This window comes from Glycine soja, chromosome 18 (assembly GCF_004193775.1).
Source record: "Glycine soja cultivar W05 chromosome 18, ASM419377v2, whole genome shotgun sequence".
In the NCBI taxonomy this organism is placed as follows: domain Eukaryota; kingdom Viridiplantae; phylum Streptophyta; class Magnoliopsida; order Fabales; family Fabaceae; genus Glycine; species Glycine soja.
In genome coordinates this window covers 9,827,670-9,887,949 of record NC_041019.1, presented here as the reverse complement: position 1 = coordinate 9,887,949, position 60,280 = coordinate 9,827,670, and the positions used below count along the sequence as shown (strand labels likewise).

At 32.9% G+C, this 60,280-nt stretch overlaps 3 protein-coding genes across 6 annotated transcripts; all 3 read right to left on the bottom strand.

Annotated features, from left to right (window-relative positions):
• Positions 1-1,769: 1,769 nt before the first annotated feature.
• Positions 1,770-16,554, bottom strand: LOC114395836. Of its 3 annotated transcripts, none has more exons than XM_028357702.1 (13): positions 15,216-16,554; positions 13,978-14,710; positions 11,904-12,390; positions 11,429-11,580; positions 8,052-11,345; positions 7,726-7,938; positions 6,739-6,939; positions 6,433-6,636; positions 5,407-5,565; positions 4,004-4,354; positions 2,930-3,362; positions 2,701-2,797; positions 1,770-2,178 (listed from the first exon to the last, which is right to left on the bottom strand). In XM_028357702.1, exons 1-13 carry the CDS (start codon positions 16,331-16,333, stop codon positions 1,977-1,979), a joined length of 7,644 nt encoding a protein of 2,547 aa, XP_028213503.1. In that variant the 5' UTR covers positions 16,334-16,554; the 3' UTR covers positions 1,770-1,976. The 3 variants fall into 3 exon arrangements, with proteins under 3 accessions (XP_028213503.1, XP_028213501.1, XP_028213504.1); XM_028357700.1 differs by having other exon boundaries at positions 11,895-12,390; positions 15,216-16,553; XM_028357703.1 differs by having other exon boundaries at positions 11,895-12,390; positions 13,978-14,687; positions 15,216-15,329.
• A 14,256-nt stretch (positions 16,555-30,810) lies between these two features.
• LOC114395877 lies at positions 30,811-31,586 on the bottom strand. 2 transcript variants are annotated; one of them, XM_028357745.1, is made up of 2 exons: positions 31,109-31,586; positions 30,811-31,080 (listed from the first exon to the last, which is right to left on the bottom strand). In XM_028357745.1, the coding sequence occupies exon 1, from the start codon at positions 31,455-31,457 to the stop codon at positions 31,152-31,154; it is 306 nt and encodes a 101-aa protein (XP_028213546.1). In that variant the 5' UTR covers positions 31,458-31,586; the 3' UTR covers positions 30,811-31,080; positions 31,109-31,151. The 2 variants fall into 2 exon arrangements, with proteins under 2 accessions (XP_028213546.1, XP_028213547.1); XM_028357746.1 differs by having other exon boundaries at positions 30,811-31,096; positions 31,125-31,586.
• Positions 31,587-57,978: 26,392 nt separating this feature from the next.
• On the bottom strand, positions 57,979-60,145 carry LOC114395012 (NEP1-interacting protein-like 2). Its single transcript, XM_028356702.1, has 5 exons — positions 59,881-60,145; positions 59,235-59,386; positions 58,669-58,752; positions 58,390-58,569; positions 57,979-58,162 (listed from the first exon to the last, which is right to left on the bottom strand). Exons 1-5 carry the CDS (start codon positions 60,083-60,085, stop codon positions 58,031-58,033), a joined length of 753 nt encoding a protein of 250 aa, XP_028212503.1. The 5' UTR covers positions 60,086-60,145; the 3' UTR covers positions 57,979-58,030.
• Between the last annotated feature and the right edge of the window lie 135 nt (positions 60,146-60,280).

The following is a 60,280-nucleotide window of genomic DNA, read 5'->3' as shown; positions in this document are numbered from 1 at the left end:
CATACAACTGCCCTATAGATATTAAATTTCTCTTTAAGGCAGGAATATGTCTGACATTATGCAATGTCCATAGGGATCCACTGGAGGTCTTGATGTTGATATCACCTCTTCCGACAATGTCAAGAGATTTTCCATCTGCAAGGTAAACTTTTCCAAATCTTCCAGAAACATAGTTAGACAATAAATCTTTAGAGGGAGTAGTGTGGAACGACGCACCTGAGTCCATGATTCATGAACCAACAGGACTATCCAAACTGCAAATTAATGCATCATCAAGTTCATCAGTTGCTGCATTTGCGGATTCATCATCATCGCGCTTCTTGTTTTTGTGCGACTTGTTCTTCTTTGGTGCCTTGTATTGATTGCTAAAGTGACCTCTCTTGTCACAATTCCAACAAGTAACGTCACTTTGAAATTTTCTCTGACCTTTCCCTCTTGACTTTGATCTGCCTCGACCATTCTGACCCTTCTGGGTAGTCCTTCCCTTGCCTTCAATATTCAATGCTGAATTGGAAACATGACTGGAAGATTCTCCTGAATCTCTCTTGCGAACATCTTCGCTCAAGATCAAGTCACGAATGTCACTAAGCTTTAATGTGTTCTCCCTTGTAGAACTACTAACTGCAGTAACAGTTGCAGCCCAACTATCCGGTAGTGATGACAATAGAATCAATGCCTTTACCTCATCCTCAAATTTAATCTGCACAGATTCCAATTGGGCAAGAATAGTATTAAACTCATTAATATGATCAGTTACAGAGATACATTCTCCCATCTTGAGGTTGAACAACCGGCGCATCAAGTATACTTTGTTGGCTGCTGACGGCTTCTCGTACATATCTGATAATGCCTTCATTAAGCCTGCAGTAGTCTTCTCGTTCACGATGTTGAACGCGACGTTCTTGGCTAATGTCAATCTGATCACGCCAAGAGCCTGTCGATCTAGCAAGTTCCATTCTTCTTGCTTCATGTCTTCTGACTTAACCCCTGATAAGGGCTAATACAACTTTTTCTGATATAGATAATCCTCTATCTGCATCTTCCAAAAGCTGAAATCTCTGTCATCGAACTTCTCGATCTTCACCTTCCCCTCTTCTAATGCCATTGCTCCCACTGCCTCCTCTAAACTGAGAAGACTCCCACTAATTCCTTTAAACTAAGGAAATCCCGTGGAGTAACCAAAAGCTCTAATACCAGTTGTTAGTATAGAGCAATAAAAGAAGAAAAAGAAATAAAGGGAAGAAAGAAAAAGACACACAGTTTAACGTGGTTCAGCACACAATGTATGTGCCTACGTCCACGGCTACACTAGGAGAACTTTTTATTACTTGCACATAAAGGCTTACAAGGTGTCTCTATATATAACACTAATGAGACACAAGTTTTTACAAACCAAGCGATGTGGGACTAAGACCACACAAGTTTTACAGACTAAGCGATGTGGGACAAAGGAACTAAGACCACAAACTCTAACAGCAGCCAGCAGGGAAATAGTAGAGGTAGAGAAAGGAACAAAGTGAAGGAAGGAGACGGACTGTTGGGGAAGATGGAGGGATAAATTTGGAAATTTAGAGAGAGAAAAACCAAAAAATCTCAATGGTTGATTAATGATAAATCTAATTGGCCATATTACTTTCCCATCCCATGGTGAGAGACCTAAATAGGTCTCCCAAGTTAGCCTGCGTCCTTCTTAAATCAAACCACTGAAACTGAAAGCATTAGTTTGTGGTTTATTGGTTCAACCATTATAACATAACAAGAAATCAAGATATGAAAAACCACATTGAAACTAAATTTAAAATAAACATCACATATAAGGACCAAAATTTTAATTTAACTTGTATATTGCCATCAAATGCATAAAAGATGGCCTGTTTCCATAGGCAAAACTTGCATTTTCAAATATCGTTACTTTGACACTAACTGTACACTTACTAACGTCCCCAAAAAGAAAAGCTAATAACTCACGTATAATCTCAGTTTCTTAGTAAACTTCTTTCCCATTGGAATAAGCCAGATTTCTCTAAATCTACAGGGGATAAACTAGCCGACTCTAATTTCTTTCCACCAAGAACATTAGAGACAATCACTAACAAAGTCAGGCAAGCATGATATTCCTCCATCTTCTGTGAGTCAGTGAGCTCCAGAGAATCATCCTTCCATGGCTGATAAAACGACCTAAAAACCAAACAGGTCCAATATGATTATTTTTGAAGCATAGATAAAATACTAAGAATCCCATTAAACTTCGTTTGTGATAGCAGTAAAATACACATTCTAGTTCAGATGTTGATAAACCAAATAATTTGTTATTGAATCGATTTTGCCCAATTCCACTCAGATCAGATGTTGATAATCGACACTCAAACCCAATAATTTGTTAACAAAAATCCATATTATTAAAAAACCAAAGCTAATTTTAAGTGGGCTAATTTTTTATTGAATCGATTTTGCCCAATTCCACTTAGATCAGATGTTGATAATCGAAACTCAAACCCAATAATTTGTTAACAAAAATCCATATTATTAAAGTGCTTTGAGCCTGACCCTGATGTTCCCCTTAGTCTCGAAAAAAATTAGATGTGACCAAGAATTATAAAAATTTAGCTAAGAAATTATGTTTTCCTAATTTAACATCATTCCTAAAGACCGAATAAAGACAAGAAAAGGATAAGAAATTAAAAGACCAAGAAAAATTACCATCTCCAAGTTGGATTAGCTTCAGGAGGACATTGTACCCTTGAACTGTGTGATGCTATTAATGCGTTGTAGTCTTTCAATAAATCAGTTCTGCTAACTATAGAATGAAATAAAAAGCATAAATATCTGGCCAAGGCAAGAGTGTCGATACAAACATCTAGCTAAAATGTTAATTCTGACCTATCACCATAATTGCGTTCAGTAAACCATACTAAATGTATAAGCATACCTGCAAATTTAGAGGCACCAAACATCAGGAGACAAAGAGCACATACAACTGATGGTAGCACTTCATGATTGACACCAAGACGCAGTTGGAGATGGAAGATTGTTGAAGCTAGTACCTCCTCAGCACCAATATCAATATCATTTCTTTGTCCGGAGGTATTTTTGACATGCACCAGTAAAGAATGCAGGGATTCAAGGTTGTGTGTCTCAGCATATTCTGAATCCCAATTATAAGATTTTTTATGGAGCTTGCCAATGATTACTGATGCTATTAACCAACGTAGAAATGTAGAAACTACTGAGTTCTCTTGAAAATCTTCCCTTAAATTATTTCTTAAGAACTGAGACTCAGTGGACCCCAGCCTTTGTAAAGACTTGGACTGTAAAGCAGTTGTAGTTGCCCAGATAAGAAAGCTCTGCAGCCTTTCCTGATTCTGTATACACACAAATGTGGTGGTTAATCAAACCCACTCAAAAAAAGTCAATATAACAAATGCAAGCATTTGTATTTGTATGACAGTCATTGCATAATAGGATCCACCCACTCATTTGCCTAAATCCATAATTATGAGTAAATTGGTCAATATAGAGGAAGTATTTGCTTAATCAGAATAAGAGCTTTAGCCTGATGTACACGATTTCTCAGAGGAATAAACATTTAATATAGTAAAGTGAGAACAAGCCAAATCTAAAACCCACAGCAATTACAAATGCCAAAAATATTTTCAAAGTTAACTCTTTCAAAAGAGTATGATAGAGCAAAATAATTTTTTATATACAGTGCAGGTAGATGTAACATTTGTACAACTTTAAACACTACGAAGCATCAACAATTCAACAGTGAATTGTTTATTATTTTCATCTCCAGGTATCATAGTCAGTTCACAATATATAACCAATACATTGTATGAAAATCAATTGCATTGGTGTAGCTAAAGTCAAATAAAAATATAAGCAATCCAAGATTTTATTGTATGCCTTTTAACAATTTAATTTAATAAAATATACAAAAGAGTATCAGTGATCAAGTTTTAATAATAAAAAAGTAATAAATGAGGGAGATCAAAGAAAGTACCATCAAGAAAATGGAAGCAGGAGGTGCACTCATAATTATGGCCTCAAGAGCAAGCTCCGGTTTAATGCTTTTTGTGGCTTGATTACACGCACTTCCAGCCTGGTACATCTGATACACGCCCTCAATTGATAGGGTAAAATGAGGCTGATATATTTTCCTTTTTTGAGATAATTTCAACACTGATGCTATCATTTGCAGAAAAGGATTAACTAGTACTACAGTTTCATTTGCCAATGTTGCATCATGGAATAAGAAATTAAATAGATTGGATGAGAGCTCCATGAGCTGCTCAAGGCCATGATTTTGCAACCACTTGGAGATGCTTCCTGATGAAATAACATCATTGACAACCTAAATAATAATATGGGTACTCAGTGAAAAGGAAAAAGAAAACTGAAAGTTAAAAAAAAATTAATAAATAAATAAATATGGGTTACAAAATTTAATAAACATTACATTAAAATGTCATTAGCAAATCAGTAAATATATAATTCCAGTCAAAGGAATAAAAAAGACAGCTTTATTAACAATTTTAGGTGATAACATTTATGGCATTGAAGCTAATCAAAGCTCATAGGTAGACAGTAACAGGTAACCCTTCAGATAAGTGCTAAACGATCTAGCATGCCAAGGAAATCATGTGGGAGTTTAGGTGATCAGTTTTAGCTCACAAATACAATTTAGCATGCACAGAAGACAAGTTATTGTTTTATGCTTTGAACTTCCTCCTATGTATAAAAACTTGGATTATTTGATAGGGCACAAAACCTAGAGGGGTCAGCTTTTGGCTCAACACAATATGGGCCAAAGGATTTGGAGAGTCTACAGCAGATAGAGAAGAGGGATGCATGGCAGAGGAGGCGGTTATGCTAAGTGGAGATTCTGTTGCAGCTTAAGCTATGGTTGAAAAGGGAATATTTGGGAGGGGGGATATTCAGAATTTGTGAGTGTAGTTGCCTGGGGCTTAGGACCTACAGCTCTGGGATCTGAGAGGTATATCTGTTGAGATCCTAATCTTCATTCTACAGTCTCTCTTTCTTCTGGTGTCTGCATTGTGAATTGATAATTGCTATATGTTATGTGAATTGCTGTGAGATCTAGTGGTTTGGTTTAACTCTAGAGGTAGAGGGACAGAGGGGCGGGGGTGTTGACAATTCCATCATTATCAAACTGCTTCTCTTTTACCCTCTTGAGCACAATGATCAATGAACAAACCTTGCTAAAGAAATATGCAGGCTGACAAGCCATAACTTTAGAAAAATCCCAACACATTTGAAAGGAAAATCAGGAAAATTAACAGATAGAATTAGAGAAACATAATAAATGGTGCAAATAAGGAAGAGGGGAAGAGGACCTTCTTCATCCAACAGGAACTACAAACTGAATAAGAATCAAGCACTTACCTTCAATGCTACCAACACATGCTTCAAGAAAAGTTTATGTTCATCTACCTTAAGCCTCTGTCTGGCAACTGAGATGAGAGACGAAAACCATGAAAATAAAGAACAATGCTTCACTAGATGACGGGTAATCTTATGCAATTTAACTGATTTCTTTATCACCTGCAGAGTAAATAAGCTAGCCCAATGTTTATATTGAAAGAGGAAAAGGGAGTAGTCACAGTGAGAATAACACATAGGAAAAAAGCATGTTTCATCATATTGCAAAACATCTCAAACCATTAGGGTGTGTTTGGGTAAACAACTCAATCAATGCCGATTTCTTAAAGGAGAAGAAGCTGTTAGATCCATTTATCCAAGCTACAATCAGAAACTCCTTGACATGGATGTCATCACAGCTATGAAACATTCAAGCTGATAAGAGAAATTACTAATATGCTCTAACCACCTGGCTGTTTCAAAGTGTAACATCAGGTCCAAGTTCAACAACACAACAGAAACACATTTAACTATGCAATTCTAGCCACAAGTTCCAATTAATCTAGCAGCCAACTTATGAAATAAGCAGACATTTAATCTGACCAAGTAAATTTACAGCACCCTAAATAATAAATATATTTGTTGACACGTAAATTGGCACAATGCATTTTTTACCAGCTGTTACACAACATATCAAGCTATTACTACTATTACTTTGTTCAAACAATGTCAATTACCCATCATACATAGGCAAGCTCATTACCAGCCAAAAAAATTGATGATTTCTCTTTCATTCACATAACTATCAGGAGGCAGGTTCCTGTTTGTGATTCAATTCACAGTATGATAATGGAGCTAAAAGATGAATACATGAAGTTGGGTAGAAACACAAAGTTGGGTAGAAACACAGTTTAGGTAAGTTTCAGCAATGCATACCACAAAATGAGATATGCATATAGCCATATACTACTCCAACACTAAAAGTGAAAGTACTATGATAGCAGACAGAAAAAAAATGAAAAAATGAAAACAAATTTTAAGTGTGTTTACCTCAATAATCAGGTTCTTTGACACAAAATCTGAAAGAGGAGAAACGTAAAAGCTCATTAGCTTCTCAAGGATAGAGTTCCTGATATATAATGCAACATCATCATCAGAGTTCATCCCTGCATATACTAGCCGAAGCATCCAAGACCTCTCTGCTTTGAAATTGACAGAGGTACTCCAAAAAAAGTTATCAAACATAGGTATAACCTACAAAATTGAAGTAAATGGATTTCTCAATAAAAAGCAAGCAGTTCCATTAAAAGAAAGTCAACAAATAGTGAAAGAAATTCCAAGGCCATAGATATATACCCTCATATTCAACTTGGATGAATGTGTCAAAAATGTGCTTATAGCTGCATAATGACCATGTGCCGGATCTAACAATACACAAGATGCCTCTGCAGCAAATAAAGCAATAACTGACGGGATTCTTTGCCATGGCTCTTCTATACTATTTTGAACAGAATTTAATAGAAGCCGAAGTCCCAGAACATCCTTCTTCTTTTGGCACTACAGATGTTTTGATGGTTAATCAAACATAACCTTTCAACGGGGAATATATGTATATATATAAAAACAGAAAGGAAATCATAAATATGATATAATACTTGAATCCCACAGAAGCCTATCCAATACACTTTTATATTCTCTAATGCCTCATTCAGAGAGCACTGACCCGGTGACCCCTACAAATCAGCTCTTGGAAAAGGCTGGGCCCAATAATTCAACAAAAATTCATTTAGGCCCTGGCTTGCCAAAGGTTTTAGAGGCTTCCACAAGCTTAGAGTCTCATAAGATTCTCTAGCTGAACTTTCCCAACAGGCATTTTTTGGACAAAATAAAAAGAAACAGCAAAGTTGTCTAATCTGCTTAAGATAAAAACATGCTGGCAGATATTTGGCATTCTTTTTCTTGCAAAAACATTTGAAATGAGTCATGAGAAACTGCCCCACGGAAAATGAACAGTCAACATACAAAATACAGCATTACAGAAAAGACCTCACAAAAACACAGATAAATATTTGGCATCCTTGTTCTTGCCAAAACATCTGAAATGAAGCATGACAAACTGCCACAGGGAAAACGAACAGTCAACATACCCATTTTCAGAAACCCGACTCAGATTATTCCATAAAAAAGTAGCTCTCCATATGGGAATAAAAAAAGTATCAACAATATACAAATAAATAAATAACTAATTCAATTTTGTGAGTTATGGAAAAAAAATCTGGCATTTCCATAATGAAATTTTATATGTTAACAAAATAAGCATAAACCAATAAACATGTTACCAACCTCCAATGCATTCTTAAATTTATCAAGAGTGCCGTAAGCTAATCTTCTTATCCCTTGGTCTGGGGAAGACATGCTAACAAATGCAATCGCAAGCAACCCTGAACCAGCAAACTCCACAGGCTCTATATAAGCCTTTGAGAGACTATGAATTGAAAATCGCAATATAAATACAGGATCATAACGTTCTTTATCTTCAACTTGAGAATGAAGTACCTGCGTAGGATTTTATGTAGTTAGTTAACATAATGATAAATAAACTAGAACAGATACAAAACTACAGACAGGAAAAACAGATTCAGGCAGGTAGCTTAAAAATGTGCTTGAACCTTTTTCCTAACAGTATCTGGTTCAATCTTGTTTACAGATGGTAGCTCATCAAAGATAGTTCTATCATAGGGAAAATAGAGAACTGTTGACACGCATATGTCAGGGTCAATCGGAAAGGTGTCACTATGCTGGCTTCTGTACCATTTTTCAATTGTTTCTGAATCTAACTTGACATTCTGAGACAACAGGCCACTCATAGACTCGATGTGTTGCATCAGATTGTATATCTCCAAATCAATCCAGTTGACTGTTGCACCATAAGAATGACAAAGCAGAGCATGCAGTTCTTTTAAATTTACATTAATATCATTTCCATTATCCAAATCAATTTGATGAGCCTTAACCCGTAAGAGTATCCAAAGCATTTTAACAATTTCCAATGGTCCACTAGAGAGCTCGGTCATTAGCCCTCTGTGTTTCACATCATTTTCACAATGATCAAGAGAAGGAATCACAAGACATTTCAGAATGCTGGATACAGGCTTCAAAAAGGAACCTGCTTGCTTGCACACTGAATGGAGAGTGGGGGCAAACTGAGAATGAGCGAGCAACAACTGAAGATATAAATCATATGATAACCTCCCCTCGCTAAGCTGTGATAATATAACTCGGAGAGTTTTCATTGTTGTAAAATCACCAAACCTATAGAGAAGAGCAGATCTGATTAATTGTTCAAGGAAGGAAATGGCTTGCAATTGAATAAGATCATTTTGCATTTCTCCAGCCAATTCAAGAATATTCTTCAACAAAAAACCTTCCAAGTGATTATATAACAATGAAATGTTTGTGCCTTTTGGAGTTCTAGATTGATCAGAGGCTAATGAAAATTTCTTAACAATAAACTGCCAAATATCCACCAAAATATTTATGAAACGTATCCTGGATCTTCCCAATTTGCTTTTCATTTTCACAGCAACATCTTTGAAATTCCCACCTGCTTCTTCATGAAACAATAATACTTTACAAAGTGATATCTTTGCAACAACACGGTTGATGATGTTCAAAGACTGATGCAGAGAATAACTATCAATAACTTGACAATCACAGTCCATCAGGTCATCATGTGAAGCAAATTTTGGGCAAATGGATTTGAATAGATTTAATCGCTTTTTCAGTTTCATTGGCCCATTAAGAGCAAAGTGATACTTCAACATATGAATTGATTTCCCAAGAAGACTAAGATCAATAAGACGGAGAAGTTCTTGAGCAGATGATGGAAAGAATTCCCCGTATTGTTCCTCAAATATATCTTTTGAGGAAAAGCTCTTCCACTGACTGAAACCTTTTAAGAGAATTTTGGAATAAAAGTAAGGTATATGTTCAAAATCTTTGTGACTCTGCTCTCTAAGTCTTTTAGAAATTAAGCTGAAGTATGACAAAGAGGCCGGTAGAAGCAGCAAAAACTGATCTTCTGAGAGAGTAGGATCAAAGGTATGTTCCATCACACCAATATCATGATGTATACTTTTATTCACTGTACCCAAAAATAAATGCCCAAAGATCAATGAATGCAGGGAACTCAATTCAGTAAGAATATGTAAAAATGCAGCTTTCTTAGCATTCGTCTTGTAAATGCAATGGAAAAGCACTTTCAATGGAGTAACCATTATAATTTTCCACATGACCGACGTCAAAGGATGAAATGTTTCTTGTTGCACAATTTTCTGCTTATACAAGAGATTGACAGCTTCAAGCAAGCATCTATCTGCACTATCTATTTCAAAACATACAGAAAAGTCAACTACCTTGCTGTAAATCTGCTCAAAAATATCAGTTTTCATATTCTTTTGACTCATCTCCCAAAACAAATCATATGGTGCCCTGTTTTCAGTTGACTGCTGAAAATAAATGGATAAAGCACTGAAAGCATCAGCAGCTAAGGAACATCCAACAAATAATGAGGATTTCTTAATTGGCAAATCATCCACCTTGTCCCTACTGAACATCCAATCCACTAATTCAAGAAGCTGAAAAGGGGATAAAAACCGATGCAAAGTATGTGAAGCATACAATGTTGGAAGAAGAGGCATCACATCTTTAGTACAAATGTACAGCTCAAATCGGTCTCTGACATCGAGAAATAGTTTTTGTTGAAGGCCTTTAAATGCCTTCACAAAATTATTAGCAACATCTTCAGCTGTAGACGGACAAAGGTGGGCACCAAATAAAGACCACATGTACTCTAGAGTCATTGTTAATATCTTTAAAATTGGATTGCCAAAGTTGTGAAACCCCTCGTTGGATACTACATTTAGCATATTGAAATCATTCTCTACATTTCCATTTGCAAGGTTCTGACAACTTCCCAAAGAAAAGGATAACGAGATCAAAACACAAGGATGACAAAAAATGGTTTTAATCACTTGAATGTTACGTCTTGATGAATAAAAGGCAGAGTTTATAGACCAGTCATAACCACTTTCTGGAACCAATAATTGAGCTAACAAGCTGCCTACAAGAATAACACACAGATTCAAAAGTTGTTCAATTTCAGCTATTGGGTTAACATCATAACAAGACTGAATCCGATGAGTCCAGAACAGAATGAGTCGCAGATTGGGAAGGAGCGAGCTATCATTTGACTCAGATAATTTATGCAGTAAAAACTCTTGAATTTTAGATAGCTTTGATATGTAAGGACCACTCATACACATCATCGCAGGAAATATCACATGGAAAGGCACCTGTTTTAGAAAGATACTAAATGTAACAGCATCAACTTCAGAAGCATCTAAAAGTTGGCTACAAGTTAGTGAATCTGGATGCAATGCAAGATCAGAAGTCCCAACAGGAGCTGCATTTCGACCATCAATACCAAGATCTGACATGGCCATATCCAAGCCAGCATAAAACATTGCAGGCCACAACTTAGAAGCATGGTGAAGAACACTATAATCAAGAAAAAGTACTGATAATAAGAGCGAGAAAGGAACTCCAACTAAGTCATGTGGAATGACCGCATGTGATGGCATATTTGTCAATATTTTATTGGTGCCTTCCAATATAATGGAGGATATGAAAGCTATGGTTGTTTCAGCAATCTCATGACCAGACCCACTATTCAACAATCTATTTACACTACCAAGCGCACTTCCCAAAGAACTATCAGGAAGGACAGATTCTTCATTTTTAGAGAAAATGCAATAATTTTGTTGGTGTAATATGCTCTCCACAAAGTCCAATAAATCCTCCAGTGGCTTCCACTCAGGAAAGACTTCATCACATTCATAACTGCCACCAAGTCTCTCTGTCAAGTCTGCATGAACTAAAGCAGATAACAATTCAGCGTTGACCTATCAGAAACACAGATCTAGCATTAGATGCGCACAAACTGAAAACAAAATTAAGCAAAAATGTCCAATGATGTATTATGTACCTGTGTTTGCAAGAGATACTTGACTGTATTGCAAGTGTATAATAATACCATTGATTTTTTAGGCAATGAGCAGAATCCTGATTTAGGTCGGATCACCTTTAGACACTTCTCTAGCACGCATATGATAAAAGGGCTAAATTGAGGTGATAAATCTGCACGTAAACCCACTAAATCAGCAATAATGAGCCAAAACTTGCAAACAATTTTGGCAATAGCAGATAGTAACATTTCCAAAGAAATGCCAAAAAAACAGCACCCCAACTGGATACTATGACCATAGAAAATGAGCTTATGCATTATGCATATTTCATAGTTCTACAGAAAGATGCTGATCATATGAATTTATAGAGCCAGATCAAAAACTTATGCAGTAGAACAAAAAGGAAAAGAAGCAGTATATGATATAAGTGATTTTAGAGTTAACTGTATACAAAGAATTGAAATAAGAGATTATAAAACTAATTACCGTCACCACCTTCCAAACAATGGGCATGATTCTTAAGAATATCCCAATATTTAATTAAATTATTCCCAAGGGTAGAAACGGCATCGCACAAGAATGATATGACAAATAGAGTCAAACTCTGTAATACATCAACCTCCAAGATTTTGACAGGGGGTTTCTTTCCATGATAACCTGGTAAAAATAAAAACCATGCTGCTATCTCGTGAAGATTCCCATCAAAAGCACCAGTACTGAACATAGCTGCCAAGGCCAGCTTGTATGCCAGATCCCTTGTTTCATTGTACGGAGAAAACATTAACAATTTAATGAATGGTTGTAGGTATTTGTACAACATGGGTGGAGTTCTGATAGGAATTACATCGTCAGGACACCATTCAATGTATTCCACAAGCAAAGACAACACTGAGACCTGCAGATGACTTGTTAATTCCAATGGGCTTTTGAGAAGACCCTTGAATGTTTCAAAAGAATTATCCAAAGCATAAGGCAGAGCACGCTGCACAAGAAAAACAGAAAAGGAATATAAGATAACATCATATATATTTGAATTACTTAGGTAAAAAAATAAATTTCTATAAAAATAAAGTAACAATTACACCAGATTTCCTTTCCTTCCTTCATTAGGATGGTTTAGCAAGATGCTAACCCATTAATTAGGGAGACAACACTAGATGCAACAAGTACATTTGACACAACAGACGAGATTTTAACTCAATTCACATTCAACTATTCTTCTACTTCTAAAATGACTGTAGAATTATAGGTGTAGAGTAAACTGAATCCAAAAAATATTATTTCATAGGCATTTTGTCCTCAAGTCAACAAAGAAAAAGTGAAAAACTAAATTCTAACTCATAACTAGTTTAAACAGTAAGTTTACAATGGTTATGCAACTTGAGTCTGTCTGAATCAAATTAATCATTGTCAAACACCACAAAGATGTATAAAAAAAGCTAAGAGTTCAAATAAGCAAGTCAATTTAAACAAATGAAGCACCAAGAAAGGTTATAATACAGTGGGCAAAAGACTAGAATATAAAATCGCATTTAAGAGAACAAAGCCATCATAGGAAACGTTTATTTTTTAAAAACATGCATTTACTTTTTTTTTAGAAAGAAAATGAGATAACTAAAATGTATACCAACTACCCCTAGACAGTAACAATTTATTAGGTCTTCAGAGGAATACAACTTAAACTGGGTTAATCAGGACCATTCAGCAAAAAATGCATAAGAGGATGCACAAGTTGATGCTAGTCACCAAGAAACCAACTAGGAAATTCTCACAAAAAGAAGAATAAAGACAATATCTATGAAGTTTACAGTTTCTGATGGATAAAGTGAGAGATAGGTAAAGTGAGGTCCACAAAATCAACAAACTAATGAGTAGCAGATCAATCAGCAGAGCAGTTTTTTGTAACCATTATCGTTTATGGAGCCAAAATAATAAGGGAAGACTAAAACTAACCTTTACTTTATGGACAATCAGAAGAACTCTACTTTAATGTAGGAGTTTAAATCTTGTAAAACAAATTACAGGCATCCAAGAGTACCCTAAAATGCCACCACAGTCAACAATACACTGTTATAAGATATCATTGCTCCTAGAATAAAGTATAAGAGTGAGGAGCATGTCAAGAATTATTGCAGCATAAAAGCTTTAAATTGGTAGTTGAAAGACCAAAAACTAGTTTGTCTCTAAATCTTTGAGTGTAATAGATCAAAAGCAAATGAAGCAATTGAGTTCCAGTGCATGGAGAGAAATGAAGTTCTTAAAATAAACAACACTCTTTTACAATCATCAAAGAAACATGAGGATCAAGCCACCATTAAAACCTTTGCTTAAGATATCCTTAATATAGTTAATTAAACAACATAGTATTCTGGACATAACGAAAATAACTAAAATGCTAAGCAAACAGAAAATTGTCTAAAGGGACTAAGTAATAAAATAATTCAGTAGAAGCATTTAATTTTTTCTTTTTATTTTTGGTTTGATCACAAGATATTTTTTCGATTACTTAACAGTATTAACGACACCCAATGGCTTCACTCAAATTAAGATTATAAAAATATGAACATACGCGGTAATATCTGAGAGCATCAAGCAGTTTAGACAGTAAGTATGATTCCATTTCTTCCAATGTGTTAATTTCCATCGAACAAAGGTCCACGCCCCAAATTTCGCCTATGCTATTCTTGAGATCCTCTTCATCATCCAAAGCATCTTCTCTTGCTCCACCGTCAACTGTTTCACTGTTGCCAGTCAAATCAATATCTGGAGTAGAAATTATCCCAGCAACAACTATATCTATATCACCACTCTCCGAAGTGTCAAGTTTTAACTTCTTCCTACTACTGCTATTATGTTCATGATGGCATGCATTTCTCTTTAAACTTGAGTTACGGGCTTCAGAATTGGCATCTAAAGAGGAAAGTAGATTTAATAAAACCTGCAGATCGGGAAGAAATGCTTGAACATAATTCTGGATTTCGACCTTGATAGACATCATATGTTGCATGAATGGATTGTTGGAATTAGAATTACAATACAAACCACCAAAAATAGAGTCCAGCAATTTCAGTAACTCCAGAAGAAGCCTTAGAGTACCATGTTTCACATAAGGTTCAATGTGAGGCAATCCCTTATTAAACAATGATCTGCTGAATGGTCGAGGAAACAAGCACTTCACAATACTGTGCAAATCCATATTGTCAAACAGGCGCGGACCATTTGATTGAAAATTGACAGATTCTTTGGATATGCCATTACCCACCAATGAAACCAACTGAGCTGCCACAGATAATGCAGAAATCCTGCAAATACATCAGTCATCATCCAAAAAACAGGGGGAATGAATAAAAAAAAAACATACATATCAAAGAATTGCTAGTAACAACATCTTCTGACTAACTCTTTTTAATACTGTCAATATTATTATTGGGCAAAATCTCATGCTAGTCCCCCTACTTTAGGAGAAGTTATTAGATTATTAGATAGTTTTAAACCACGTGTCCATGTTTCCAACCAATCTCTAAGTCACACATAATTGAGTATTTTAATTTACAAGATAGAATTAATAACACTTGATTACGTGTTATGTTGAGATTGATTAAGACCAAGGTGATCCCAGTCCCAGACCATGTAATAATTCCCTCCTACTATAAGGTTGGCCTATGTATTTTCAGTTTTCATCTAATATTTTGGGAAAGTATTAAAAAGTGTCAAATATTGTATTGCTAACAAAGTAGCATTACTCATGCTCATGCACGTAATGAATACCACAACAACAACAAAATATTACACATAAACAATTCTAACCATGAAGAAGACTTGAAATTATCGATGTTGTAAGGAAACTCCTTCAAATACGACAACCCAAAAGAAGCATTGGCCTCAACAATAGCCAAAAGCAAGTCCTTATGATACTGAACTTCCGTAACCCGCAGCTTCTTCATGAAATCCAAGACCCTCTTCGTATTACCCGTCAACCCCATTTTCGAGTCAGGCATCAAACCATTACTCGGATCAGTACAAACCCTAACAAGCACACCAAACGCCACCTCCGCAGCATCACCACCACCTTCCCTTCCACACACCTCAGCCAACTGTTCCAACGTGGCACTCCCAAACAAAACACTCCGAAGCCACGGCTGCACCAAAGACTCTTCCACAAGAACCCTATCTCTCAACACCGTTAACACAAACACCACAGTTTCATCATCATCGTTTCCTAATCCTCTGAGAACGCCAGAATACATCTGTTTCTGCTGCAAAACCCACCGCAACAGCCACGGCTTCCCGACCTCCAAAAACGACATCGCGAATCCGACAAACGACTTCCGCAGCAACCCTACCCTCGCCTCTGGCTTCCTTCTCCGGTGCTCCGACGCGATCCTCCCGAACTCAGCGAGCTTGAAATCGAAGCTCTTCGCCACCTCCGACGCCAAGCTCGCACCGCGCCGCGCAATCGAAGCCATGAGTAACAATGCCGCCTTCTGCCTCCGCCACTCCTTGCTATTCACCTCCTTGTGGATATCACTCAAGCGTTCGGAAATCAGTAACCGCGCGAATTTATCCAAATCCTTAGTAATATTCACGCTTTCGATGTCGCTAGGGTTGTACTTACCTTTACTTTGGCTGAGAATGGCGGAGATTAGGTCGAACACGTAGTTCATGCCTTGCTTTCCCTCGCGAAGCTTCCACGCCTCGAGAAGCTCCGAGCACTTCGGCGAGCCGCGCACGTACTCGCGGAGGAGGTCGGCGCCGGTCTCGGACTTGAGGAGCTTCGCGAACTCTTTGGCGGCGTCGGAGCATAGCTTTATCTCCAGAGAGGTGATTCGGTGGAGCAGTTCTTTCAGCTTCGCTTCGTGGCTAACTTTAGGTTGGAAGTTTGGAACTGCGGCGGGTTCCTCCATATACGCGGCGGGTTCCTCCATATACGCGGCGGTGGATGGCGGTGGAAGACGGAGGAGGGAGTGCGGCACGGTGAGGGAGGTTGGAGCGCCACTTCGCTCCCGCCACTGACGTCTATAGTGTTATGTGGGACTGTGTCTTGCGCCGAAAGCGGGCAGGGGCGTAGGTTAAACTCTAAAGCAATTAAACGGCTTCGTTTTGGCTCGTAATTTAAAAGATTAAACTATCAATTTGATTATTATTCTCCCTCCTCGATGGTCCTTTTTTTTTTTTTAAGGTTCCTAAGTAGTCCTTAAAGCCCTACGGATTATAGAAAGAAGGCTCTTGTTAGGTGCACTCACCAAGTAAAGTGATAAAAATCTTTTTCACTTAAATTTTGAAAATCCTCTTCCTCTCATCTCCCGGACATAGTTTGTACTGCTGCTTTTGCTGCAATGCTTCTTCATTTTTCTGTGTTTTTGTTGTCACTTTCCATTGACTCCATTGAGATCGTCTACACTACTGTCATGATATTTTTGTCGCCAAGGTAAATTTTTTATTTGGTTTTCATATTTGTGTAAGAAATATGGATTAAGTAATCCATATAAAGCATATGGATTATCTAATCTGTATTTTTTTTATAAAAAAATTACTTATAAATTAATTTTATTTTTTTAAAATAGTAAATATTTTTTTATTTATAAAAAGTATTATTTTGATTTTTGTTTTTAAATAGTTATTTTATTAATTAAATATAAATATATTATTTTATTTTTAGTTTGTAAACACTTATTGTTTATTTTCTTAACTAAAAATAGATTATTTACAATTATGTTTTTTTAATCGTAAATATATTAATTTTATTTCTGTTTTTAAATACCTATTGTTTATTTTTTAAATAAAAATAATTTATTTTGAATTATGTTTTTAAATAATGAATTTTTTTAATTCTAAATATATTAATTTTATTTTTATTTTTAAATAGTTATTGTTTATTTTGAATTATGTTATTAAATAGTTATTTTTTTAATTGTAAATATATTAATTTAATTTTTGTTTTTAAATAGATATTGTTTGTTTTTTAAATAAAAATAGTTTTTTAATTATGTTTTTAAATAGTCATTTTTTAATTCTAAATATATTAATTATTTTTTGTTTTTAAATAGCTATTGTTTGTTTTTTAAATAAAAATAGATTATTTTGAATTATTTTTTAAATAATTATTGTATTTTTTTAATTATAAATATATTATTTAGAATGTTGTTTTGAAATAATTAATATATTTTAATAAAAAAAGATTATTTTCATTTTTTTGAAAAATCTATTGTTTTATTTTTAATTATAAATATTTTTATAATTATTATATATTTGTTTTTTATGTAATTAATTATAGTTTTTTTAAGTTTCTTTTTAATAAAGAAGTCAATTCACTATATAAAATTAATTAAAAATAAAATTTGAAAATGGTTGTAGTGTAATTAATTGAAGTATTGTTTGAATTTTGACATAAATTTGTACGTATGTTAAAATTTGCAGATTATGGTTAGAACCAGAACTTTAGGTCGTGTTTTAAGCAGAGTTATAGGAAGAGCCTTGGGGAGAGAAGATAATTGTGATTCAGATGAAGCTCATGTTCGTGTGTCGGCAAGTGTACCGATTCACACAAGTAATATATTCAAATGGTAAGACCGAGTGTCGAGTCCATCGGGACTTTGACTATACTCAGAGTTTGTATATGTCCAATTTTAAGCAATCAATGAACTAAAATTTGTTGGAAAAATAATATAAAAAATGAAGGAAAATAAATATGAAGAAGATGCACAGTCTTGAATTAAATAACAAAATAGCAGTAGCAAAATAAATTTAATTGACAGCACATGAATAATGCATTATAACATACAATAAGCACAAGAAAAAAAATTAAGGGAAGAAAGATATAGCCTGGGTTGAAGCGCGTAAACGCTATCCTTAGAGAGAAAACGCCCTCACTGCACGGGTAAGAAATTCTAATTGCGCTCCTCTCCCAAGATACGACAACCCGTTGGTTCCGATCGTGTGCAGCGAAAGGATTCCCGAACCTTATGAACACCAATGCTCTTACTCTCAAGAAATAAATTATTTTATGAGAGAAGAAATAGAAAATTTTGAGAGAAATAGATGAGACTATTGTTCTGTCATCCTTTTAGAAATGAGGAAAGAGAATATATAGGCACAGGTCACCTTAAGCAACAAACAAAATATGACCGTTGGAAATATGACCGTTAGATAACAACTTAGAGGTATCAAAACAACCTTAACAAATTGTTGACTCATTGAAACAAAATCTTAAGAATATCTAAAATAAATATTTTATTTTATAAAATGGAATTAATATATATTTATAAATTTTAAATTAAAACACAAATATTTATCAACATTCCCCCACATAATTTAAAATTTTAAAATATATTTTCTGAAAGATAATTTGTATAAAAATATAAGAGAAAGAGCATGTGATATTGTATTTCGGTATAAGGAACATTCCGGGTTTGAGCCTTATACCTAGTGTTTATGAACTTCCATCCGAGAAAAATATAGTGACTTGATTGTCTTGAACTACATATTCTTTAACCGGACTTTAGTACACAACTCCTACAATATTGGTGTTCAATTAGGTTCTAATCAGTGGTAGCGCATTACACGGCCTTGCGCTTGTATCTTGTTTCGTGAGTGTCCCTTAGAGATTAGCCCATATCTCACAGTGGCGGCCCCACCACCATACTCACTAGGTGAATCCTCAAAGAGTGAGTTGTGACCCTCACCCAAACAATAATTGTCATCGGATTCATTAAGAGGTATTTTTTTAACCAAAAATACATATATATAAATACCTCAACCTTAATATTACCACAATTTATAATACACCTCGTCATAGGAATGAGAAACGGAACAACTCCGTCAAATTTCATTTTGGTGTACTTTAATCAACAAACAATTTCGTTGTTACATGTTGAACTCCATTCATGGGATCACTAATCACACGAAGACGGGTGTCCATTGTTGTAACTAAATAATGGACTTTAATCCCATTCCCCTCGACGACTCAAGTACTTGTTGACGCGTCAACCCTTTTGTAAGCGGATCCGCAATATTATTTTCTGACCTGACAAAGTCAAGAGAAATGACAACATGAGAAATCAAATTTCTTATAGACTTATGTCTCACTCTTAAGTGTCTTCTTTTTTCATTAAAATTTTGCTAGTCACTTTAGATATAGCAATTTGACTATCACAATGCATTGGAATTGGAGGTATAAGCTTATTCAACAATGGTAGATCACATAACAAATTTTTAAGAAACTCAGCTTCACTAGTAGCAGTATCTAAATCAATAATTTCTGCTTCCATAGTAGAACGTGAAATAATAGTTTGTTTAGCAGATTTCCATGATACTGCACCACCAGCTAAAGTAAAAACATAATCACTTGTTGATTTTGTTTCATCAGAATCAAAAATCCAATTTGCATCACTAAACCCCTCAATTACTGCAGGAAAACATGTATAATGAATGTCATAATTGATGGTTCCTTTTAAGTATCTAAAAACTCTTTCTAATGCAATCCAATGAGAATGATCAGGATTATTAGTACACCTTCCTAATCTACCAACTGCATATGCAATGTCAGGCCTAGAGAAGTTTGTCAAATGCAACAAAGAACCGATAATTTGAGAATATTTATGTGAAGAAATTTCTTCACTCAAATTTTTCTTTAACTTGATGGATGAGTCATAAGGAGTAAAAGCATGTTTCGCATCAAAATAATTAAACTTCTTCAATAGCTTTTCAACATAATAAGATTGGGTAAAAAATCATACCATCATTTTTCTCTATAAGCTTAATACCCAAAATCACATCTACACAACCAAGGTCTTTCATATCAAAATTTCTAGACAAGAAAAACTTCACATCATTTATGAAATTCATTTACTACCAAATATCAATATGTTATCCAGATACAAACATAAAATGACACATTCATTATTATTAAATTGTTTCACATACACACATTTATCACTATCATTAATTTGAAAATCATACAAAAGAATAACTTAATCAAACTTTTGTGTCAATGCTTTGAAACTTGTTTCAAACCATACAAAGATTTAACAATTTATTTTTTAAGGAAAAAGATTTTCAAAGAAAGTGACATCTCTAGATTGCATAATAGTAACATTAGAAATTTCAGTCACTTCTGAATTAACAACTAAGAATCTATAAGTAGTATTATGTAAAAAATATCCAACAAAATACAATTAATATTTTTTTTCATTTTTCCTTTTCTTATTAATAGGGATATTAACCTTTACTAGACACCCCCACACTTTAATATATTTCAGATTTGGTTCTCTTTTTCTCCATAGCTCATAAGGATTTTTTTTTTATAAGGTACTCTTTTAAGAATACTACATGCAAAATATAAAGTTTCACCAAAGTGTTTATTTTATTATTTTTATGTTTTATCAATGAGTTATATATAAAGAGACAATCAGTCAACATGTAACAACAAAATATTTGCAGTAATAATAATAACGTTAAACAATAGAAATTAAAAAACCTAACAACAAATGTCTTGATTTTAAAGATTTGTATTCACAGGATCATTTGATCAAGTAAAAGATAACTTCCTAAGGCAGGAATGGAAGTAGTGAGATATTTTTAGTTTTTCACATAAACTAATTCTAAAAGCATTTTATCTTAAACAAAAATATAATTGACAAAGAAAATATTTTTCAACAATGTCATACTAATTTAAAATTTCAGGAATTAAATAATATAATAAAAACATTTTTAATGGAACATAATGCATTGCATTTTCATCCATTAATTTTTCATGCTTACTAGAAAGGAACTCAATCATATTGACGACAGACATTTTTGATAAAACAAAATGCTACTGTAGAAAAGATTATGCAAGAAGAAAGTGATAGCGTTTTTCTCTCTAAGACTGTTGGAAAAATAATATAAAAAATGAAGGAAAATAAATATGAAGAAGATGCACAATCTTGAATTAAATAACAAAATAGCAGTAGCAAAATAAATTTAATTGACAACACATGAATAATGCATTATAACATACAATAAGCACAAGAAAAAAAATTAAGGGAAGAAAGATATAGCCTGGGTTGAAGCGCGTAAACGCTATCCTTAGAGAGAAAACGCCCTCACTGCACGGGTAAGAAATTCTGATTGCGCTCATCTCCCAAGATACGACAACCCGTTGGTTCTGATCGTGTGCAGCGAAAGGATCCCCGAACCATGATTCCTCGTGTGAAAAAACTTAAATTACCTAATTTCACTCCTAATCCCTTAAGAATTGTATCAAATAATTTGCTTTAAGAATAAAGATGCATAAATAAGACTAAATAATACCATTATATCCCTAGACATGGATTACCTAGATGCTATTTTCAAGTTATTAGGAGATATACATTTTCTAATGCATAAACCCTATAACACTACATGAGCATGGGTGATAAAGCCAAAAACATGATATTAAGCACAGAAAAGAGACAATAATATCAAAATAACATTAAATAGATAGTTAGAATCATTACATCAAGAGTGTTTGGTAGTTGAGCTCCCAACAATGGGTGGTTTAGCCTCTCATTGTCATGAGAGGCTTACCAATACAAAAGGAAAGCAAGAGGTGTGAAAGAAAATGGAGGAAAGGATCCCCAAGTGAATGAGTTTTCTCTCTTCTCTCGTGCCCTAGCTTCTCATTTTGGTCCCCCAAAAGAACTGCTTGATTTTTCCCCCTTTCTCCTTTAAAACGTAGCATAATTGTGTTTTGCGATATTGGTCATGTGCTAAGCCAGCATGTGCTCGCTAAGCCGCAATCCAACTAGCATAAGTGACTGTGCGCTAAGCCGCAAGCTGCAAGCTAAGTCGCAGATGCACATTAAGCCGTAAGATGCAGGCTAAACCGCAGATGCACGCTAAGCCGCCACATGCGCGCTAAGCCTAACCTCCAAGTTGGCTCCTCGTGTTGAGCGGTTGTTGACGCGTTGAGCGAGCTGCTCTAGTTCTTCAGCCATCTTCCAGGCCTCCTACTGTGTAATTCTACAAAAAAACACACTCTAAAACACTGTAAATTAGATAACTTTAGCATTTATTGGACAATGACTCAGAAGAAGCTAAATTACTAATGTTCTAACACAAAAGAAGAAATAAAAGAGAGGAAAATTAGATAATTGCTATGTGATTTAAATATTTAAATTATGTAAGCATATCAATTATCAGCTCCCCAGCGACGAAGGCCCATAGCATCCGCACGTAGGCAACAGGAAGTTGTCGTTGTTGCTGAGGATGTTCCTCACGTGGATGACGCAGCTGAAGAGGTCTTCCAATAGCATGAAGAAGCAGTTGTTGATGCCCAAGGTTTTCCAGGCGGGCCGTGTGACACATCAGTTTTGACTATCTTTGCTGATTATGTTGCAGTCATTGTTTGGAATTAAGAGGTATTTATAGTTTTAAATAAATTATATTTCAATAAGTATTTGTTTTTATTGTTAAAATTGTTAAAAAAATTTAGAAATGTCCTGAATTGAAGCTATCCTTCCATGGAAGGAAGGTTTAGAAATTCGGGAGACCTTCTGCTGAGATTAAAGGGTTAGTTGTTGTCACAGGACTAAGTCATTTGGTCACATGTTCATTGGACACTGACGATCGGATACTTATATTAGCTTTTGCGGAGAGGTGGCATAAGGAAACTAGCAGTTTCCATCTTCCAGTAGGAGACGTCACCCTCGATGACATGGCCTTTTTGCTTCATCTGCCCATCACAGGTGCATTCTACATCTTTGAAACTCTTCATGTCGATGAAGTGGTGTTGATGTTAGTGGAACTACTTAAAGTCAGTGGACATGAAGCCAGAACTGAGGCAGAACAATGTCATGGGGCATATGTACGACTATCATGGCTACGAGACATTTATCGTAGCAAATGTGATACTAGACACTGGACTGTAGCAGCTTGAGCTTATTTGTTACATTTGCTAGGTTACACTCTTTTTGTTAACAAGAGTGCAACACTTGTGTATGTGGTGTTCTTGGACGCCTTTTGAGACCTCATTCAGAGTGGACACTACGCATGGGGAGTTGCTACCCTAGTGCATATGTACAATAATTTGAATGATGCTTCTAAGAGCAGCAGCAGACAACTTGCTAAATATATCACACTATTACAGGTAATTGTCATTGAATCTTATTTATTTATTTTTTAATTTTTTTATGTATTGATTTGATATTTTTTTGTTTTGAAAATAAATGTAGTGTTGGATTTATGATCATTTTTCATCTCTTGCTGTGGCTTTTACGGATGAAGACTATGATGAAAGATCACCACATGCCTGCAGTTGGACCTCTACGAAGGCATTACCAGTGTCGACGTATCGGAAGCATATAGATTGACTGACAACTGCTGATGTTTGCAAGATGCCTTACGGTGATCATCGTGCAATTAGAGACTTTGACCGGATTTCTTGTTTTTATAGACATATCTGATGGGGTCTCATTGTTGTCACACACCGACCAGAGAGGGTTATGCGACAGTTTGGGTATGTTAAGACGATTCCTCTATACTCTCCGGGTTCAAGATTATGCTTGGAAGATATTGACGATAAATGGATGCATTTCTCTGACTACCTTGCACTGGTAGGCCAGATTTGTGTTGTGCCTGGACAATGTGCACCAGACTACATGGACTGGTTCTACATGATTTCACATTCATTCATGAGGCCGACACAACCCAGGGATCCACCCAGATATCCACCTATCGTGTAATATGACACATGTCGAACCAAATATGTCTCAGTACTTGATGGCGGCAGCAACTATGGAGGAAACACATGCGCATGCACCTTCTAATGTGGAGCAGCCTAGACATGCAGTGGTAACATATATATTCATCTTACTCTTAATTTCATTTAATTTAAACATGCAATATGGTTATACCTTATCCGTTGTTGTGAATGTCATAGGAGACTTGCCAAGCAATAACTGGAAGGTTGGAGCGATTGCTCAACCTAAGGATAGTGACTAAAGGCACAAAAACAAACGATGTCATGCAAGACTCCTTAAGGATCGCTAGAGGTGTCACTATGGATTGCTATGTATATGTGCGGACGTGACGAAGGCGACGCACAGAGGACGCATGAAGACATTTAGAATTTTTTAGGAAATGTGTAGACTGTGTTTATCATTTTATTTTATTTGACAACATTTTTATTTTAGATATTTTATTTGAATTGTTTTCTATATTACTATTCGAATTAACCCTAAAGTGTAACAGTAAACCCTAGTCTACAAAATCCCTAGTTTTTTATGTTCTACTAAACCCTGGTTTTCATGTCACAGTTAACTTTAACAACACACCTAACACTAAACCCTACGTATTATAGTAACCTTAAACCGTTTGAACGTGAGGTATAATACATAATTATGTGAATTTCCAATGAAACAACTATATATTATTGTAGTGCATGACAATGTCATAGGTACCTAAATATTCACTCTTCACTCAAATCAACATAGTCTTTTTTCAACATTATCAAATTTTCGTACTGATGCATTCTGCTAATATATGGAATTGGTCACTGCTTTGTCTGATGATGACAATTCCTACACCATAACAAAGCTAGATGTGGTAAGGGAAAACGGTCTCTTAAATAAACTTGTTACACATGCACAAACAATTTCAAGTTATTATAATACAATTAATTTCATAAATTTAAAAACAAGATTATGATGAATCTACTTGAACAAAATGATTTACATACACGTGACCAATACATATTATGCGATGCACAAAAGAATCTGTTGGTGGTTGACTTCTAAGAGGAAAAAATGTCATACTTTGTTGCAAAGACAACGATACAAGGTTAACATTATACCTTGATGCAATGACATATCACATGTCGGTTATATCCATCCATTTATCCATAGTAACCTGCATGAACCCGTTATATGGATTACATTTATTTAAACTAAATTTTAAATAAAAAACAAAAAATAAATTACGTACCATGGATAATCTATCAACAAGTAGAGACCTCTTTAATTCCTCAAATCTGTCTATGCCACCAAGGAGGTTGATATACTCATTAGATCATTTGGCAAGTCTTAAAGCAAATGGTTGCGCACCAATGATCATGAATCTTCACCCATACCTACTAAGGCAGCAATTGCACGATATCCACAGTTATCGTTAGTTTTGACATCAACAATGTTTTCAATGGAATCGTGAATGTATGGATGAAATTGATCCAACATCGGCATAGTCCTTCTTAGAATTGCCTGGTCAGATGATGATGTTGTACTACGTTTGACTGAAGAATTACTATTTTGCACAAAATGTAAAGCATCGACATACTTTCAATAAGACGAATCACATTTTGTTTATCTTTGATGTTTGGTCATCAGTTTCTTCTGAGCACCTTTGGTGTTGACCTTTTCTAGAGGATGACACATAGAGTTTAGATCAGGGTAGGCAATTTCCCGGAGTTTACTTTTTAGAATAACTTTTCCACAAACATCAAACTCTTTAAATCGCTTGGATATGGTTTCCATCTCTTCAGTTATGGTCACTTAGGGCTTAAATAACCCTTGCTCTAAAAAACTTAGCCTCCGCCAAAACATATGGATTGTCTCAAGTGGTATGGTACCAACAACATATTTGGATAGCTCACATGTACATGGAAGACCGTGAGTAGTTCTTATGACACATCCATAACAAGAAGGATTTTTGCCAACATAATGTACACGCTCAAACTGAGCAACAATCTGATTTAAAGCATACCTTGATACCATGCCAAGTAATCTCTTGTATAAGGTAACTTTAAAAACATGTCCAACCACGTGTGTACTTGTCTCAAAGGATGCCTTAATTTTAGTGTGTTACAGCATGATCATGTTGTTCATGGCTTCCCAAATACTACATAGGTCTCCAAGGCTATTCTGTAATAGTTTTTTTAAAGCCCAATGAACAGATTCAACCCTGCATTTGAAATACACAAAAAATAATAAACAAATACAAGAATTAAAATCCATGAATTCCTAAACCCTAACAAAAATGAAAATTTTCATACCTGTTTGTTATTGTATTTCCTAAGTGCATCACCTTATTTGTCCAGACTTTAACAAATTTTTCTTTGTGAGAAATTATTCATGTTTGGTTGACATAGTCAACAAACATTGGTCATGGTGAACAAACAATTTCAAACTTCTTAAGGTAATCATCGAACTGATGCTCAGAAGGACAATCAACCAAACTCCTCTAGGCATCCATCACATAATCCCGTGTCTTTTTTTTTTTTACCAATTAGGGATTTACATTTTGCCTTGACATTCTTGTCGATGTGAAACCTACACAATAAGTTGGTACACCCAAGAAATACAGTTTTCACTGCATTCATCAATGTTAGGTCTCTGCCAGTAACAATAACTCTAGGGAGGGCATCACGTCTTAGAAAAATATCTCGAAACTATTCTAGAGCCCATACCACATTATTTAGACGTTCTCCCTCCAAATAAGCAAAACCAACAGAGAATATAATCTCTATTGGTGTCACACCAACAAAGTCCAGTAACGAGAGCTTGTACCTGTTTGTATTGTAGGTATTATCTATCAAAAATACCAAATTACAAGCATTGCATAACTTCACTGCATCAAGATGACACCAGAAGATATCACGTACAATATCTTCATCCTTTAATCTATGCCAATAAATATACTGATCTCGTTTAAGAAGCTTAATTAGTTGTTGCATTTCAGTATTACTGTCTCTTATGGAAGAGCGATATGCATTTCTTGCATTGTATATTTGTTTGATTGTTGTATAATTATTGACATTGTGCTCCTTTAGCGTTAGCAAAATATTTATTGGTTTCACAATTGACTTTGTCATATCAGCAATAATTATCTTTTCATCCTTAGTCAATCGACCAACGTATGAATGTCCAACTAATAACTTTGTCATTTCATGATTGTGATTCTCACACATTATTTTATTCAACTTAATTCTAATTCACAAAATTATGATCACAAAAAACAATCAATTTTAGACCACAACAACTCAAATAAATTATACTTAAATTACAAGTGTAAATTATCTTACAATTAATATCATTTCCAAATATAAAAATAAATAATTACAAATTAATTATCAATCTACACTTATTTAAAAATATTTAAAACAATAATACAAATTACATTTCAAATAAACAAATAAATTTTTTATACATATTAATTTAATTTTTTTTAACAATTAATCCATAAGTTTTATATGACTTACGAATTCTTTAATCCGTATTTTATGCAAAAAAAAAATGTAGAACACCGATGTACCTCTATTAACAATCAAACAAACCATTGCCACAACCACCACCAACGTACCTCCGTAAAACTTTTACCTAGACTGAAGCGACACAATGCACCTTTCATGACAATGAAAAAACCATAAGAGACAAAGACAAGGAATGAATGAGTGCGCTATTGTAAAAAATTTTAGTTAAAAGACAAGGAATTTTTTTATGCTTGGTGCACGAGCAATATGCCTGGTGCACCTAGCAACGCCCTAGAAAGAAAGTCCTTAAGGCCCTATTTGATAGTTAGATATGATAAGATAACTCAAAATAATTATCATTTATAATACTACTTTAGTTATTTATTGTGTCAAAAAGATATGATAATATATCATATGAGAATGATCGTCTCATGTGAGGATGAAAAATATTTAATATGAATCGTGTTACATGAAAAGATTTGAAATTCAAGTTAAAAACTCATTTAATTATCAGATCTCTAAAAGATTAATAATCGAATAAAAATTAAATCTATAAAAGATATAAAATATCACTTATTAAAATACCAGACGCATCATCACCGCCACCACCACAAGGATAGTCACTGCCACTGTTATCGTGATCACCATCGCTATTACACCATCATGATTGTCATCCTTGTTATAATTGTTGTCTTCATCACTATTGTCGTCCATAATTATTATTGTCGTTGTTGCTGTTGTCATCACCATCATTATCACTATTTTTGTAATTATGATATTATCTGAATAAATTTTTATAAATATATATAAGATAAAAAATGAAATAATTTTTTTTTCATAAATTAAAATTGGCTTATTGATAAAATTGGTTCATTAGCATTTAAAAAAATTTATATACACATTAATTTTAACTTATAAAAAAATTTAAAATTGTTTGCTTTCTTTAATTTTATAAATATTTATAGCAAAATTTATTCAAACTGAACCTGTATCTTTTATTCTATATCATTTTTAGTTGGATCGGACTTTAACAAATAATGGTAAATTTAAGCGGAAAGAACATGTTGTATTTTTTTATCCTAAAAACCGAAGACAAATATAATTAAGAAAATTTTATAATAATTCACACGAATTTATTAGATCCTGTATGAAAGATTAAAACATAATTTTTTTATTTTTGCGTGCTGTAATAGAATTAAGTCAATTAACAAATGACATTGTATGCATGTACCAATCCACACATTAATTACACATTAATTCTTCGTTGATCAACTACTAATTAAATTTTGAGAGCAATCGTGAGCAAATTTAAAATTAGTCGCGAGATGAACTTTTCTAACGAACAATTTTGAGTTATTCATCACACGTTTTTACTCACCGGGTATGCAATTCTGACTTGGTATCTTGAGGTACCTAATCCAAGTACCGTACCAAGTCACAACGTTCAATCCAAGTAGCCATGCAAATCACAAGCAGCCCATGACATAGTCTCTTAACTATTAACGTAGAAGTTGGCTCAAAATCTTCTAATGCAGTGGCAAATTTAAACGTTTTTTCTTTTCCAACAAAGATTGTTAGAGCCTTTTTGTATAAGACAACCCAGTGCATGTTTGGTGAGCTGTTCGCTGAAGGAAGTGCATGTTTAATTTATGGTTGCAAACGTTGGTAACAAAAGGGTTTTTTACAAAAGCATCTTTACACTTCCTTTTGTGTTTAGTTTCTATTGATTTGTTGGATTTAATTTATCTGGAAATTCGTGCACACAAGTTGAATGGTAAACAAAGCATGTTCTTTGGTATCTTTTGGATTCAAAATAAGTTGAGGGAGGTGCCAATGGGTTTCCAAACATAGCTCTAACTACTAGAGGTCGGTTTTAGGTCACTTGTCTTATTGAGTTGCAGCCGAGCACAGATAGATCCAGAGGGAACTACAAAGAAGTGAAGAAAAACTTATGCTCTTTTTAGGCTTCTTTGTAATAGAAGAATGTGTTTTCGATGTTTAATTACTACCACGTTAATAGTTAAGAGATTTCAAAAGCTTTTACAAAAACAAGTCTAGTGTTGTTTCAGCTATAATATATTCTCTAACCATTATATTTATAGGTGTTGCTTACACTTCTTTCTCTTTCTCTCGAGTCATATCTGACCAGGCCAGTTGACGAATTAATTAATTTCTTTGATGTTTTGTCATTTAGATTCGTCCAGAAGGACTTATTATACTCTGAAGAATTTTATAATTTCAAAATTACATCTAGCTACCAGGTTAATAAATCCTTAAAAAAAGTGTTATCTTGTATATATTATTCAAGATGTTGTACAGCTGTTCAAAGATAATGCATCTATGGAAATAAGAGTAAAACTAGTGTGTTTAAAAATATTCTGTAGTTTATTTATGTCTAAACTACAGATTTTGTTAATGGAAAACAATAGATATGTTTGAATTAGAAACATTTGCAATATTGCGAGACTAATTCCCTTGATCAGGAGATTTTTTTTCATATACAAGTTTGAAATCCGAAAATATCAAATATGTCAGGTTATAAGCATGGTCAAGTCAATAGGAAAAACACGTGTATTTTATTCTTCCTTTTCTTTCCCATAGATTGCAAAATATCTAAAGAGCATAACAGTTCACAAACTTTACAGCTAATTAAAGAAAAGTTACTAAAGTAAAATTGATTTGTGCCTTTATCAAATCCATCAATCTAGCTAGATGGATATTGGTAATCCAACATTTCGACAACAAACGCGCAATTAGGGAATAATTAACTCCCAATCAGTTACAAATCTAAACGCTTTTAGATTTTTAATGCCAAATAGTCAAAGCAAATCCCAAAGAACACCCTATCCATGTCATTCAACATGATGATGAAATACTTGTAGCTTGCCACCCTGGCCATCACAAGGTGGAGCATTTATGCAGCACATCACTCATCCATAGGAATAATGATGATAAAATTTGAATTGTTTGTACTTATTTTTAATCAAAATTGAAATTTAAAAATTTGTATTAAAGAATTATGCAAATTAACAAAACCGTTGTATGTAAATTTTGTCCGAAACAAAATTACAATATGGTTCTTAATGTTCAAGTCCATATCCTCAAATAATTTTACCTCCAAGAAGCTCTTTTTTTTTTTTTTCTTTTCAGAATTGACATCCAAGGAAAACCCACAAAAGAGAATATGAAAAAGAAAAGGAATTAGAGAGAAAGAAAATTAATTAACAAGCCTCAAACTAGTACAAAGGGCACTCCCTTGTTTTGTATGTACAAAGAACAAAAACTGCAAAAGCACCCTTTGTTTCCCCCCTATAAAATACAAGAACATATAACCCTCAAACCCCAACCATAAAATCACAAACCCTCTTGCATGAAAGCAAGAATCAGGATTGACCCAACAGGCCAATTCTCTTTTCATCATCATCATCAACTCCCATCATGCACTCACTAATCACTAACACAACCTAAGCTATATATATATATATATATATATATATATATATATATATATATATAGATGCGAAGCTAGCTAGCTAGCTAGTTCAATTGGCCTCAGGAATGCTCTGAAGTGCAGGCCTCCATGGTCTTTGAAGTGATTGGAACCCTCCACTACTATGGTTCATCAACTGTGACAAAACCTGCTCCACCCTCAACTCCCTCACGTCCACTTTGCTCAACAATTCCTCTAGCTGTTTCTTTGTGATCTTGATCTTCACCTCCGTCACCGTTTTGGCCTTGGTGGCAGCAAAAGACCCCTCCTCACCTGCCAGAAAATCCCAATCATCGCTATCGTGATCGCTGCCATCATACTTATTGGTGGATGATTGGTGCTTCAAGCAGTTTCCCATCTTGCAAAAGGCTTTCTTGAGTGTGCTTATGCAAAAAGAGGGAAAGAAAGAGAGAGAGGGAGAAAGAGAAAGAGGAGAGAGAGAGAGACAAGCAAGGTTTGTTAATTTATGAATGAGAAGAGTTCAGAAAGATAGAGAGAGGGGTTTGAAGAGTTGCATGATATATAAGAGATGGGTGGTGAAGGATGATGGCTACGTGAGAAAGAGTCAAACCTAATTTATTCCACGTAAGGAGGTGTGTGTTTAATTTCTTTCCATGTTCTTACGTGGAAAAGTTGTGGTCAAATGGAGCCCACGATGAAATGTGGCGGCTTTTGGCTTTTCGCTTCTGTCTCCAAACTAAAAGGAAGGTACAGTAGTGTAAATGTGGAGTTAATGTTAATCTTGTAAACTTTAGGTACCTAGCAAGTACGGTTTAACTTTTTTTTTTTTTCTTTTGATAAACTACATATATTTTTCAAGCAACTTTTTTATTTATTTTAGTAACTCTTCATTTAGAAGTGAAATTTAAAATCACTAAAATAATCCTATATCATATATGATCAACCACCCAAAGGAGTTTGGTCTAGTGAAATGGTGTTAAGTCCACAAGATTTAAGAGTGATTTTTTAATTAATATAAATTAAAAATTTTGTTGTATTTTAGTATGTTTGATTTATATTGTTTTCTATTTTTTTTAAATCAACATGAAACAAAATATTTATTATGCACAGTATGTATCATAATTTTTAATGAATCTATAATATTTTTTCGACAAGGAAAATAATATTTTTGTTCCTAAAAAATTTAGTATCGACCATATTAATTCTTAAAAAATTAAGATTAAGATTATTTTATCTCTCAAAGATGAAAAGTTTAATTATTTTTAGTTTACTTTTGTTTTTAATATCAATTTAGTCTCTAAAGTTAATTAAATTGATAAATGCTTTTATTTATCCTTTAAAAAGAAAAAGGAAATCTTTCAAGAATGCAACTAATCTCAATGTTTTAGAGATCAAACATATTTTTTTATCCTGTTTCTGCTGCCCAACTTTTTTGCTGAACACGTGACAATTCACGAGAATAATTTCGCACATCAGGTTGGAAAAAGTATTGACTAAACTAGTATATATCCAAAATTGCTTCTTGTAATAATTATTGATATTTTTTAAAAAGTGTTTCTATTATTAAAATGTTTTGTGGCATACACCATTTTAGTTTTTCTTTAAGAAAAATTAGTTAAAACTCATAAATTAATTAGGTTTAATTATGTTTTTAATTCTTTTAGTTTGGACTATATATGTTTTTTATTTCTCAAGTTTTTTCAAATAATTCAGCTCTTTGTTTTAAAATTAAGTAACTTTAATTTTGTTGTTGATTTTCATGTATCTAAATATTTGGAATTTCTAATGAATTTGAGATATGGAATAATTTTAAAATTTTATAAGTGATAAATTTGAAATAATTTTTTCTTGTTTTCTTTTGAGTGAAATTAAATGTTTTAGTTGGTTACTAATTAATTTTAAGTAAAGAAGGTTAAAAACAACTTAAACTATTCAATTTATGATGATTTCAAATAAAAATGAGAATTGGAAGGTTTTAAATATAAGAAAATTGATAACAAGATCTAATTAATTAATTAATTAATTAATTAATTATTTTTAAAAAGACTTAATTAATTTGGAAAAATAATAAACTAAATGCACATGTAGACTTAATTAAAAGAATCAAAAGACAATTGATTAATCGATTGATAACTTATTTTTAAATATTAGTTAATTGAAAAATATAAAATAGTACATTATATATATATATATATATATATATATATATATATATATATGAATTTTTTTATCAACTATAGGTAAATATTTATTGCCAAAAGCACAAAAATAATGTATCAAATGTGATTTGTAAATAACACGACTACTTTCAAAATAATAGCAACCACTTTTTATTTAATATCCATTTTAGTATATTTTTATATCGTCTAATTATCTTCCGACTTTAAAAAAAAAGAATCTAATAGTCTTCTTTATTTTAATATTAATGGTTCAGAAATTGAAAATGGCTCGGAACAAAATCTTATCCAATATACTTTGTTATATGTAATACCTGATTTTTATGTTTATATATAGCGGCCTCTCGTTAATTAGTGAAGTCACCGTATGATTCTAATAATATATAATAACATAAAGTCAGTCTTTACTTAATAATTAATCAGTACATTACTGTTTTTTTAGAATACATGCATTAATTACACTAATCATATAAGGGAATATCAGTGTAATATATATATATATATATATATATATATATGAATGAATGAATGAATGAGTATGTCAATATAATATTTTTAAATATAAAGAGATGTTAATGTGATAATAGGAAAAAAAAAGTAACATTTTATGTCATTTGAGAAATGTTCAGGAAATGCGCTCGTAATAATTTACTACTGTTTCTTCATATAACAATCATATTATGACTTTTGGTTTTCTAGTAACACTCTAATATATTTCACAAACTTTAGTCACTTGAATTAATAATGAGACGATTTTTTTAAGAATTTAGTCACATTTAAGATACATCACCTCTTTCGAAAGATGTGTTTTGTGTAAATTAAATTCAACATGTTTCAGTATAGGGGTTTTCTGGTTTTGAGACTATATGCCCAAAGCATTCAAATATGTATTATGTGGTTCATTAGGTCAATTTTAAGATTTTATTCCCTGTCATGTCTAGAGTCCTAGAACACGTTTTCAATATTCTTGGGAATGATTTTTCTAGTATCATGTTGCGTTTGTTACCCGAAGATCCTCAAAGAGACATCCTAGACAGTTAATTATAATAGTGACGTGCGCCATTATCGTGGGTGCAAAGCAAGAATCAAGCTTCACGAACTAAGATTGATTTGCCATCGATCAAACTAGAAGACCTAGTCGACACATGTTCGATGAAGAGCATGACCAACATATATACTACTGAGAGGGTACATAACCTAAATCTTATATGTGTAAACACATTAATTCATTAAATGCAAATTAGTTACTATTTATACAAGTCTTATACACAAATTAATTCAGACCATAAATAATATGCAAAGAGTGTGTGGCTAGAGTTTATCTCCAAGGTAGCAGGTATATGAAGGTGGAAGTTGGGGGTTTTAGCCTTTTAGGTGTGAAAAGGGCCAAGTTAGGAATATCAAGACATAAAAAGTTCTCATGTGTGTGTGTGTGAACACAAAGGAATCTTTGAAGAGAAGGTGGGTGCTGTTAGGGTATTACTTTGCTCATTCACGTGCGGTAGGTTGCTCTTCATTTAACTGACTCAAAAGCACTTTTCCTTCATCATAATCCCAATTATATACGAAGCTTGTATAGCTCACGTTTTCGCTGCTCTTCTTTTAATTAATTTGAAAAGTTGATCCTTACTTTGTCTGCACAACGAAGAAAATTATAAAAGTAACAGAAGATGGGATTAGAATGCTTTTTAGAAAATATATATATATATATATATATATATATATATATATATATATATATATATTCATAAAAGAATATTTTTTGTATTATTATTATTATTACATGAATAATTTTATTTTACATATTTTCTTTTCTAATCTTTTTTTATTGTATAAACGATTTAGTAAAGAATTTTTGTACCAATGACGGAGGAACTAATTGCATTGTTTGGTATATTATTATATTAATTGTTTAATATTTCTGATGTAGACAATAAGACAAATTAAAGAATGATCAATATATAAAGTAAAGCAATATATGGCTTGCTTTAACTTTAAAATCCAAATCTACAAAAGAAAGGTTGGTAAAAAGCAAATCATGCTAACGTAGATTATCTTTTGACTGAAAAACATTCCTTTTATATTATAATAATACTAAATTGGTAGCACATGCATGTTGAAATGGCAGATTAAAAGAACTTTAACTCTTTTTCTTCTTCAAAATTTCAAATTAAGTCATTTATATAAAATGAAATTAGTCCTGCAAAATCCCTTCCTACAGTGTCTTTAGGAAAATTTATGATTTTAAATAACTAATGTATGCAGATATTATTATTAAGATAATGTAAACCATTGTTGGTTAAAACTTATTTTGGTGTTAAAAGCATTAACATTAGAAACTCTTAAAACTCTCTGTGTACAAACTAAAAAAAATATTAATTTGTAGTATCTTAATTAAAGAAAAACTTTTTCCAAAATTTAAAGTTAGTCTCCCAATCCTCAATTTCCAATGTTTCTTAAAAAAATATTTTGTATGCTTTGATGTTTCCGGTGATTTTAATTTTATATTATGATATAATAAAATACCATCAAATCAATAAAGTGAAATCAATATCTACCAGCATTTGTATGTAGAGTACCTACAATTGGTATAGAAATGCTAGAAGATATTGACATGTTAAAAATGTTTTTAGTTCATGATAATGTTCACTTTCAGTACTTTAATAATATTTTTTCCCTCTCATTTATGAAATTATATTACATATAGTCTTTATTTTTTATAAGAAAAAATAGATTAAAAATAAATATTTTTTGTGAAAGACAAAATCACATTTGAGACGTTTCCAACAAATGAAGCATTAAAACGAGACAATTTATGTTATTAAAAATTAAAAACAAATATGTTTTGTTAACTTGATTATGACCTCCCCTTTGTACTCCTCATCACTTAGCTATACGTGGACTACATTTTTTCTTATTTTATATCTAATAAACTATAGGCTTTTGCTCTCGACACACAAATCCTTAATTGATCTATATATCCAACAAGTTTTAGAGTTAATTACTTTAGATAATTTTTTTTTTCTTTTTTTACCGAATCCTTATAAGAGAAGCAAATAAAATTAATCAAAAAATAAAATAAAATAAACTTGTTGTATAAGTTAAATTAATGAATTTATATATTTTAGCTTTTTTAACTTTTAATTTTAATGGCGACACAAAAGACCTACATATAAATTTAATAGAACTGGACATTAATTTGGTAATTTTTTTAAAAAAGTCTCATAACTAGAGCTGGGTTATTAATATTAGAGGCTCACAAGGTATAATAATAACGAATGGGTAGTGGCTTACGGGGAAATCAAAGATAAAAAGGTCGTTTTCGCAGCTAACTAATTGTGTTTAGCCACGGGCACCAGAAGGAATTCATGAATCATGCTGACTGCACGATTGTGTCTTTAAGTTAACGAGGATATTTTTTTGGTCGAAAGTTGAAAAAAATTATTTAAAATATTGAAATTTATTTAAAGAGTTAATATATTTCAATATATATTATTTGATACGTTCGAATTAGAAAATAAACTTATGACCATATGTTTAAGAGATATAATTACATATTAATCATGTCCTACCTTATTAATTAGCACGATTATGTTAATGTAATGTGAAGATGAATTTTCAAATTTCAATTTGACTACTGTTTTTATTCCACCTCCTATTTTCCTTTAAAAAGTCAAGTAATTGTTTTTCCAAGTTGCACTTCTTATTTGCTGATCAATTACGGGTATATTTTCTTGTTAATTAATTTTCTCTTATTTGTCAGGGTTCACCCCCCATTTTGATAAAAAAAAATAAAATGAAATACATGTACAAATTTTAATAAGGATTTTGGTAATGGCCAATTATTTCAATAAATTAGTAGCACAAATTAAACACGACAGTACGTAGCCTAAATTTGAGATCAAAAGTTGACGTACGGACAGCCAAATTCTTGTTACACTGATTTGAAATGTACAATTAGTCAGGCTGAAGACTTTCAAAATTTTCTTCTTCCAAACACTCCACATGACAAGAATAGCCAATTATATCTATAATAACATATATGCCGTAATTAATTTTTGTAGCTCAATTTTCAACTAATTTTTAACTTAAGTAATTAACAATTAAGATCATCATTGGCGTGTGTTACACCAGATATATGTAACACACAATCGTTGCTTAATATATATTTACTTAGTTTGGTGTAAATTAATGAGCATCAGGTTAAATTAAGCTCCAAAATAAATTAAAGAAGGGTTCATGTTGAAGCTGAACAAACACTAGTGCAAACGTACTGCCAAAAACCTATTGCATAATATGACAAAAGTGGTGGGTGAGTCTAAGTTGGCTCCTTCAGTCTAATTAAGTTTGCTAGTTGCCATTACAGAATACGCTATGCCACCCAAAAACCCCACATGCAATCCTAATCCGAGCAAAATTGAGTAAAGTTTAATTTTAATATATCGCTGGTATATATATTTTTATATTGTGAACTACTTAAAAATTATTTTAAATATTTTTTCAAAATAATTATCACAAAAATTAATAATTTTTAATTATATAACAATTCATGAATCATGATTGAATAATAGGGTAGAAAAGACTTATAATATCTTTTGTTTGTCAACATGTTTTTGATTATAGTCCTACTTGTATTGAATCTGATTTTATATGAAATAAATATAAGTTTGTTTTCTTTAAAAAAATTATAATATCAATGTGTTCCAATTAAAAATCATTCAATAAATTATATATCCAAAACTATAGTGGAAGAGAACTATATTTCTTATAAATAAATAAATAAAAAGACAAATCTTCTATCCTAGATATATTATATATGAAAAATATAACATTTAGTTAATAACTAACCCCACACAAAATTAATTTTTGTTATAATGAAATGTATAATTAAGTTGGTGACAATTTTAACTAGTTTTTGTGAACCTACAGTATATATATCTCGGTTTGAAGTAGAGACTAAATGATTACTTCCTCTTAATGAGAAATTATTTCATAGTTAAAATTACTGTGAACTCAATAATTAATTAATCTTCCCATGATATATATAACTGAATTGTATTAACTCTTTCAAATTAATCGAAAAACTAGTTACATATCACATAGAAAGCAACCAAAACCACTATTACGTAAACTTCTTATGTCATACAATAATTTATTTCTCTCGACAGCTCATGAATGCAAACACCTAGCTATGCTAACCACAAGCACATTCTATTAACTAGTTTTTATATATCAGTGTAAATTCAACCAAAAATTCTTTAATGGACCCACGAATTAATTTTTAATTGACTTAATTTACATAATTACATCATCACCACTCCTTAATCACATATTCAGCTGCACGTGGCACCAACCCTCTTTTTGCCCAAGTGTAAATGGGGTATACGTGCAACCATTCAGCATGAAAATGTTGGGCGCATGTCTATCTTCACATGAACCTTAATCATCATATTTATTTAGCTTTTTAAATATTTGTCCAATGTTGACCACAATCTTATTTATCCTCATCATGCACTTCCAAGTCATGATTGAGCAGTTATCCGCAGTCTCTAAATGAAGTAGGTTCTTTTGGGTTGATGTGATAACTTTTGTTGACTCTTGTTTAATTGAATGCAATATGATTTTGGTGAAGATCGACTTTGGTTATAAACTAATAATATAAAGGGGGGAAAACTAGTGAATTACTTTGGTTTCTACTTACTGGTCTCCTTAGAAAAAAAATACTTTAGATGCTATTAATTAATTAATTGCTTCAATAAACTGCCAAATGTTATATACCATTTCAATTTTCAAACGAGGTCTTATATGTGCAAATCGTACAACGGTGGGGTTTAAAGTTGAATTGTTCTACTTTCTTGTAAAATATTTAGCTTGATTGAATCAAATTTTTGAATAATCAAGTAATACGTGGCGGTAGCTTAATTATAGCTAGCTCCAATAAATTATATGAAGAAAATTGATAATTTATTACTATAAGACCGAACCATTGATGTAAGATAGTGAAGTTCAGCTTTGAATGCAACGAAATTTTGAACTGCATGAGCCTGCCGTTGAATTTTGCAATTGTTTTGAGTTGATTCGATGAACGCAGTTATTATTTTAGTGAAATATTGTTTTTTTTTGACAGATTATGTGAAATATTTTTCGTCATAGAATTTGACTAATTCAATGAAGTAATAAGATTATGCTAGCTAATTAATATTACTTGAGAATAATGTAACCTTCAAAAATGGAAATCTTAGCCATTCTACACTCCACGTGAAATTGCATGCAACAAAATCAATGGCCGAGTATAGTACATGTATGGTTTTTTCTTCCATATAGTACAATGTAACATGCAAAAATTAACGATAGGTTAATAATTTTTTAAATAATTGCACTTAACTAATACCAAATCTCGTCTTCACCTTCTGAATCCCACTGTTGTCCGTATCTTGATGTGTATGAGTTGAAGTATTAATTTGTACTCTTTTATCTAATTAATATTTTATTACTTGATCTAAAAAAAGAAAACAATATGCTTTGCCCTACCTGTAATGTCTGCTTTGGCGTATTTTGATTGTGTATTTTTAATCGTTAATATACATAATGCAATATCATCACATGTGAAAATTTATCAACGAAGAATAAACAATTTCAAGGTCATTGATTTTATCCTTAGTCAATGTGTCTGATCCTTCAATTGCTATATTTTACTTGACCGCCAATATGTTTCTTGTTTCTTGTTAAAGTTAAACAGAGAAAAAAGCTAAAGACAATCTAGACTGTTGGCTGTTGTCAAAATATATAATAAACCCAATTAATTTAATAACTAGGGGAAAATGACTTAACGATAGATTTATAAAACAGTATGCTAAGCCAGAAACCTAAAATTATTATTATATTAGGATAAAAGAGCGACTTTGTGCCTCTATATATTTCTTTTAAAAAAAATAGAGATAATGGAGGTTAAATAAGAAATGAGATTGTACAATTATTTTGAAATTGGACTTTATATATATATTGTATGGTTTTTATATGCAGTTAAAATATAACAGTGACATTATATATAGTTTATAATGTTAATTAAGGGGGAAAATAAAGCCATATCTTGCGTTTGTTGAGTAGTGGTATAGGGATATAAACTCATTGGATACATGCACAATCTTCAACAAGAAGATCTGCTACTTGCTACGTACTCTTTTCAGTCTCTCGCTACTTGCTGCTCTTTCAGAATCTTAGCAAAATAACAGATATAATCAACATGCATAGGTTGTGGCTGCCTTGTGTTTCATGTATGAACACCTCAACAATGCCGGTATGTATGACACTCTCCAGTTTGCCAGATATATGACTTATGAGTGTTAAACATTAGTAGTATTTTTGTACAAAAAAAACTTTTTTTGAAAACTTAGGGATTTTGAATAGTCATTTGGGTGTGTGAATAGTAATTTTCTATTCCGTAATAAAGCCGAATTAACTTGAACAAGTTTCTCTCGGGGATATGCTAGGTGCACCCAGCATTATTGCTGGTGCACCCAACAATTTATTGAAAGGTCAAGTTTGCCCTTCATTAAAAATTTTTAAAACACTCCCTCTTTTCTCCCGGATTCACTTTCTGCTTCTGCTTTTGTTTCTTTTCTTTCCTCTTCCGAGAGCATTCTCTTCCACCGCAAGCCACCGCGAGCCCAGCTGCTGCTTCTTTCGCCTGGACGCCATTGCCGTTCGAGGTAAGTTTCGTTAACCTTCCATTTGGTTTTATTATGCACTGTGTAGTTGTAGCATTAGGCTAGGTTAAAAGCACCTTAGGTTAGCAGAACCATAGGGTAGAAGACGAGAGCAGGAGGTGCCGGAAAAAATGGGGAAAGGGGGCTGACGGCGAGGCTTCCGGAAGACCCGTTATGGGTTCTTTCGGAACTTCCGGAAGAACATTTTCCGGAAACTTTCCGGAAGAAGTGTTCTTCCGGAAGAAACCAAACGTTTTCCGGAAGAACTCTTCTTCCGGAAACTTTCCGGAAGAAGGTTTCTTCCGGAAACGTTTGGGATTTCCGGAAGAAGTTTCCGGAAGAAGTGTTCTTCCGGAATTATTCCGGAAGAACACTTCTTCCGGAAAGTTGTTTTTTTTTCTTTTTTTTTTAAAACAAAAATTATTTTTATTTTTTTTAAATGAATTATTATATTTCTGTTGATTATTTTGTTTTATAGATTTTATGAAAAATGAGGTTTGGATTTTTGATGTCATGTTTTTTTTTATAATTTACATTGTGTATTTTTATTAAATATTAATTTGTAAATTTTTTTTTTATAAAAGTGGTTGTGTTTGTTTTTGTTTATTGTTGATTTTTTTAAATTAGTGTTTTTTCTTTAAAAATGAAGTTGTCTATTTTTATAATTAAAGTTGTGTGTTTTGGAAGTTTTATAAAAATATTATTTTTTTTTAAATTAATTAGTTTTTTTTATTATAAATGAAGTATTTTATTTTCTAAAAAAATTGTGGATGTTTACTAAATAATTTTTTTTACATTAGTTGTTTAATTTTTTAAAAAAAATTAAGTTGTGGATGTTTAGTAATGAATTATTTTTATATTAGTTGTGTTTTTTTTTATAAATGAAGTTGTTTAATTTTTTTTAAAAAAATTAACTTGTGGATGTTTACTAAGTAATTTAGTTGTGTTTTTTTAAGTAATAAAGTTTCTTATTTTTTTTTAAATTAAGAGTTGGATGTTTACTAATTAATTTTTTTTACATTAGTTGTGTTTTTTTTATAAATGATGTTGTTTAATTTTTTTTTTAAAATTAAGTTGTGGATGTTTAGTAATGAATTATTTTTATATTAGTTGTGTTTTTTTTATAAATGAAGTTGTTTATTTTTTTTAAAAAAATTAACTTGTGGATGTTTACTAAATAATTTAGTTGTGTTTTCTTTTAATGAAGTTGTTTAATTTTGTTTTTAAAATTAAGTTGTGGATGTTTATTAATAAAATTTTTTTACATTAGTAGTGTTTTTTTTTATAAATGAAGTTTAATTTTTTTAAAAAAATTATGTTGTGTATGTTTTAAAATAATTTGATTTAAGTTAGTCTTATTTGTTTATAAATAAAGTTGTTTTTTTATAAAGAAAATTATGTATATTTTGACCGAAAAAAATACGTGTTCGACATGATTTGCAGATCATGGCCAGAACACGAGGTTTAGGTCGTGCGATAGGTAGAGTTGTAGGCAGAGATAGACCTGCTGATGAGGATGCTGCTGATGTTCCTGAGAGGCGTAGGCCTACTGCCTCAGCCCGTAGGCTACGCGTTCATCAGATGACTGCGGAGGGACGTGATATGGCTGAGGACGTCGCTGACATGACTGATGATGTCCCTGAGCAGCCTACGGAGGCACCTGAGATGCGTGTGGACGCACAGGGTGCTGATAGTGGTGAGGGGTCAGATGGTGATGATGCTGCAGAGGGATTCCCTGGTGGTCCACGTGACCCGTTAGTGCTCACATCATTTGCCGAGCATGTTGCACATGCCGTGTGGAGTGGACAGGTATTTTAATTTGTTAATTATTTGTCATTGTTTATTTATTTGTTTATGATTAATTTTTTTTAATAATTGTATAATTTGTACTTCAAATCAGGAACGTCCTGATTTGAAGTTAGTGTCACATGGGAGGAAGGTGACACTGATTGGGAGGCCAGTGCCTGAGATTGAAGGCATGGTGGCTGCCACAGGATTAAGTCCACTGATAGATTGTTCAGTTATTACTGGCGATCCTGGACTTATATCCGCATTTGTGGAGAGGTGGCACAGTGAGACTAGCACCTTCCACCTTCCAGTAGGAGAGCTGACGATCACATTGGATGATGTGTCGTCCATTCTACATTTGCCCATCACTGACGCCTTGCACAGTTTCCACGCTCTTTCTACGGAGGAGCCCAGATTCTTGCTCACGGAGTTGCTGGAAGTGTCTGCGGAGGAGGCCAGAGCCGAGACAGCACTCACACGTGGAGCATATGTACGATTAGGATGGGTTCGTGACATTTATGAGACCAGATATCAGGCCCGGCGGTGGATTGTCGCAGCTCGCGCTTATCTGCTGCACCTTGTCGGTTGCACTCTTTTTGCTAATAAGAGTGCAACATACGTGCATGTGGTCCACCTTGACGCTTTCCGGGACCTCGCTCATAGTGGTGGTTACGCTTGGGGGGTTGCCGCGCTGGTTCATATGTATGACCAGTTAGATGAGGCTTGTAGGACCACCACCCGACAGCTTGCGGGGTACTTGACGCTACTTCAGGTAAATTTTGTGTTTATTAATATGTTAGGTTCGATTATGATTTAAACATATTTTTATGTTATGTTAACCTCAATTATTGTGTAGTGCTGGATCTATGAGCACTTCCCTAGTGTGCATCAGTGCGTGACTGACGATACATACCAGGAGACGTCCCCACGTGCTTCCCGGTGGTTGACGTCAAAGGCGCACATGAAGGGCATCACAGGAGCACCCTACAGGGCACGTTGTGATGGTTTGACCGTCACAGATGTGTCCTGGTTGCCGTACACGGAGCATCGGGGTGTTAGGGCGTTTCAGGAGATTTCATCGTTCCAGGGTCAGCTCAGATGGGGTCCTATGATCGTCACAGTTCGACCGGAGAGGGTGGTACGCCAGTTCGGTTACATCCAGAGCATCCCTCCGCCGCCTGTTAGTGCACGATTGTCACAGGATCAGATAGATGACAGGTGGATGGAGTTTGTGGATCACTTACTACCTGCGGGTCAGCCTTGTCTAGTGCCTGGGCAGGTATCTGCGGATTACATTGAGTGGTTTTTCCGCATATCTCACCCTTTCATGACACCGACCCAGGCAGCTGACCAGCAGAGGGATGCACCAGCTGCAGACCCTGAGGACTACATACAGCCGCCCAGCCCCCAGGTTCCAGTGGCATTTGACCCCCCTCCATATGTGGTAAGATTATTTGCGCGTTTAATGTTTTATGAGTTGTTGTTTATTTTGAATTTCATAATAAATGTTTTTACTGACTTTGACAGGATGATTACGAGGGATATGAGGCGATTGCACAGAGGTTGGAGCGTGTGCTCAACCTTAGGATAGTCACTGCAGGCACAGAGTTATATGACATTATGCAGGACTGCCTGACGATCGCGAGAGGGGGACCCAGTGCTGATGGGACGGTCAGGGCTCGTCAGAGACGCCGCACGGACCATTGATCATTGTATTTATTTTGTTGTGTTGTAGTTGACATGAATATTTGTAATTATTACATTTTTTGTTTAATATAGTTGACGTGTTTTGCACAGTTTATTATTTTATAATATAGTTTGTTATTCCGATTGTTTGTGATCCTTAAGCGAAGTTTACGGTTGTTTTAAATTTATTTTTAAAAAAAGGGAACCTAGAATCATGAGTTTTGTTTGTCAGAATTACATAAAAAATAAAAGTTTTTAAAATGATTAATAATTCATAAGTGAACCCTTTTTCCATGTTCAAGTACCCATGTTTGTAAGAATTACATAAATGAACCCTTTTTCCATGTTTGTAAGAATTACATAAAAAACATAAGTTTTTAGAATCATGAGTTTTGTTTGTAAGAATTACATAAATGAACCTTTTTTCCATGTTCAAGTACCTATGTTTGGAATTTTTTTGCGTGGGTGTGCCAGTGCCCTGAGACAATGGAGGGCGGCCATTTCTCATGTTTGGACGTCAAAGAATCCAAAAAAATAGTCCCGTTCCATGGTTCCGTCAACTAACACGTCAAAACAAAGCCTCAAAATCCAAAAAAATACGAAATGAACCCTTTTTCCATGTTCAAGTACCCATGTTTGGGATTTTTTTGCGTGGGTGTGCCAGTGCCCTGAGACAACGGAGGGTGGCCATTTCTCATGTTTGGACGTCAAAGAATCCAAAAAAAATAGTCCCGTTCCCCAGTTCTGTCAACTAACACGTCAAAACAAAGCCTCAAAATCCAAAAAAATACGAAATGAACCCTTTTAACAATTAATTTTTTGGACCACTGAAACAACGCATTCAACTTTATTATGGGAATTAAACACGCCGTAAACATATAAAGGTTACATCAACGAAAAAACAAAAAATTAAACATGACATTCAGTTGTTTAGCAACGTCCCACTGACCTCGTCTTCAACATATTTAGTAAAGACAGCTAAAATTTCTATTGGTCCATATTTTTTCCAGTAGTTAGATTGTACTAACACCTTCAGCAGTTCTTCGTTGGTGATCAGCTCATTTATTTCATATTTTATAACCGTATCTGAATACTCAAACCGAGCTGGTTGGCGGAAAAACAATCGTCTTACCGTTTGTGATTCGTGAATTCCAAGAGGGGGAATCCCTTTAGGTGCAACTTGCTTGATTAAATTCTTCAGTTCATCGATGGTACATGTTGAAGGAATTTGAAATTTCTTAGGATTTTTTCCTGTGAACGCGAAACCAACAAATTTGTTCTGCGGTGGCATGTTCCATTTGCCGTTGTAATACAGGATCGCGTCATGAATACGAGGCATAGTGCGTTCAAGTAAGTTTATTATTCCATCTAGTGTTCTTCCAACGGTGCATAATAACTCAATCGGACCAACACAAGAAAATTGATGATTACACATTAACATTGTGTTGACATCGTCATCATTTATCAATTTGATACACTCAAAGCGAATTTGGTTACCTGTATCGGTGAATGGCTTCCGGTAGTGAATTTCATCCAAAAATTGTTTGTCGGATAGCTGAAGGGTATTGTGTATTCTGGTTTTTAGGCTTGCAAAATCACACCTATTTGGTACTCGAATGGGCACCGGAGTTGAAGTTTGGAAGTAAACCCCAGTATCATTGTGAATAATCGATCCATTTGGATAAATGAAAGCCAACCTTGAGTTGACAATCGTCTGACTGCTAGTTTCTCCTAGAAATGCCATAGTTTGTGTATCAGTTGGGAGATTATTTGAAAGCAAGATAATGTGTGATTTAGTAGCCTAGTCTGCCATATATATAGATGGTTGTGACCGAGCCTTTGTTTAACTTTGTTTACAAAAAAATAGACACGCGTAAATGTGTAGTCAACTCAGCCAATGTGTTGTCGCTAATGTGTAGTCAAGTCAACCAATGTGTTGTCGAGCGACTGCTAGTTTCAAAATGTGTACTGAAGTCAGCCAATGTGTTGTCACGCTCAAACTGTAATACGCATGCATGTCATTATGTGTTGTCAATTATGACAATGATGTATGCTGCACGCGTAAATGATTTTTGTTGGACCAACAATTTCCTTGCTTAACCAAACGAGTAGTTGATAATATTAATTGGTTAGTAACGGGTTACAACGAATTATATCGCATAATGAATACAATTAAATAAACAATGCATGTTTAGTCTTCATTTAGGTCTACATAGTGTGTTTTGAATGACATCAAGCTTGTGTATTGCTGCATTCTACTAATATATGGAATTGCCCATTGCTTTGCCTGAGAATAACAATTGGTTGACCACAACAGCGCTGGGGGCGGCAACGGACAATGGTCTTTCAAATAAACCTGTTGTACATGAACAAACATTATATCATGCGCTGACCGTGCCAAACGAACCAGCGAAGTCATTGCATAATTGTTACACTAACTATATTCAATGTACCTGAACAAAATGATTTCCAAACACGTGACCGACACATATGATGCGGTGGCCAGAAGAGTCAGGTGGTGGTTGACTTCTAAGAGGGAAAAATGTCATGCTTTGTTGTTGGGACAACGATACAAGGATTACGTTATACCGTGAAGCAATCATATATCCCATGTCTGTTATATCCATCCACTTGTCCACACTAACCTGAATGAACCAAACATACACATGTAAGTAATTTAAACATTGTTATTAAAAAAAATTAACCTAAAAACATACCTTTGAAAATCCATCAACAAGTAGGGACAACTTTAATTGTTCAAATCTCTCTGTGCCACCGAAGAGGTTCATGTACTCATGCGACCACCTGCCAAGTTCTTTAAGCAATTCATTACGCACTAACGGCCACGAATCTTCCCCTATACCTAATAAAGCGCCAATGGACCGATATCCACAGTTACCGTCCACTTTCACATCCACAACGTCACGAATGAAACCTTGAAAGAATGATGCAAATTGATCCAACATCGGGATGATCCTTGTTGGCTGACGCGGTTGAGAACATGATGCACTTCGTTTCACTGGAGAGTTGCTGCTTTGAACAGAATGAAAAGCATCAACATACTCTCAGTAAGACGGATCACGCTTTGTGGATGTTTGACTTCTTTTCATCGGTTTCTTCGGTGCACCTTTAGTGTTCACCTTTGATGGAGGAGGGCACATAGAGTTATGATCAGGGTATGCGATTTCTCGAAGTTTACTCTTCAGATTTACTTTGCCAGCCACATCAAGTTCATCAAACCTTTTAGATATGACCTTTATTTCTTCCTTGATGGTGACTTCCGTCTCACATAACCCTTGGTCTGAAAAGCAAAGTCTCCTCCAAAAAAGATGGACTGACTCCAATGGGATGCTGCTAGCAGTATACCTAGAAAGCTCACATGCACAAGGAAGCCCGTGCGTGCTTCTCATCACACAACCACAAGAAGAGAGATTGTTGTCGAGATAACGTAGACGGTCAATCTCAGAAGCAATCTGATTTAAAGCATCCCTCGAAACCATCCCAAGAAGCCTCTTGTATAAGGTTTTTTTATATACATGGCCAACCACATGCGTACTGGTTTCAAAGGATGCTTTAATTTCGACGTGTTGCAGCGTGATCATGTTGTTCATGGCATCCCAAACACTACATAGGTCTCCAACGCTATTTTGTAGTACTCTTTTGAGAGCCCAATGAGCTGATTCAACCCTACATTTAAAATACACAACAAACATGAAAATATACAACAATTAAATACCATTTAATATTAATCGTTACTAACAAATAAAATCAGTTGTTAATACCTGTTTGTTGTTGTGTTGCCTAGGTGCATGACCTTATTCGTCCATGCTGTAATAAATTTTTCCTTGTGGGGAATAATCCATGTGTCATTAACATAGTTAACGAACATCGGCCAAGGTGAACAAGCAACTTGAAACTTCTGATATGACTCATGGAACTCGTATTCGGACGGACAATCAACCAAAGTACCCCAGTTATCCATTACATAGTCCCACGCATTTTTTTCCCCGATTAAAGATTTGCACTTCGCCTTCACATTCTTATCGATATGAAACCTGCACAACAAATTAGTAGACTCGGGAAACACAGTTTTCACTGCATTCATCAGTGCTAGGTCTCTGTCAGTGACAATAACAAGAGGGAGGCGATCGTGTCTTAAAAATAGGCCTCGAAATCGTTCCAAAGCCCATACAATATTATTAACACGCTCAGCCTCCAGATATGCAAACCCAGCAGAGAATGTCATCGCCGTTGGTGTCACTCCAACAAAGTCAAGTAGTGGGAGTCTGTACCTGTTTGTTTTGTAGGTACTGTCTATAAAAAATACCAGATGACATGCATTGCATAACTTTACTGCGTCTGGGTGACACCAAAACAGATCACGCACCACAACTTCATCCTTCAATCTATGCCAATGAATGTATTGATCACGTTCGAGAAGCTTCATCAGATGCTGCATTTCGGTATCAGCTCCTCTTATTGAAGAACGATATGCACTTCTTGCATTGTAAATTTGCTTTATCGTGGTGTAACTGTCGGCATTGTGTTCCTTCAACGTTAGCAAGATGTTTTTCGGTTTCACCATCGACTTTGTCATATCAGCAATAATTTTCTTTTCTTCCTTAGTCAATCGCCCGGCGTATGGATGTCCAACTAAGGACTTCGCCAATTCATGATTATGAATCCCACAGATCAACTTCACCATCCAACCTTCCCCTCCACGCACTGGTTTCCCACGAAGCCTGAAGGGACAACCACATTTCCTACTCCCGGTGTCTTTTCTAACGAATTCTTTATTTCTACACTTGTACGTACCACTCCTTTCACACCCAATTAACACAAATGAACTTCTTCCTCTGCTACCGGTCTCTGTGTCAGATCTCATAATCACTGCAACAAATCCATTTTCATGGGCAACTGTTCGAGCCCATTGCAAAACATCATCTCGAGTAGCGAATACCTACAACGCAACCCTAACACATTAATTTTCATACAAACCATCAATTCAACCAATGACTCAAATTATCTATGATTACCTGAGATGTATTAAAAGCATTTGAACAATCGACATGTGGTTCATTCACTCCACATTCTTCTTGATTATCATAATCATAATCCATATGAACTTCTTGTGACATCGCAAAGTCATACCTCCATTGATCTTCGTCCATCTTAAGGACATATGCATCATACACAAGTACATTCAAATTATCATATAACCACATCCAAAAATTTACTACACCTTAAATAACAAACATATTAATAGGACATATGCATCATACACGACTATATTAAAATTATCACTATATTCTAAATTTATAACTACATTATTTACTTAAACTAAACTTATCACTATAATAAACAACTAATAAAACATTTTTGTACCATTATACATTTAAGTTACCTAAATCATTTAATATTATACCATTATACCTAATTAAATCAATAATCCACAACATATATAAAACAGAAATAAAAAAAATTATAAAACAGAAATATATATATATATATATACCATTATAAAACAAAAAAATTATAATCCACAATATATATCATTATACCTAATTAAACCAATAATTCATTATTAACTAACAGAAATATATATATATATATATATATATATATATATATATATATATAAATTATAAAACAGAAATTAAAAAAAATTACTAATAATTTAACTTCCGGAAGAAGGTCTTCCGGAAGTTACGAAGCCCAATTCCGGAAGAAGGTCTTCTGGAAGTAGTTTCCGGAAGCACTTCTTCCGGAATTGGCCTTCGTAACTTCCGGAAGTGGTCATTCCGGACCTTCCTCCTTCTGTGCCTAAAATTTCTTCCGGATACACATTTTACTGTTTTTCTTCTCTAAAAACTAACCGGAAAACGAAATAAACGCGTACCTCCGACAAAATAGGAACAACAGCCACTAATAAAACTTCAAATACGGAACACGGGACCACCAAATCTTCAAATACTTCACTTCACGGGACCACCAACAGACTGCTGAAGGGACCACCACCGAAACAACAACAAACGGAAGAAACAAACAAAGCAAACGGAAGAAGAAACAAAGCAAACGGAAGAAGAAACAAAGAAAGCGCAGTAAAACACAGCCTCAACACGTTAATTTAAAGAAATTTACACAAGGGCAAAATCGTCATTACATACGCATTAAATATTATTTTATTTTTACTTATTATTATAAAATGAAAATTCTTTTTTCTTCATTTTGTTATAAAACAATAATCACGTTTAGGAATTAATTAATTTTTATGGTTTAAATTAATATTTGACTTGCGCGTAAAAAACAAATTATAAATATTAGTCATAATTACGTTCACTAATTATTTAATTATTTATGCATAATAATATTAATTATTTTATTATTTAATTATTTATGCATAATAGTATTAATTATTTTATAAATTAGTTTATGCAATTAAAAGTAAATTATTACAAAATAAAATATTTGTTAAAAAAAAAAACTAACTTCCGGAAGAAGCTTCTTCCGGAAGACAATGGAAATCTTTCGAAAGAAGCTTCTTCCGGGAACATTCCGGATGACGTTCTTCCGGAAGTTGTCTGTGAGTACTTCCGGAAGACACAAATTATTCTTCCGGAAGAAGGTTCTTCCGGAAAAGTTCCGGAAATAATTTTTCCGGAAAGTTTCCGGAAGAATCTTATTCCGAAAGAATAATTGCTGAAGGGCAGTTTCGCCACTTCACTGTTTGCTGGGTGCCCCAGCAATAATGCTGGGTGCACGTAGCAACTCCCTTTCTCTCATACCCATGATTTGAAGTCCAAGTTTAAACCTTAAATGGCCATCCACTATATCAGTAAATGGTACAAGTCTTCAATCTTTGATCATTTTTATTTTTTTTAGGTATATAAGGACCATAATGATTCTAATACTGATCTAATGTATTTTTTTACTACATTATCGTGAAATTAGAGGAAACATCACCCTTACTAGATTTTTCATCATCATTATTTTACTAGATTTCCACTAAATTAGAGGAAACAATAGTTTCAATTGAATTTAAAGGATGTTTGTTTCATACAATCTTATTGGATTCTTAAAAATGTGAAAATAAAAATATAATATTCTCATATTTGTTATAAATTTTGAAAAAAAAAAGATTAAGTATTATTGATTTTTAGGAAGGTTATGATTTTTTTTAATTATGTATTCCAACATTTCTACTCCCATAAGGAGGGGTAAGAAAGTGATATTTCCATGAGAATGTGAGAATTTATTGTCTAATACACATTAAACTTTTATTTTTTATTTAAATTATTTTAAATTTTAAAAATTATTCCCAAAATATTAAAATGTAAGTGAATATATTTTTTAAAAATACTTGGGAATGATATCCTATATTATATGCTTGAGAATGTAAAACATTGCATAAAATAAACATCCCTTAAGTACAAATTGCATCTTTGGTGTGAATGAATGTTTTTTTTTTCTATTCACAAGACTCGAATTCAAAACTATACTAAAAGATTGAGTGTTGTGACTTTTGGTAATGTTATCCAAAGAGAAACAAAAGAGAGTGGTGAATGTGGGATCCAACCCAGATTTCTCTCGCCCACAGACCTCCCACAGGATTGCAGATCTCATGTGCAAGTGTTTTGCGACATAGAATCAAACGATCCTCCAATCACACTAGCTAGCCATCACAATGCCGATTCAACACAGAGAGGGTTCCCTGGTGCGTAGAATCGAACGATCCTACAAGGTATTTTGAAGAGGAAGATTTTACTGCACCCACATGATATCCAAAATCCTACAAAATGCAAGTGCTTTGAAGTCTATAAAAAGCTTGAAGATGTTCATGTTAAGGTAGTCGAATCACAAAAGAATATTTTGGGACAAAACGGATAAGTGTTGTAACATTGTCAATCTATTGGACAAAAGAAACTTGAGCGAATTGAGCAAATTTTAGCTTTGCTAAGTTAACCAATTTCATTATATTCAACCTTACTGTGTAAGCACTCTTTGAGTGATTAGAATATATTTTCTTTCAAACATATACTATTTGTGAAAGTCAGGAATGACTTAGTGACAAAGAATACTAGGGTCTCAATCTGAGGGAGAAATTAAATATAGTGTCAAAAGTAGCCTAGAAAGTACTTGTTGTAGTTAGAAGTGACATAGAGAATATTTAGTTGTAATCGAAGATTTGATTAGTGGAACCTTTCAAGGTTTGAAGGCGAATTGAACGTAACCCAAGAGTTGTGGTGAACCAATATAAAACCTTCGAGTTTTTATTATTGCTTTTGTATAACTTATTCTTTTCTTTAAGTATCCAAGTTTTGTGATTTGGTTTTCTAAGTACAAAGTAATTTCCAACTCCTTAAACGAAACTTTTTGTCCATTGATATCTATTTGAGAATTTTTTTTAATAGTTTTTGAAAGACAATTTTTATCCTTCACACTATTCAACCTCATTCTAGTGTGGCCAGACACTTCAAAAAGAGAACACAAAAAAATCTACTTGTCCTCCATCAAAATATCAAGCCTTACAATAACCACATAACCAAATCCTACATGCAATACTTCAATTTGCAAAAGCTCAATTGAAACATCCACAACACAACCAAATTTTTTTTTGATAGAGAATCCCAATCAGTTTCATAAAAAGGGAACTTCAATAGATTAAAATGTGTTGAAGCATCTTTAGAAAATCAAAATGTTTTCGCCAAGCTTTGTATCAATTACGAACTATAGATGCTTACTCGCCAGCACACCCCATATCCAAGAAGTCAAGTTGCCTAAAGACACCTAGGAGCTTGTATGCGACCTTGTCATATGCCAACCACTTCACTTTGCCAGTGCCGATATTCACATCCATGTGGCCACACTCCCAAATCTACACCATCCACAACCGAAGCATCATTGTTGTTGTCTTCCATGTTGTCGTCAATGTACCTCAGTGGTGTGATCATGTGGGACTAGCATGTCATGAATGAAGGTCGTGGTCGCGTGGGAGGGGTAAGTTAGGAAAAAAGTTAAAACTTAAAATATTAAATTACAAAAATATTGTACAGAAAAGTCATCAACATGTGTCACTTTTCTATTGGGTCAGAGGATTGTTGGATGCTCACAGTTTGGTTGATATAACATTTCTCTTTTATAAAAAGAATGAAAAATGTATAAAAAATTCAAAACCAAGATCTTCAATATTTTGCTATAGAATAAATAGAAAATTAAATTTATTATGTAAAATGTTTTTTAGTAAATATTATTTTAAATGTTAATAAAAGGATTTGAAATAATTAAATAATTATAAATAACAATTTATAAATCACCATGTTTATGCCTAATCACTTGTTTTTTCCACTAATGATAAAGATGTAATATTTTTAAAAAAACTTAAATAAGTTTTTCATCATGTAAAATTGGGTGTTTGTTTATTTTAGTCCTTTAAAGTTTTTTATTTGTTTTAGTATTTTAAAGTTTTTTTTTTGTTTTAGTCTTTTAAAGTTTTTTATTTTGTTTTGTTTCTATTATCAAATAATAATATCAATTGATGATGTACTAGATAAAGATATTGACATTACATTGACTTGTCACGTCATTAAAGAATTAAACATGACAACGATGTGTAATACTTTTTGTAAGATATATTTTTAAATGTCAACGAGTCTGAATAAATAAAGATTTAAAAACATAATTTATCAAAAAAAAAATTACACATGATTTATGGGTTACAATTGTCGCTCTTACATCATCATTTAACATTATTATTTGACACTAAAGACTAAAATGAGTAAAAACTTTAGATGACTAAATCAAAACAAGAATTTTTAAAAGGACTAAAATAAATTATATAAAAAAAAAACTTATTTTAGGGACCAAAAGGTTATTTATGCCTTAAAAAGATAAAAATGTGAGATATCTTTTCAAATAACCACAATTAAATATAAGCTTTATTGAAGGTTATCATGATTAAAACTATTCATAACAATTAATTTAAGTTAAATTCAAACACTACAAGAATATTGTTATTATATTGGGCTAAAAGCCAAGTAATAGAAAAAACTCACCCCAAACTCACCGCAAATCAATGGCTTCCAGACAAATCACTATTCCTCAATAAAATCTTCGTAGGTAAATTTTATCAACAACTTCAAAAAACCCTAGTGTAATACGATAGACTTAGTCCATTGTAACTGGAGGATAATACAATGAGTAATTTAGAGAAAAGTAGTTTATTATTTACTAGTAGACAAATCCACTATAGTCTAACTGTATTACAAATGGTTTCTTAGCTAACTATAAAATCCCACTGAAATAACAAAAATTCTTATAGTGAAATTTCATATATCAGTTTTAAGAATTTTAATTTAAACAATTGATTAAATTCAAATTTCAAATAAAAATATAGTAAATCATAATTATGCAGTCAAAATAACCATAATTATTAAAAACTCATTATTTCTCAAGATGCACATATTCAATCTTTATTTTATCTTTTAGACTTTAATACCTATACATTGATAATGTAAAACAATTTTATATTATTAGTTAAACACAAAATTATCGTTTGAATTACTTTATAATTATTTTAAAAATCAAAAAATCTATTATACATGATTGATTGTAATTGAATGATTGTATAAAACTTATTATACTGTAAATATCAATCAGTGCATAAATTTTTTTTCTCATAAGAGTTTAATACCTATACTTGTATATTGTTATTTTGGGCCAACAAATTGCTCCAACCCTTTTTTAAGTTCTTTTAAAATAAAGATGTGTGATTAATATTCTAATAAAAATTAACTAAAAGTGGATAAATTAACAAGCCTTACCACGTTGAAGCTTGCACAGGATAGAAATCATATCGACTAAACAAATTCATTTATAAATAACACAACATACAATATTATTCTTTTCCTGAATAAATTCAATAATATTGGACCTTGCATTTGTGTGGTTTGGAATGGCTAATTCAACTATCAATATTTTCAACATAATTGTGTTCTTGTCCTCATTTCTCAAGGTGATGTTTTCTCCTAATGTATGAAACATGAAATTTTTATAATTATTTGTTGTTCATAACTTCTCATGCTTCACGATGATGTTAGGATGCTTCCAATGCTCCTTGAAGGATCTTCATGTAGGCCAATTTTCATCGGGATAATAGTAAATGGAAAGCAAGAATGGACTATGCTCATCTTCAATTGGTGTCGATGTGTTCAAATGAATGTAATGTTGAATTACCGGATTTCAATCCATCGAACCAATAAATCCAACACTTTTAAAGTTTCAACAATTGCAAGGTGTTTGTCTTGTTAATGCTGGAAAATCTATTGGAGAAGATGTTTTGGTATTCTACTATGCTTGATACAATCCATTTCCATTTAGTCTCATTTCCTCAAATATTTCTTGTTCTTAAACGTAAAACCAATGGATTTTTGCTATAGCTACTAGGTCTACAAAGCTTGGTAATTCTTCAATAAAACATTATTTTAAATACGTTGAGTTTGCTTCTCAATTCATTTATGTTATTTTAAATAGGTTAAAATATATTTTTCGTCGTCATAAATATAAAAATGTTCAAATTTAATCTATGTAAAATTTCTAATAGACCTGTTGTCTTTTTAAAATTAAAATATATTATTATTTAGCTTAGATATTGTAGGTTCGGGGGATTAGAAGCGGTCAATTTAAAAAATTGAAATTCACTTAATAAACATATAAATCTTAAATTTTACATAAATATTTATAGTTGTGTGTGTGTTTTTTAAAATCAAGAGCATATAATGAAAATATATTGACATAAAAGATAAGCTAAACATCTTTTTATGAAAGACTAAAAATTTCCAATGTCAATTGTGAATTTCGCATGTCATTAATAACTATTAATTCATAATAAAAATTGATATATATGCCAATAATAAATTTTAACAAAAATATCCTATTTATTATGTTATAAAACATTTGAACTAAAATGAATTATGTTACTCACCTTATTACTTTTAAAATAATATTAGTTTTTTTATAGCTAAAATAATAATAGTTACCTATTAAAAAAGAATTTGACATCAAATTGAAGTAAGAAAAAAAATAATGTTTTGTTATGATAATGGCCATTATGCTGAGAGAAAGAAGCTCTTCAGAAATCAGAGCCTATAAAACAATGACAATAAATAAAGATGAGAGAAAAAAAGAACAAAAGGAGATTATAAGAATAATAATAACACAAAGAGATAATATTTGTTGACATGCATCAAAGTTAATTAAGTTGCCAATCTCTTGTATAACGTTGGTAAGTTTGCCTCATTTGCAAATGTTAATAATAAATAATTTTTTAATTCTCAAATAATTGTAACTAATTTTTTTAGGTGAGTATAATTGCAATGAAATTAATATAAAGGAAAAACTAATAAAGTCTTTTGATTACAAATGTAATTATTCATAAACTTTATTTTGGTACATAATCTTAACTATATTTTTGTTCATATAATTTAGTGTTTTTTTTTTTCATTTTCATCCCTATAAATTTTTTTCTTCATTTTAGTTTTTACAAAACATGTTTATTTTTTATTTTTCGTCCTTAAAACACTTTAAATAGTAAAAAAAAAGTATTTTGAATAGGAAAAAAATGTTATCTAAAGATAAAAAATAAAAAACACATTTTACAAAGTCTAAAATAGAAAAAAATTACAAGGAAAAAATGAAAAAAATACTAAATTACAGGAACGAAAAATGATTTTAAATCTTATTTTAAACCTTTAAAATTACAACAAATAATTATAAAAGAAAAAATATAAAAAATAAATAGATTATACTTAAATATTTTATCTAATAAAAGAGATGCAATTATCTCCATAATAAAGATCATAAAAGAGGAAATAAATATTTATATTAAAAAACAAATATCAATATCTCCATAATAAATATTATAAATAAGAAGAAAATATTTTATCAAAAAATTTAAATAAAGACAAATATAACTTAAAAGTTTTACAGTAAAAATGTCGAATATAAATAATTATCCTAATTACTTTAATACTAAAATTATAATATTCATTAGAAAAAAATTAATTACAAAAATGCTTAAGGTAGTTCCGCCCCCGGCTAAATCCAAAACTATATTTTTAATTTAAATTTTAAAAAAAATGATTTTGGAGATTAAAAATTATCACTAATTTTCAAACCCCACTTCTTCAGCTTCTTTCAAACTCCATTAAACCACATCCCTAACAAACTCCAAAAATGAAATCACAAATCCATTACCAGATTTAAACCATGACAAGTGTCACGTCCTATGAAATATAGGTTTGAAATATAGTTTTTTTAGTCAGTTTTTAAATAATTGTTATAAAAATCAATAACTTTATCGCAAAGAGGGGTAATTTGAGATTGTGTGATAATATAAAAATTTGGTAACATTGTCAAATGCATATATGATTTATTATTTATATTTATTCTTTTAAAAATATCACATGACAATTTATTTCAAAACTATATTATATAATAGATAACAGAAAAAAAGAGATTATTAACAAAGAATAACCCTAGAATAGTAGGTTATTATATGCGCAATTTTTTCTTTGAAAATGTAAACCGATATCTCCGACTACAATTCAACTGCAAACTCATAAATCTGGAACATAAATTCTACACATGGGGCATGATCTTCGTTGGACTAGCCATTTGTCTATGCAGACTAAGTGAAAAAAGTGGCCACATTTTGGAAGTGTCCTCACAAATTCTTCATCCTCAAAATCCTGCAGAATATAATTTTAAGACAATGGGGTTAATGTCATTGTGTATGGCAAGGTAATGATAAACTAATGAACAGAAATACCTGACCTTAAAATGAAGGAAGATTATACACTATATATGTGGGCATCTGTATGTTAAATTCAGAGTCTAGTAACATTTTGATTTTTTTAACTGCTTTTGGTTCTTGAACTCATGAATTTTTCACAGGCTCAGAAAAAAAAATCCTCACCTGGAAGCATATTGAGCAGCAAGAGTCATTGTATAATTTGAACATTTTACTGGAATTGAATTGTTGAACAGGAGGCTTTTGAATGATATTCCAAGCCACCCCTTCGACTGTGATTTCCCTGACAATATTGTCATTGTAAATATCTGATTCTTCTCTGTAAGTTGTTGCATGTGCACTGATCTGAAAAAGTAATTTCATCAAAGATTTGATATCATATCGAGAACTCTAATGGGGGCTACTGATTTGACATTTATATAAGTTTTGTATACTTATCCTTACATGACAATGATAGGCTTGTGCAACAGCTGGACATATCCATTCCATAAATAGCTTTCCATTTAATAAACTCCTCAATAGGGCTACCTGCATATCAACATCAAATTTAAGAGTTCAGAAATGGGAGAATGTTATTGCTAGTTGGCTTAAGCCTAAAACATTGATTCTATGATACATATTTTTAGGACTTTTTTGTAAGTTGTTATTTTTAGAATTGGGAGAAAACCTTTTTTATTATCTTCATTTCATGTTTCACTGTACACTAAAATGCTACTTTTTATAAAAGAAATTACACAATTATTGTGATATTTAAAACATATCTTCAAATCAAATATTTGCTTAAACAAACAAAATATGTAACTGTAACTTTACCTCAGACCTAACTATTGAATCAGTAATATGTAGAAAGTAGAACCAACAAGAAAAGGAACTCAGAGAGCCCTTGGACTTAGACTAGTGAGTGACCAACAGCACAAATTTAAAGTGTGTCTAGCTACTAGCCATTGATGAAATAATATGATTATATGAATCTATCCAATTGCCAAACCATGGAACTTGAAGTATTACACCTTAGACAGTGGCTCATCATAAGCAGCAATATTTAGCAATTCTAGTGCTGCAATGGCCCCTGTGACAGCTCCTTTGCAAGCTCCATCAAGAAAACCAGCTCCTCTGGTATGGCCTTTGATAGCTCCTGCAATTATCCCCACTATGGACCCTCCTGTACCAAAGATCAAATATTACTTATAATACCATAAAAGGGATTATTTTCTGATGTTTCTATGTTAAAGGTTGCATGGAGTTGGAGGAGATCAGGAATGACATTAGAGGAAATCAGTTAAGGAGAATCTCACGAGAAATAATATCTCTGACGATTTAGTCTTTAATCGAGTCCAATAACGTTGTGTGGTTCATATAACCGACTTTCACTTAATGAGATAAGACATTTTGTTGTTGTTGTTTTAATAAAGGATGCAAGGTTTAATGCTTAGCACTAATTATTATCTTAACATTGGCTGGCCGATAAAAGAAAAATCTTATAAAGCAAGGCTGTAAGAATGATATACTGAATGTTTGATTTAGACCTCAACTTATGCCTAATTGATGAAATGTGCAACATAATATAACAATGTGTTTGTTAGCCACTGTGCTCTGAATCAGTAATTTCTCAGGAGTCAGGACAAAGGCAACGGTAGCTAGCAATTCAACAATTACCTAGTGCCAGAATGCAAGTAAATTCAGCAATGACAACTTTTATGAAAAGATCAACAGCATAACCGCCACTGCCAGCCAAAACCCTCATAGAAAAAACTTCCTTACACCATGTTGTTGCTCCCATTATCCCATAAAACCACTTGGTCATAGTTGAAGAAAGGATGAGATTGAGAATACACACTTCAAATAGAAAAGATAAGAGCATGCTAGAGGTATTGCCTTAAAAATAATGAAGCTACACGGTGGCATTTAAAGGGTGAGAGAAGCCACGTTGATTAGCTTTCTAAAAGTACATATTTGCTGCCAGGATCTGAGGACTATATATATAGTATGTAACGGCAAAGTATTGATTACATTTATGCCCCTTAATGAGTAGATGGAACATCCACATGGTTTTTGA

Coding starts and splice junctions, on each gene's coding strand:
- LOC114395836 (XM_028357700.1), bottom strand. CDS start 16,333: ATGGAGGAACCCGCCGCGTATATGGAGGAACCCGCCGCAGTTCCAAAC. Junction 7,939..8,051: donor CAGATACTGTTAGGAAAAAG/GTTCAAGCACAT, acceptor AATCCTACGCAG/GTACTTCATTCTCAAGTTGA. Junction 6,940..7,725: donor AATTTAAGAATGCATTGGAG/GTTGGTAACATG, acceptor AAACATCTGTAG/TGCCAAAAGAAGAAGGATGT.
- LOC114395877 (XM_028357745.1), bottom strand. CDS start 31,457: ATGGGAAACTGCTTGAAGCACCAATCATCCACCAATAAGTATGATGGC.
- LOC114395012 (XM_028356702.1), bottom strand. CDS start 60,085: ATGCTCTTATCTTTTCTATTTGAAGTGTGTATTCTCAATCTCATCCTT. Junction 58,570..58,668: donor CACAAGCCTATCATTGTCAT/GTAAGGATAAGT, acceptor TTACTTTTTCAG/ATCAGTGCACATGCAACAAC. Junction 58,163..58,389: donor GCTGCTCAATATGCTTCCAG/GTGAGGATTTTT, acceptor TATATTCTGCAG/GATTTTGAGGATGAAGAATT.